Here is a 71,915-nt window from a genome sequence, read left to right on the forward strand (position 1 = left end):
ATATTTGAAGGATAGCTTAGATGGGTATAGTATTCATGGCTGAAAGTTCCTCTCTTTCAGGACTTTAAATATTGGGGTCCACTCTCTTCTAGCTTGTAGAGTTTCTGTTGAGAAATCTGATGATAATCTAATGGGCCTTCCTTTATATGTTGTATTCTTCTTTTCCCTGGCTGCCTTGAGAATTTTTTCTTTGTCGTTGGTTTGTGCCAATTTCATTATGATGTGCCTTGGAGTAGGTTTGTTGGGGTTAAGAAAACTCAGAGTTTTGTATGCTTCTTGAATTTGAGGCTTTAGTTCTTTCCACAGGCTTGGGAAGTTCTCATTTATCATTTGTTTGAATATGTTCTCCATTCCATTTTCTCTCTCTTCTCCCTCTGATATACCTACTAATCTTATATTATTCTTTTTGATGGAGTCAGACAATTCTTTTAGGACTTTCTCATTTTTTTTTAAATTTTTGAGTCTCTTTCTTCTTCTCTCTGTTGTGCCTCAAGTTGCTTGTCTTCTATGTAACTAATCCTATCTTCTATCTGGACTGTTCTATTAGTTAATTGTTACCTCATTTTTCAGCTCGTGAATTGAGTTTTTCATCTCTGTTTGATTTGTTTTGTTTGTTTGTTTGTTTTGTATTTTTTCTGAAGCTGGAAATGGGGAGAGACAGTCAGACAGACTCTCGCATGCGCCCGACTGGGATCCACCCGGCACGCCCACCAGGGGGCAACGCTCTGTCTACCAGGGGGCGATGCTCTGCCCCTCCGGGGCGTCACTCTGTTGCGACCAGAGCCACTCTAGTGCCTGGGTTAGAGGCCAAGGAGCCATCCCCAGCGCCCGGGCCACCTTTGCTCCAATGGAGCCTCGGCTGTGGGAGGGGAAGAGAGAGACAGAGAGGAAGGAGAGGGGGAGGGGTGGAGAAGCAGATGGGCACTTCTCCTGTGTGCCCTGGCCGGGAATCGAACCCGGGACTTCTGCACGCCAGGCCGACGCTCTACCACTGAGCCAACCGGCCAGGGCCTTCTGTTTGATTTGTTTTTATAGTTTCAATTTCCTTGGTAATATATTCTTTGTGTTCGTTGAGTTTCTTTCTGAGCTCCCTAAATTGCCTTTCTGTGTTTTCTTGTATATCTCTGAGTATTTTTAGGATTTCTATTTTAAATTATCTGTCATTTAGCTCCAAGGTTTCCAATATATTAAATGTTTTCTCCATAGATTTTTCCTCATCTATCTGTGCTACGTCTCTGTCTTTTGTATCCATGATATTCGATTTCCTTTTCCTTAACGGCATCTGAGGGTGGTTTTGTTGATAGTATTATTGAGAATTAATAAAGAATAAAAAGTTAAAAAAAATAAAAAAGAATAAAAAAATTATTATTCCCCCCCTTTTTTCCCTCTCCTCTCCCCTCCTTCTTGAGAAAATCTTGTGGTGAACTGTAAATTATATTGTGCTAAATAGAAAAAAAACTATCTATAATGGAGGGCCTGAGTTGGGGAGAAGTAATAAAGGGGCAAAAAAGGGGGTATGGACCCACAAAATGCAAAAAAGGAAAAAATTTGGGTCAAGAATAAAATGATTTGCTTTTAGGTAATGGTTGTCTAAGAGATATGATGAGAGGAATAAGAGGGAAACAGGAAAAAGGGGGAAAATTGTTAAAAATTACTATTATATTTAGTGGAGCAAGAACTAGATAAAATGGAGAGCCATGGTTGGGAGCACTGCTAGTGAGTTAAAAAAAAGCAAAGTAAAAAACCCCCAAAGCGCCACAAGGAAAAATTTGAGTCCCAGATAAAATAATTTGTTCATGATTGAGGATTGAATGAGAGGAAAAGTAAAGGAGAAAGAAGAAACTAATATAGAGGCAGAAAAAAAAAAGAGGAAAACACAAAAAGAAGAAAAAAGAATAAAAGGAGAGAGAGAGAGAGTTAAGGGTTTTGGAGTGCAACCCTCATAGAGAGAAAGAAAGAAGAAAGAATAGATAATGGGAGATGTAACACTTATGGGTAGTGTAGTTCAAGGAGAGGAGAGAGTAAGACCAGCAGAGAATTAAATGACCAAATTGGAAGAGGAAGAAAATAATCAAGACAGGAAGATAAGAGAAACAAACAAATATACTAAAATGAGATAGGTTATAAAGTCTGTGGATTATTCTTGATTTTGAGAGGTTATCTTCTTGCTTTTTGTTTTCTCTCCCTCTTCCTGGTCCGTGACTCTGTACCCTGGGTTCTGCCCCTGTGGCACACTTAGGTAGAGGTTTGCAGTTGATAAGTCTCTATGGTGATGTCATATATTGGGCTTCAGTCTCGTTGGCAGTCGAGGCTCATTAGCATTTGCAGGCTCCGCCAATGAGAGAGTTCGTGTTCCTGGAGCCTTTCTCCTAGTCTTTACTTTCTGAATTAGTAGCCTGATGATCCAGCTATGGGTTGCTGCTGCCTCTGCCTGGAGAGTAAGAGGCTCAAAGAGCTGTCAAATCCCCACTCTATTCCCACTCAGCACAGGGCTCTGGGTAAGGCTCAATCAGTCAGAGCCCCAGGCATAATTAGTCGGGGCTTCAGCCCCCACAAAGACCCCTGACTCTGCCCCTCTGGTCAGGAACATGGGCGCCCACTCCCGGGGGAATCTCTCACCCACTATCTGCGCCCACCGACCAGGATATCCGGCCAGCCATCTCTCACTCCTGGTGAGGCACCCTGCCCGCACAGAAAAGTTCGAGCATAGAGAATTTCACTCACACTCCCTCCCCGCGTGCTGCTTTTTGGGGCACAGGGGCGACCCCGAGATTCTGGTTTGCCCACACAAAGGCCTCTGACTCTGCCCCTCTGTCCAGTAACATGGGCACCCACTCCCGGGGCTCTAGGAGGAATCTCTCACCCACTATCTGCACGCGCCAACTAGGAGATGGGGCGGATGGCTGTCCCAAGTGCCTTTCTTTGTCTGGATTTGGTGTGAGTGTTATCTTGTGTAGACTGGGTTGCCACAAGCACAGTTTTTCCTTCACTTGGATGTCCGTGCCATAGCCTGGTTCAGACGTTTGTGCCACAGTCTTGTTCTATTCACACCCTATGCCCGTCTTAGTTCCTATACTCTCAGTTCCCAATGAAAGCAACCCTTATTTAGGTTAGTGAGGAAGGCGGAGTGTTTCTTCCTCCTTATTTCCTTCAGGGTTGATTATATATTTAGTCAATTTTTCTCTCGATCATACCTTTGCATTAAGTGTGGAACTTCTAGAGGCTCCAAGGATAGATTTTTCTGTCTCTGGTTGAAGATCTTGTTGAATTTTGGGGAGATTTATTGGTATCACTCCTTACGGCGCCATTTCTCTGACATCACTGTCATACTATATTTCTATTGGACAGTACTGTTATAGATTGGTGAAAAAAAAAACTTGGTGATAGTGAAGAGGGACTGACAGTTTAATTTTCCCAGAAAATGGTATTTGTAAATACTCTCAATTTAAAGGGATAGACCTTTAAATGGAATAAATGTGACTTTATGGAAACTTACTACATTGTCCTTTTTCATATATTGTTTCAGGCTGGTAAAAAAATTCTTTAGGTTAGTGAAGATGGTATTGATGAACCATTGCCTTAAGAGCTCATTCAATGAGAGGATAACTAGCTAATTTGTGTAGGACCTAGAGAAGTAACCATTCCAAGTAACTATGGATACAGCTACTTGGAATGGGGGTGTCTTTTTGGTCTACCACATGTTACACTCATCTGGTAGCCTACATTTTGCAATGCTCCTGTGTCTTCTTGACTCCCCCTCTTTCTTCCCACACACAAATAAGGGAAGGATCTAGAATATCAGAGTCAAAGAGTATATATAACCAGACAAACCAAAGTAAACAAATACAAATTTATTCTTTTTAAAGCAGAAGTCAAGGGAAAGGAGAAAAGCACCACAGTGAGTGGCAATCAAAGTTAAACAATTTGTTCCCAGTCCTGCCCCTTTGTACCAAACTTTTTGAGACTTATGTGCCACCCTTGCCACCTTTCCTAAATCCCTTCCCTAACTCCCATTCTCGTGACCAGTTCTTGCAGCCTGTAACAGCATAGCAACTTCAGTCTGGCCTCAATACTGCCCTGGGACGGCAAGGACATTCAGCAGTTCCCCCCCCCAAAAATGTAGCAGTTGTGGGAAGAGATGGAGGCTGGGAGCTGAGCCTTGGCCTTGAGCGTTTCCCTCTCCCAGAGCCGTGGGTGTGAAAAGAGTGAGAAGGAACTGAAGTATTCCTTTGTTCCCAGGGCAAGACTTGGCTGGGAGGCCCAGAGATAGAGGTGCCCTGCTGAGCAATTCAGTGTCCACAGTCCTAGGGAAAGACAGCCAGTTTCCCTCCCAGGACAGTTTGTCTTAAGGCTCCTACCTTCTTTGTTATCTGTCCCCTATGTCAAAAAAAAAAAAAAAAACCTGATGAGATTCCTGGTATGAAATGGTTTCAGAGGCCATGAGTCTAACCCTGAGAATGTGTGTTGAAGGAACACCCTAGCCTGAAGCTGGATATGGAGCCCAGGTCCCAAACACAACGCAGGCAGTATAAGTATTCCTTAAAATGAATCTGGAGGCAAACCATCTCCAAGAATTGGCCTCTGCCTAGCCTCAGGGTTTCTTATCGCTGCCTCCTGCCAGTCCAGTTCCTAAAGTAGAGAAACTCAAACAGGTTTCTCTGTAAGAAAATATTTCCAAACTTTGAGCCTCAATGAAAATGGGTACTTGAGAGCCTTGCTTTTAGCTTTTCCATCTGGAAGGAAGAGCACATGTTCTCCCAGGTAGGGCCTTTCCTAGCGAACCATACAACAGCTTGTTGTCCTCCAGCCACTTCCCTAACCACTTCTCAGTCCACTTGACTCCACTCTGCTCTCTCTACAAACAGAGGCACTTTCAAAATGGCTTTTTTGCCTCTATCAGATTTTGTCAAGAATAAATTGCCTATCAATCTTAAGTAAGTATTCATTGATACTGTTTGAAAACAACCCCATAAAATACTCACATTCCTTATCACAGAGGTTTCCTCAGGCTGCCTACCCAGCACCTCCCTTCACCACACTTTCTGTACATGTCCATAAACTACATAGCATCACAAACAATGCCTCTAGGAGACACACACATGACAGATGCCCAATGACACACAACACATCTCAGTAAATCCCACTCTAATTTGGATTCACAGTGCCCAAGGATCCATTTACCTCACTGCAGGAAAACTCCATGTATATGAGACAGTGACCATCAGTGGAGCCTTGAGCAATAAACAGGCATACCTTGGAGATACTGTGGGTTCAGTTCTAGACAATCACAATAAAGTTCATCTCATAATAAAGCAAGTCAATCTTTTTGCTGGTGGAGGGTCTTACCTTCAATTTGTAAAAAAAAAATGCAACACCTGTGAGGTGCAACAAGCAAAATGCAATAAAATGAGGTATGCCTGCACTCATCTCGGGCATTAAGGTAAACACAAAACCACAAAGTGTCAGTGACCCTGTTAGTGAGAATTCAACTCTTCACTGCCTGCTTTGGTCCACCTAACAGCACAAATCCTACATAACAAGATCTGTATCTTCCCTACATTGCATGGCCCACTGTGGTTGCCACAGGCTATCTGCATTCCTAGATCTCTTGAATGGAGTGAGGGTTACAGAAAAAATTTTCCAGGACTCCCTTGCTAAAAGATTGTTTCATAACATCTGCCCGCCTAAGGCTTAGGCAGTCATAAGCCTCAAAGACTCTGAACTCTCTGTTTTATAGCATAGTTACTTTATCCCATTCCTGCCCACAGTCTAGGATCCTACAAATATAGCTTCCTGCCACTCACAGACAGATTCCCAGGCTCTGTATTTGATGCCCACCTACGACCTGCTCATCATACATACAGATACCCAAGTCTTTCCACCCAGAGACCTCATGAGCAATAAGGCAGATGTGGTGATGTGGTCTGAAAACTGTGGGCCTCTTGCTTAATGCCCTGTGACGATTCTAGAAGGAGACAATCTTGGGCTTTTGGACCCAAGCTGCTGCCCTATCTCCGATGCAGCAGATAAATCCAGCTTTCCAGTAGTTGTGCACACAGGCCCACTGCTTGATTATAACACAGCACCCCAAGCATCTCATGCCCTCTTGACCTCAGTGGTAAACACAGCTTTCTTCAAGGGCCTGAGCCAGACTTAAGAACTGGAAGGGGCTAGAAGATATACTCTGTGTCTTATCCTGACAAAGGCTAATAAAAGCCTAATTGTTACCTCTTTTCTGTATGGGGTAGATAAAGCTTAGATTTGCTCTATTTTGTTATCCGAGCCATTGTTTAGAGGAGCCCTGGAAAATCCATCCAAGGCTTAGGTCTCAAGGGAACAAGATTTGGAGTGAGTAAAGAGAAGAGAGTGACTCTTCCAGTTAGAGTCCTCTGTGGCCACGGGCTTCTGTTGCTTTGGTCTTGAAGACAGTTCACCCCAAATATGAATGGAAAGACATCTGAGGGGAGTAGCCAGGATATATCTATCTGTTTAACCAGAAGCTTGGGCTAACAAAGAGTGAGGCAGAACATTAATACTTCAAGAGGTATTAGAATTTAATGTGTGAGTGAGACCAGGGGAATGATGATGTACAGTAGATATGCAGAATGGCTATGTATGTATATAAACTTAGGCAAATGAAGTCAATTTCAGGGCTCTATGTTATAAAGCTCCTTTTGAAAGAAAGCTACTTAAATGGGCTCTGACTCTGTTCAAAGTTGCCAAGCTCACTACCCCTCTTCTCGCGTACTATCCTGGACAGTTTCCAAATAAAAGGATCATGGTATATATTGCCTAGAAAGAGTTAGTTCAGTTTGAGGTATGGGTTTACTTTCTAGTGTTAGAATATTTTTATGCAAAGGAAGGCCATGCTGTTGCTTAGATGGAAAGTGGCCAGTAGCTCCTCAGAACAGGCCACTATTCAGAGTGGCCTATTGTATCTGCCTTAGGATTAGCTGAGGACAACCAGCCATGTCATCTGATTCACTCTAAAAGAAGCAAGGGTGTTGGACAGTCACACTCCTCCGGGCTAGTAGTGGCTTCCCCTTCCTCACCCAAGGGGAGCAGACTCAGAAGAGCCAAGGATGGCTTCAGCTGTATTTCCAGAGCAAGTCAGCTGGTCTTTCAGGATGATAAGGCCTTCAAGAAAGAGGAGGATCGGGGGGGGGGGGGGTATCTAAGACCATAAGTATTTCTTTAATGATTCCAAATATAAGGTGGAAATAGGAATCAAAATTAACTGTTCACCACTTGAGGAATGTTTGCCACAGACTGAGGCAGAAGAACTAAAGATATTTGAGGAGGAAACAACATCTAGGTAGCCTTAGGATGGCTAGAGATATGCCCTCAAGCTGAAATAATATGACACATGCTGCCCACATTTTTTCAGGGACACTTTGACAGAGAAGGGGTTGTTTTGGGGATACCCTTTTATCTCCCTGAGTTGGGCCAAAGAGGAGGGCTAACTCCTGTGGATTCATAACGCTGGAACCCTGGGGTCATTAGGCTTCCCAACCTCCATAATTCCATGGAGAAGGAAAGGCACCAGCAAGCACTGCTTAGTTCTGCAAAACAGCACTCTGCTCCCCATCTGGGTGGCCTCCAAGTGCTCTTTGCCTGTGCTGCAACAGAAGTGGGCTTAAGGGGCCAGTCTCAAACTCGAGGATTAAAGGAAACATGTTTAGAGACATAAGAATCGTGTCCCTCCCTCCCCTGTCCCTCGCATACCCACCTCACATACCACCAGATCCCTGCTGCTACCCAGAGCCCAAATAACTCGAGCTGAGAAATGTGGGGCCAGTGGAGACTGGAAAGGTTGGGTGAAGGCTGAGGGAAGGCTGTGACAGAACCAGGAGAGGACTATGGACTACAGGCTAGAAATCTGGCTCTATCAGGAGGCCAGCAGGGTGTTGGCAGTCACATCAGAGCTTCGCACACTGGGGAAGGCATGGCGAAGCTTCTCCATAATGTCCTCCAAGCACAGGCTGACATCTTGGCTCTTTGACCCAACATCATCTGTGTTGGAAAAGAGAAATGTGGAAAGGGAGCTAGAGATTCAATTCCCTGATGAGACCAAGGAGCTGAGTTAGAAACCCACAGCATTTGTGTCTTCCCAGCACAATATTTAGTACATGAGGAGTGCTCAATATACATGTGTAGAATAAACAAATGAATGAATCAGTCAATAAGCCAATCATGCCTGATGCTAATCTCAAAGCTATGAGGCAAAACCAGACCTAACCTTAGCAGAACCTTAGGCAGGAGATCTGGGGCAAGACAAAGCATGAAGGAAGGGGCTGGGAGGGGCTGGAGAAACTTACCTGCAGCCTCCGTGTCTGGAGTAGTCTGGCCCTTCTCCTGGGGATGACTGCCTTCTGACTGCTGTGGAGAGGAAGCTATGGACGAGCCTGCAGAGCCATTGCCATCTGATTCGGTGGGTGGCTAGCAAGAGGTAATGCATAACTTAAGTGACTTTGCCATCTTGACCTTACTTTGACAGATTCCTGAGCTTTGAAGGGGCCTTAGAGACCTTATGCCCATCTCTTTGCCCTTGGACTTTAAGAAACTTTGGTAGTGCCCCAAACAGTGATCTCCCATTTCAGGAAACTTCTTAGAATATTTAATTATCAATTAACTTCTTTGTTCAACAACATATGTCAAAGTCTCCCACTTTTTATAAGAATGACACCGCCCCTCAAGGCCTCTTGCTGCCATTCCAGCTATAAATAAGCTGTTTAGAACCCAATTCTCTCTAGAAATGTATAGTTACACACCTGATCCTCAGTTTATAACATATTATATGTCAGGACTTCGAGGCACCTACAGGCCATCCCTTGTGAGGATCTGGGGAAGTGGCAAAGGGTGTTATCACCTGATACGTATAATGACAACAGGTAACATTTATCAAGTGTTTATTATATTCCTGGCATTGTGTTAAATTCTTTAAATGCACTAACTCATTTTATGTTTACCACAATTCCATGAAGCTAGTATATTATTATCCCTGTTTGACAGAGGAGGGTACTTTGGCTTAGTGAAGCTAAAGAACTCTCTTAACACCCCACAGCCACTAATTGGCAGAGCCACATTCAAACAGGGCAGTTTGACTCCAGAGTCACACCAAAGCATCTACACACAATCTATCAAAGAGGAAAGGAGAAAACATATAACAAGAGCTCCCTTCAGAGAAGCATGGCCAAACTTGCTACTTTCTAGCAAACATATTAGCAAAATCAAGGTTTTGGATGATTCCTTGAACTTTGTTTTTTCAATACCAGATTCAAATGGGTTGTAGGAAAGTGAGCTCTTAGAAGTCCTTCCTCTGCCTCACAGCCCACAATGGCTTGAGACTAACACACAGGGTGGAACAAAAGCTAGATGGAAGAGAATTGGCCAAGCAATAAGACACACCAGGCCCTTCTTTTCCCCTCCTTCCCCAACTGTCATCCCAGTTCTCTTCAAGTCATTTGGAATGTAAAGGGGGGAGAAATGGTGATGGAAGGAGACTTGACTTGGGGTAGTGAACACACAATACAATATACAGATGATGTATTATAAAATTGTACACCTGAAACCTATATAATTTTATTAACCAATGTCATCCCAGTAAAGTCAATTGGAGGAAGAGAGAGGAGGAAGAGGAAGAGAAAAAAAGAAGGAGAAGGAAGAGCAGGAGGAGGTCATCTAACAGCCATGGCGAAGGAGCTCTTCTTTCCTCCCCATTGTCACACTCCCCAGCTCCCCATATCTACTCCCAGCTTCACCTCTACCCCCTGCAGGGGTTTCTCTGGCCCTTTTCCTGGTTTCAGCCTCACCTGCAGGAGCAGTTCCCTTAAGCGCTGCAGCTGGGACTCCAGTTGCTTGTTGTGATCTTCAAGGATCTGCATGCGTGTCTCCAGGCGGCTCTTGTGCTGCCGAAGAATCCGGGCCTCAGCCAGAAGCTCCTCATTCCGATCGTCCTGTGCCACATCAGCAGAGCCCTCAGCCAGGGTGGGGGCCTCAGCAGCTTCCTCATGCTGCCACTTCAGGCGCCTTAGCTCTCCCTGTAGAATCCTGCCAAAGACAAGGAAGCTAAGCCCTGTGGCCTTAATGAGGTGTTGACTGTCCAGGTCCCAAAGGACCCATCAGACCTAGTTATAAGCAATCCCTTGGCTTTCCCCTACCTACACCCACCCTAGCCGTGTTATTGTTTGCATGGCCATAGCCACTTCGTCTCTACCACATATGTCATTTACTCTGCCATCCTTGGATCTCAGAGCAGAGAGAGCTGACATTTCATATAGCAAATGCCTCAGGGATTTAATATGCTGCTTCGGGGATTAATTCTGACCTTAAAATCAGGCAGAATACAGTCTGAGAAAGAAGTAGTAATAACAATAAAAAAATATGAGGCATTAGGGCCACTGACTCACCTACTCCATTTTTAGATTTTTAATAGCCATATTATAAACAAAATATCTCCCATCGTGCCACTTCTGTAAACTACCCTCCTGTTTGGCCCACTTGGAACACTCATGTTGAGTCATCAAGAAAACAGATTCCGCCTTAACAGGCGGTGGCGCAGTGAATAGAGTGTCAGACTGCGATGCAGAGGACCCAAGTTCAAAACCGCGAGGTTGCCAGCTTGAGGGCAGGCTCATCTGCTTTGAGCAAGGCTCACCAGCTTGAGCCCAACGCCACCAGCTTGAGCAAGGGGTCACTCAGTCTGCTGTAGCCCCCCAGTCAAGACACATACGAGAAAGCAATCCATGAACAACTAAGTTGCCACAATGAAGAATTGATGTTTCTCATCTCTCTCCCTTCCTGTCTGTCTGTCCTTATCTTTCCCTTTCTCTGTCTCTCTCTCCGTCTGTCACACACACAAAAAAAGATTCCGAATAAATGGTCTACTTTAGGTGCAACAGAATTGCTCTCCCCATTGTTCCCCAAGGCCTGCCCAATGCTGCTTTAATGCAGTGCTTCTCAAACTACCTGCAACGAAGACTTACTGGGATGATCACTTTGTAAGGTACATAAATGTCTAATCACTATGTCATATACCTGAAACTATTATAATATTTTGTCAACTATAGCTGAAAAAAATTTAAAATACCAGGCAAAATTTTTAATCCACTGTGGACCAATTTGTGGTCCAAATGTGCATGGCTAGTACACAGTTCACATCACAAATGACTTGCCACACAAGTTCAACAACAGTCAAACTGGTCTATACCTTATTCAATGAAGACAAGTCCACTAATTATGTGCTGGGATGTTATAACAATGTCAAATTGCTATAAGAGTTTCTAAAAGTTTACTCTCTATTTCTGTATTTATCTCACACACTGGCCCTCTTCTAAGGACCTGCTACTCCCCACCCCCCAAAAAAATGCAGGAACTCAGGTTCCAAACTAGACCCATGAGTCAAATTCTGCATCTTCCCAAGGTCCCCAAGTGACTTCTATGCTCACTACTGTTTGAGGAGCACTGTTCTGACAGATACTAGGATTTCACTGCACACCCCCAAAGTGGTTTGGGCCCTTTTCAGGCCCCGTCTGCCATCAATAGTTTAGGGAATTAATGATATTCCTGTTATCAATTCACCTTCTCTCTTCCAGTGCTCAAATGTGCTATGCAGTTTCACCCTCTTTTATTACTTTTTTTTTTTTTTTTGCATTTTTCTGAAGCTGGAAACAGGGAGAGACAGTCAGACAGACTCCCGCATGCGCCCGACTGGGATCCACCCGGCACACCCACCATGGGGCGATGCTCTGCCCACCAGGGGGCGATGCTCTGCCCATCCTGAGCATCGCCATGTTGCGACCAGAGCCACTCTAGCGCCTGAGGCAGAGGCCACAGAGCCATCCCCAGCGCCCGGGCCATTTTTGCTCCAATGGAGCCTTGGCTGCGGGAGGGGAAGAGAGAGACAGAGAGGAAGGCGCGGTGGAGGGGTGGAGAAGCAAATGGGCGTTTCTCCTATGTGCCCTGGCCGGGAATCGAACCCGGGTCCTCCGCACGCTAGGCTGACGCTCTACCGCTGAGCCAACCGTCCAGGGCTCTTTTATTACTTTCACTAAGTATAATACTAAATATCTCTTTCCATTCCAACCCTGGACATTCCTTGAGGGAAGAGGTATGTATACTCTTCTGTATTCTCTGGATTTATATTCTTTCTGTTTGCTTCTAGTGGGCACTTGAAAATATTTGGGTTGAGTTAAAGGGATTCAAATAATTACTAGAATAGCTAGCACATATTGAACACTTACTATAAGCCAGGCATTGGCTAACACATTATATGCCTGGTCATTTGATCTTCCCAAGTGTCCCTAGGAGGGAGGTACTATTACCATCGCCTCCATTTTACAGATGAGGAAATGGAATATAACTTGTTTGTGGCCACAAAGCTAGCATGTGAAAGTATCAGGACTTGAATTCAAGCTGTCTGACTCTAGAAGCCACATAGCTCTGTGTCATTGCCATACCCACCGGTTCTCATCCTCTAGGTGGGCCAGGATCTTCTCTAGCTCCCCCTTGCTTTCTGTGGCCATGCTGCATGGAGCCTGCTGTCCAAACCCTGGCTCCCGGTCTGTGATGGGGCTGGAGTGCCGCAGCAGATACTGGTCCTCATCTCTGCATGGGTGTGAAGAGGAAAGGAGATGGCCGAGCATTGAAACAAGAACCAGCTCAGGGCATGAGTTCTCAGCTCCCAGCTCAAGCCTCAGGAGACACATGCCGGAGGATTCACTTCTAAGTCACACAGAGAGGGAAAAGACCATGTACTCAGGCTTAAGAGCAATGGAAGTATTCAAAGGTGGCTGAGGACATGGTTAGGTATACCAGGAGAGAGTGCTTTTAGTACACTGGATCTTCTGGGTTCTACTTAAAGTGCCCCGGGAAATGATTCCTGTTCTGTGCTATTCTTCCACCCTACTTACCACCCTTCACTTCCCCACCAGCAGAGGGATCACTGCATGCCTGAATCCTAGTTAGGGCCAGATCGATGCATGTAGCTAGCAGCTCCTAGGCCATCTGTGAGCAGGCAAGGTACCTCCTTAGAGATTAAGGGCCCATTCTTGGGGCGATAGCACCCAGAAGTCTTTCTAGCCACACTTCAGTCAAGTCCCTGGTGTCTCAACAGGGTTGCTGTGACACTAGCTGGAGCTTTGATAATGGCTCATTTCTGCATAGATGAGAGATTATTCTTCTCCCCTCAAAGCTGGACATAGAAGGATGGGATCTTGAAACAGAAAGGAGACTAGGCAGATGGCAGGGAGATAGCACATCATTCATTCCTTCCACTGGGTTGATAGAGGGAAGACGGCTTCTCTTACTAAACGCTGTTCCCAGAAAGCAGCCTTTCTTCCTTAGGGCATCAAAGGCCATAAGCAGCATACCCCCTCCCCTTGAGGACAGACCCTTCCCAAATAAATGGTGGTGGAGGGATCCTAAAGAGAACTAGCTATTCCTGGAAAAGGAGCAGGTGTGAAAACTCACATGCTGTCATCTGGGGACAGGCTGTCATTAAAGAAGGAGCAATTCTGACTTTCCATTTCAGCAAGCCTGGGGAAAAAGAGCAGGAACAAAAAGGAAAACAGGATGTGGGGCCGGCTTTCATCTCAAGGACTCTAACCCCACAATAGGATCATCAGTTTGGTGGGCTGCCCCAACCACACCTAAGCGTTAGGCCTTGCTGGCCTAACCCCACTGTGCACAGACCCCTGGCCCTGACTCCCTTTTTCCCAACTGCAAACCCCTTCCCCATGAGGCTCCTTACATTCTCTCTCCCCCAAACCCGGCAGTACCTGCTGGCAAAATGCTCAATGCGGGAGTGTGTGTCAGCATGTGGCAACCTCGGGGAAGAAGCTGGCCTAGAAGAAAGCAGCAGAGACTCAGAGGACCAAAGACTGGGCAGCTGGGCAGGCTGTTTCCTCATCGTCACCCTCCCAGCCCCCTCCCCTGCACCAAATTAGTGAAGTGGGCAAGGGCCGATGAGGACAGGATACAGAGACCAGATTTACAGAGTCTAATTCGCAGGCTGGATTCCCAGCCAGGCCCAAGTGCAACCGCCCTGCCACCAGTCAGATTTGCCCTGGAAAAGTCCTCTAGCCCACACCACATGCAGCCTCTTCATGCATCCAGGCTGGCCACCGGTACTCACGTCTCACTGCAGTCGGTCTCCAGCACTGATTGCACAGGCAGATAACCTCGCTGGGGGTGTTTGCTGAAATAATGCTTTGAGCGGAATTTGTTCTTTAAGGTTTTGGCAAAGTCCCTCATATTCTCACTGGATGTGGTCTGAGGGGAGACAGGTAGAGAGACTCACCTTAAAGGCTTTGGGATATGACGGTACGTGTGCCTGGTCCCCTAGAGCACCGAATGTGACTGGTCCTCCACTCTTGTTTGTGCCTACCACACCCCAGTCCTAGTAAAAGGTCTAGAAGGACACATGCCCAACTGAACACTGGGTGCCTTGGAGAAGTTGAACCAAATCAGTGGGGACCAGGCTGAGGAGAGGAGAGGACTTTTATTTGATACTTTAAACACCTCTATATAATTTTACAATGATATATATTCGTTAATTTTTAAAATTTCATTTATATAAATTCCAGGGACATGGATGAGCAGGAGGTAGAGGATTACCAGTCTATCATCTTAAGCCTCTGTGTGACTTTTATAATATTTACTTTAAAATGATAATAAGAAAAAAATAAAGGGCAAGGTGTTTGCTCCCACTGGGTCATATATGTTACTGGGCCAACAGAATTTGGAGAAGAGATGTGGCTTGGAGAGATGGATTATGGGTAGAAAGGTGGTATGGTCAGGTGCAAGGGAGCAGTGGAGGGAACTGGGCACCTGTTTGCAGCTTTGGGACCAACTGTGGGATGGGACAGGATAAAGGACTTGAGGGAGCACAGTCAGGTCAGACAGCTAAGTCTCAAGCTGTGGATCCTGAGCACAGCACAGGACAAATTCTGCAGCTGGAGCTCAGGGATGCTGACTAATCTGGACTCAGGGGGCTCTAAAGGGAACAGTTTCCAATGAAAACCAAGTGAAATTGGGGACTCAGGGAGAAAACATATCCTCTCCTCACCCCCAAGTGACTGAGTAATTAACATGAAAACAAACTTTGTTATTAACTGGAAGGGATAGAAGCAGTGACAAAGTTGCAGGTCAAGACCAGGAAATAGAAACAATACAGGAAACTAGGCAGAAAAAAATATAGTGAGCAACAGACTTGTTGCCTGCAGCTGTCTTCCTATTTTTTCCTGAAACTTCTCTCTGCAGGAAAATAGTGTCTTTAAAATGGCCCAGAGGGGGATCCTACCACCAGCCGCAGCCCTGCTGAGGGAGAAGGTCTGCTGGAGAAACAGAGGCCTGAATCCTCCAAATTGGCAAATCATCAGGACTGTTAGGAGAATGCTCCTCAGAAAGCAGCAGATAGTGGGCCAGTGTGCGGCTAACTAGCTCAAGGGCCCAGACCTGACAGCGGCCTCTCCCTCCCACTTTACCACAGGCTCCTTACCGGGGTATAGTACTCCATGATGGGATAGTGCAGCTTGTTGCCTTTGCTGGCCCGGCCTGTCAAGAAGCAGGTCTGACAGATGTCCACGTTAAACTGTTTTAGACTCCGGTACCTTGGGGGAGAGGAGAGGTGGCAGGACAGAGGATCAAAGGGAACATAGTGACTTCCCTACTCCCTTAACATCCAAATACACACACATTAGAAATGGGTGGGGCATGAAGTCATAATGCGTCCAACCATACATAGCAGTGGCTGAGCCTTTACTAAATGACTAGAGAACATACATGTCCATGAAATTACACGCTCAGACTCCTAGGAAGTATGGGAAATAGCATTGTCTCACCGTAATTTTTAAAAGTAAGGGGGTGAAGGTATAAATTGCTCATGATAACAAATAGCTTTCTAAACAAGTATGTCCCCAAAGAGTCCAGTTTCAGAAGTACCACTACCCACACTGGAGAAGTTACTCTTCCGATACAAAAGCTGCTTATTCTACCAACCCTTGGGCAACTTGGCTAAAAGTAATTTCCAAAAGCTTTTTTAAAAAATAATAACTGGGAAATGCTGAGGTCGCCGGTTCGAAACCCTGGGCTTACCTGGTCAAGGCACATATGGGAGTTGATGCTTCCAGCTCCTCCCCCCCTTCTCTCTCTCTGTCTCTCTCTCCTCTCTCTCCCTCTCTGTCTCTCTCTGTCTCTCTCTCTCTCTCTCTCTCCTCTCTAAAAATGAATAAATAAAAAATAAACTTAAAAAAATAATAATAACTGTATTACTACCCAATATAGACTAACTCTTTGGATCCAGTTATAAAGCCTGGCTGAGCTGCCCAGACCTAGTAGTATATAAAATGGTGAAATGCCTAGATTTAGAGAAGACCGAGGGTCAAACATCTGGTCCTGCTATAATATATATCCTGATCTATATTAACCAGCTATGTGAACTTGGGCAGGTCACATTCCATTTCTTTGCCACATTCGCTTATTAAAATCAAGATGGTTGTGAAGAGAGTATGTGTTAGCATTTTAAAAAGTCAAAAAATTGCCCTGGCCAGATGGTTTGGTTGGTTAGATCATCATCCTGATATGCAAAGGTTACCGGTTTGATGCCCAATCAGGACATCTACAGAAACAGATTGATGTTGTTGTCTCTCTCTCTCCCTCTCTCTCTAAAATCAATGAATAAATTGGTGGTGGGTACATGCTGTGGGGTGCTGGAGCTGCCCCACACAGCTCATATGAGCCAATTGTTAAAATTTCAGGGATTTTCCAAGCCGATTGAGAAATACAGCCATTATTTTAAAAATAAATTATATAAACTCACAATGAAGTATATGATATTAAAACAGAAGTAATAAATACTCAAAACTCATCACCTCCTAATTATTTTACTATTATCTACACCCCTGAGGTTGTTTATGTCTATTGGATCTGCATGGTGGAAATACTGTAAAGAGTGTGCAACTGCACATCTCTTTCCGACCTCCGGTGGGTAGCCAGACATCAGCCACAGTGGGAGTATTTACATCATAGAAAATAGCAAATGCTACAAATTGGGTTTCCTTCTTGCTTTCTAGAGAGGCAGCTGTGAACCATTTGCCAGCATACCATTTGTAATATAGATGCTCTTATGCTAGGAAGCTGGGGTTTCTGGGTTCTATTTAATATTTCCTGGGAAACCACGAGCAACTTACTTCCCTTTCTGTGCCGTTCCCTCACACACCCCCTTTGACTTCTCTGTATGTTTTTGTAGGTCTGAAACATTTCATAATACAATTAAAACAAAAAGAAAATATTTCTGATTGTTTAAAAAGTTAAACTGCAGTAGAAAAATTACTAAAATATATAACAATGTACAATTGATTAGCTATAATTATATAATTATGAAATATATTTTTTTGAATACATAACTTATTTGCAACACGGTTTACTTACAGTTATTATCATTCCATCAGGTATTGTTTTCCCTACCTGAAGCCCTTAATGGGGCACTGCCTACAGATAGAGCACTTAGTCTGATGCTTCACTTGCTCAGCAATGGTGACCCGATGCAGAACAGCCAGCCATACCATGGACTGGGGCTCCAAGTTGACCCATTCCAAGAACTGTGAAGCTTCAATGACTGGTTTCCCAGTGCTCTAGGAAAACAAGAAGCCAAATGGTAATAACTGAGGCCCAACATGTCTTATTCATTGAATGGCAGCTCTCAGAGGAGCAGGAGAACTAGCAAGGCCTGGATTGGCTTAGTTTCCAGAGGTGTCTACCTTCTGTCCTGTCTTAGTAGACTTGGCACCCTCCCTGGCAGGACTCTAACCCTAAAATCCCAGAGAACCCTCTTCCCTGTTGCTCCATCCCAGCAAACTCCCTTACATCTGACTAGTTCAGATCAAAACCCTAGCTCTTAGTCCTCCCTCCCTTCTTTCAACCCTCCCTCCCATTACCCCTCCCTTCTACCTTCCCCAGTTCCATACTCACAAAACGGAAGCAACTACGGACACTGGGCTCCACATTGCTGCCCCCAAAGGCTGCCACTTCCCCCAGCTGACGGGGCACCTGAATGGCCTCATGAAGCAGGACACCAAGGTGGCGCTGGTCACACTGGCTGCCTGAGTTCGCTACTTGGCTGAAGAGGTCTGCTGGCCCCACCAAAAGTCGTGATCAACCCCGATGTAGGAATGGCCAGAGAATAGTACAAGGAAAAAGAGTAGAAAAAGAAGACAGAGAAAGAGACATAAACTTAGCTAATGACTTTTGAAATTGGAATACCTAGAGGACCATTCGTGAACTTCTAGAAGCCCGAGTTCTAAAAGGAGCATTCTCTGAGTTCAGAGAGGAAAAGTACGACAGACACAAGAGAGAGAATATCAGAAAGAGAGGCTACAGAAAGAAGGACAGAGAGCAAGCTGTGTGTAAGGGCAGTGCCAGACACAAACGTAACACTATTGGGAAAACAGACTCTCAAGAAGCAAGATTAGAAGGTATGTGACTCAGTGGTGCCTGAACATGAGTCACAGCTTGTGTGCCCTATCCCATCCTAGCTTGTGTAGTCTGAAACTATAGTATTATCTCAATTATCCACACAAATGGAAAGGAACACTGGCATGGATAATCCAAAAACAGGAGATAATTTAAGAGATTGATCATCTAAGACAGCGGTAGTCAACCTATTTATACCTACCGCCCACTTTTGTATCTCTGTTAGTAGTAAAATTTTCTAACCGCCCACCGGTTCCACAGTAATGGTGATTTATAAAGTAGGGAAGTAACTTTACTTTATAAAATTTATAAAGCAGAGTTACAGCAAGTTAAAGCATATAATAATAATTACTTACCAAGCACTTTATGTCAGATTTTCTCTAAGTTTGGCAGAATAAATCTTTATAAAACAACTTACTATAGTTAAATCTATCTTTTTATTTATACTTTGGTTGCTCCACTACCGCCCTCCATGAAATCTGGAATGCCCACTAGTGGGCGGTAGGGACCAGGTTGACTACCACTGATCTAAGAAGTATCTCTAAGTGACTATGAAACAGACTGTGGTACTTTTATTTGAATATGAGCTACATCTGCCCTTGTGGGAACTCTCCCACCCCACCCCAACCTTAGAAAGTCTCCTCTAGAGATTATTGTCTGTCTGCTTCATATCTCACCTACAGCTTAGAAAACACACAAACATGGAAGACAGAGGGCCTAGGTTTTAGTATTGGATTCATTACTGACTAGCTTGTAGAACCTCACGTAAGTCATGAAACTCTTTATGCTTCCGTTTCCTTACTTGTAAATTCAAGACAAATAATCATTGTCCACCCCATCTCAAAGGAATGTTGGGGAAAATAAATAATGTCATAGCTATGGGCATGCTTTGAAACATTTTCTTCCCTGTAAAGTTTTTCCAGACTGCTGTTATTTCTCTTTTATGATCTGCCATTCTGATTAGTCTAATTAACACTTTATAAAAACTGATTTCTGTGTACTTCTGGCTCCTCCTCTGCACTGTAAACCACTCAGGCAGGGATCACGTCTAACTGAACCTAGTACTTACCACATTTAGCACAGTGGTCAACACACAGTCAGCACTTGACAACTAAAGATGCGGCTGTAGAAAAGATGAAGGATGGAGGGGAAAGCAAAGGTACTATCCACCAGAGAGGTTAAAACTACAGAATTCTCTATCTCCCAGAAATGGGAATTACTGCACCCTGTCCATATAATCACATGGGAAGTCTCCAGTAGAATGTGTGACATGGCTTGAGCTCCAGACTGGACAGGGAGAAGCCTGATAGGCCATGGGGAAATAGAACTGGAAAGTCCAGGCTCTGAGTACCCCAGCTGTGTGTAAGGGCAGTGCCCGACACAAACGTAACACTATTGGGAAAACAGATTCTCAACAAGTAAGATTAGAAGGTATGTGACTCAGGGGTGCCTGAACATGACATGAGTCACAGCTTGTGTGCCCTATCCCATCCTAGCTTGTGTAGTCTGAAACTATAGTATTATCTCAATTATCCACACAAATGGAAAGGAACACTGGCATGGATAATCCAAAAACAGGAGATAATTGCCAGTCTTAAAGGACAATGTTGGCCTCTTCCCACTTCAACCACTAGATTTAAGAGAAGATGCTAACTCAGATCCTGGTAAAGAAATTACATCAGATTAGGAGAAACCAAACCCACTAGAGTAACACTGGGAATAAACACAGGCCTTAGGCCCATCTTAGCCTTTGTCTATTATGGGTTCTTTAAAGCAGTGGTCCCCAACCTTCATTGGGCATGGACCGGTTTAATGTCAGAAAATATTTTCATGGACCGGCCTTTAGGGTGGGACGGATAAGTGCACAAAATAAAATTATGCGACCGGCATAAAAACTGTGGTATTTTTAAATATAATTGTCGAACTTACGAGACAAGTGTCAAGAGTGAGTCTTAGATGAATGTAACAGAGGGAATCTGGTCATTTTTAAAAAATAAAACATCGTTCAGACTTAAATATAAATAAAACAGAAATAATGTAAGTTATTTATTCTTTCTCTGCGGATGGGTACCAAATGGCCCACGGACTGGTACCAGTCCACAGTCCGGGGGTTGGGGACCACTGCTCTAAAGTATCCTGGACCAGGAAGTATCACAAGGTAATCCTGAGCAGCCCTCTGCTGAGTCAGAGGACCTACCTTCTACTTGTCTTATACCTTCCTTCTTCCCACCACACCTCTCCCTCCACCACACTCCACTTCCAGACTTTGAACTTGTACTCACACTGCAGTTTTTCCTTCACTTCTGTGCCACACAGGCACGCGATGCCAGTCTTAAAGGACAATGTTCGCATCTTTCCACTGCGACCACTAGATTTAAGAGAAGAGACTAAGAACATGAATATATGTAAAAGGTTAACATCTTGGCAGTTACTGCCCTCACAGAGTTGACCTTAGCAGAACTCTGTGCTAACCATGCTCCATACTGAGTCGGGTCCAAGTCCACCATGGCAGCAATCTCTTCCCACCAGGCCCACTCCAGATGTCCCACTGTATTTCATTCTGGAAGCTTCCAGAGCTGCAAGCCTTTACCTATCAAAAACATTGAGGAGCCAGTTGAGGCTCATGTCTACACAGAGCGGCACATTGACCAGGATGCCTCTTTCTTCCTCCAGCCGTTCATATAAGGCAGTCAGACAGTGAATGACCTCCACCACGTCCATCACATGCTCACTAGCCTGAAGGTCATGCTCATTAAAGATCTCCAGGGCTGTGGTTAAAGTTACCAGGTCCACTGGAAAAAAAAAAGAAAGGGAAAAAATATAGCCCAAAACAAGAACCTCAAAGGCTAGGCAAGGAGATAAGGCCACCAGCTTCTCCAAAATTGACTCAATCTCCAGAAAAACCATTTGTAAATATGATACAAGCTTCCTCTTTACCAAGACACTCATTCCAAGGGAGAGGAAGGCAGCAAAAAGCTCCCTAAATTAACCCAAAATGTTTCTATACCCATATGTTCTTTGACATCAATTTCAAGAAGATGGTGGGATGTGAATAAACTCACCCTCTTTGTTGGACATATCTCATTTAAAATTTTTATACATATTTCAACTGCAAATATGTTTGTCCATGGACTTTGTTCTGAGAATCTAGCCACCATTTGTGAAGGCTCAGGTGTGCCTGGGTAATTGTGACATACCTACTTCAGGAGGACTCTCTAATTACCCCAATTTTGGAAGCAGCCTAGACAGTCATATCAGCAATATTGAATAAACAGTGTCTCTGAGAAAGGCCAGAAGGCACATTATATCTGCAGCTATATTGTCCCCTAACCACTGGCATATGTTTCAGCGGATCTGCTGCTTCATCCAATAACCCCAAGATGGCAAAAGAACACAAGCCTCTCGTGGCTCCAAACTATGAGCTAGGATACTTCCTGCCATAAAGCAGTTGCTTGATCCATGTTGGGTAGGAAAGAAGGGAGAAGGAAGAGGATAGCTGTGGGTTTATTTGGAAACAAGTCTGGGTCTTGGGACGAATGGAAGGGCCCTGGAAAAAGCCGGTGTGCACAGCCAGTATATCCACCAGCCTTTGGAGGGTTCCCACCAAGCCAATCAACAACCCCAGCCAAGGTGGGATGAAAATGGGAATGAATTGACAGATGAGAAACGTAAGGAGTGGGGGGAAGGCCATAAGGGAAGTGTGATGGGAGACTTACAGCGCAGTGCCTTCTGGACTCTGCGTAGCTTCATGGCAGTTCGGTAGGCTGAGAACTTAATGTTGTTCAGATCAGCTGCAAAGAATGGAAAGAGACCCACTTAGATCAGGGGATTACAAATTAAAACCACAAGATACCATTATATACTCACCAGCTTATAAAAAATATAATAGTCTGACAATAGCAAGTGTCATCAAAGGTGTGGATGAATCACTATGTAACTGCTGGTGGAAGTGTTCACCTTGGAACACAACATGGTATTATCTCATAAAATTAAACATTCAGGTATCCTACAACACAGCCAGTTATATATTCAGATCAGTTTTTCAAATGTCTTTTTGACAAAGACACATAATGAGAAATTCATTTTACATCATGGTCCAAAATATATATACTTATGTGAACATGTATAAATAACTGTTCAAACATTTCAGGAAATAATGCCTTATTAGATTTGATAAAGTAAAAACAAAATAATATCAAACATGACTTGCTAAATAAAGATTTGTTGTGCTCTCTTTCATGTTTTCTAGTCTGTTTCAATTTTTATAATGCTTGTTAAATGCTTAAACAATGTTAGACCTGTAATCTGAAAAAACATGAACAGGTGCACCAGAAGACATTAACAAGAGCTCTGCAGTAGCACTGTTCTTATTAACTCCAAACTGGAAACACTCAAATGTCTATCAACAGTAGACTGGATGAAGAAACTGGTATATACAACAAATGAAGCACTCTGCAGCAGTTAAAATAAATGAATTAAATTCACATACATCAACATGGATAAAATTTGCAGCCACACGGTGAGTCTCTGTTAGTAGCCCAAGATAAGGCACGCGAGAATCACATTCATTACTTCCTGGACAGTGTCTTTCAAAGCACATCTGGTTCATATCTATAAGCATAATCCCCTAATGTGATAATAGAATGGTCCAGGGGGAATGTAGAGCCTCCATGTGAGGGAGGTTCAGATGGAAACTGAGAGGAGGCAGCTGGAGGAAAAACAAGGCACTCACTTTCATGCCCACCTGCTTATCAAATGGGAGTCCCTTCTGTTCTTATAGAACAAAGGCAGCTGAATCCCCACCCTCTATGGCAGTGGTCCCCAACCCCCGGGCTGCGGACCAGTACCGGTCCATGGGTCATTTGGTACCGGTCTACAGAGAAAGAATAAATAACTTACATTATTTCCGTTTTATTTATATTTAAGTCTGAACGATGTTTTATTTTAAAAAAATGACCAGATGCCCTCTGTTACATCCGTCTAAGACTCACATTTGACACTTGTCTCGTAAGTTCTACAATTATATTTAAAAATACCACAGTTTTTACGCCAGTCGCATAATTTTATTTTGTGTATTTATCTGTCCCACCCTAAAGGCCGGTCCATGAAAATATTTTCTGACATTAAACTGGTCCGTGGCCCAAAAAAGGTTGGGGACCACTGCTCTATGGGAACCTCGCATTCTTACCCAGGGTTTGGTATAACTCGGTCATCTTGGGATGGTCCCAGCATGTGGTCTGAGCCTGGTGGCTACAAACAAAAGCATCAATATCACAAGCATCCACAGCACCCATCACCGCCCTCACACATGCGCACACCACTCAGTGACAGGTTGGATGCAGGAGCTGCAGGATCCAGGGGTGAACCCTGAGGTCCGGAAGCACAAGGGTTCCCCTTTACCCTAGTAGAATCTTGAGCTCTTGAGATGAGTAGGAGGAAGAACTGGGTTGGATGAAGGAATCCCAACAGATAAGGAGTGACAGGGACAGACAGAAAAAAAGACAGGCCAGGGAGGGGTGAGGGCAGGTGACGGACCCGCTTCTGATTCAGACGGTCACTCACTTGATGTAGTAGGGAACTTTATTGGGTGAAATTGCTCTTTCCCAGGGAACCTGGACAGAGGCTGGTAAAGGAGAAGAGAAAGAAGATGGCCATCAATGCTCTTTAGGCCCCTAGGGACTCCCCTGTTCTGTCCTCCCAAGAAGATGTCAAGCCCCAAAGGGGAAATCTGCCTCATTGCCAGCTCTTAACAGCTGCTAAGGTGGAGGGAAAAAAAACTAATGAACACATTTCTCTCTTTGATCTTAAAGCAAAAACGGGAGAACAGGTTGTGATTGATATCCTCACATGCCAGAGATGTGGCAAGAGCATGACAGGACTATCTGACCTTGCCCACCCTGACTATCTTCTCCCTAACCAGGCTGGCATTTCTACCCATTCAGCTATAGGTAGCTGGAGTGCTTCTGTGGATAAGAAGTAGAACCTACATTCTTCTTGGGGCTCAATGGCCTTCCCCAGGAAGACCAAGCTACGCAGTCCTGTGGGACAGTGGGGAATGGTAATGCCTATTTCTCTTTGAAGCTGAGGAACTCTATAAAAGATATCCCTCTCTGCTCCAGGAATTTATCTTCTAGATGTTCCAGGAGAGGTTCAGTCACCTGGGCAACCTCCTCATGGCTATTTCCCTAAGTACAAGAGCCCTCTGCAGGTATAATATCTGCGATTATAATAGTAATAGTTCTAACCGCCATTAACATTTACTGAGCTCCTACAATGTGCCAGATACTCTTCTAAATGCTTTGTGTACATATCTAATGTCCAGATTTGTATATTGCCACTATCTCCACTGCTACCACCATGAGCTGAGTCACCACAATCCTTCACCTGGGTTATTGCAGTACACTTCCTAACAGGTCTTCCTGTTCCCCTTCTCAACTTCAACACTGACTCTGTTGAAACATCATTCAACTCATATCATCTTTCTGCTCAAACCCCTCCAAAGGTTTTGCATTCCATTCAGAATAAAATACTAAGTTCTTACCCTAATCTACAAGGCCCTCTGTACTCTGGCCTCTTCCTAACACTCTGATGCCACACTCTCTACACTCTCTACCCTCTTTGCTCCGTTCTACACCAGCCTCTTTGCTGGACATTAGGCAAGCCCTGCCTTAAGGTCCTGGAAGTTGCTGTTCCCTTTCCCTGAAATGCTCTTCCCACAGATATCCCCCTGGCTCATACCCTTACCTCCTGAGGTTTCTTCTCCATTGCCATGTTCTCAGTGAGACCTTTCCCGACCACTCCATTCAGAATTTCAATGCCTCCCCCACTCAAGTCCATCACTTCCTAGTCATGCCTTAGCTGCTTTACTTTTTCCAGGCACTTGTCACCAACTTGTCTCATATACTTTTTACTTATTTGTTTATGGTCTGGTTTCCCTCCCTAGAATTTAAGTTCTAAAAGTGTAGAAACTTCTCTCTGTTTTGTTCACTGATATAGCCCCAGTGCCTAGAAGAGTACCTGGCCCACAGTAGGCCCTCAATAAATATTGTTGAAAAAATAGTCATTTAATTCCCATAACCTTGTGAACCAGGTAATATTTTTACTTCTTTTTATATATGGGAAAACTGAGGTTCAGAAAGGTTAAGCTATTTTTTTTCAAGCTTTCTCAGCTATAAAGTCAAAGAGCTATGACTCAGACCTAGATCTCTCTGATTTGAGAGCTTATCTTTTAAACTACTATACTACACGGCTTTATCGTTATTGCATTGGGAATGCCAAGGTATACTGGGTTCCACTAGGTCCCCAAGGGACAAGAGTAGACTCTCTTGGAAAGTGGCTAAGGCTCTGCTAAGTGAAGTCCAGTTTGTCTCACGTACAGGAGAGGAAGTGTTGTGACCCAGGCCCAAAGTCCCTGTGGGCGTCCTGGAGCTGCTTAAGCCTCTCACCAACTGACACCTAGGGAAAGAATAAGTAGTAAGTCAGTCAGTGTGGGAATTCATTCCAGATATTTAGTGTGGGATTTTCATGCACCTCTAGGAATCTTTGAGAATACCCTTATAGGCTGGTTCTTTTGCAGTTCCAGTTCCTTCCACCATCACCCAACTGCTAGTCCTCCCACAGCACTCCCAGGGGCCAGAGACAAGCATCCCGAATTTCAGGACACAGTCATTCTTTATCTGTCCCTGTATAACCTAAGCGTCCATATTTAGACAGGTCCCTTTCAGATCTTCATTTCAAGCACTCCCTGTAGCTTAGAGGTTGAGAAGCCTGTTCTCTGTCCCCAAATTCTCTACTATTCTTCTCCTATGCAGGTCCCATTTCAATGCTCCTTCACTTCCTTTGGGCCTAGAGAAGCTTGCCCCATACCTAATTATATTGAAGTTCTTCCCCATGGATCATTCTATTCTTCTGTACCTGTAGCTGTTTCCACCGGATGTTGATCTGCTCCAGGGCCCGGGAATTCTCCATTGACAAGTGCACATCAGAAATGGCGAGTTGATGGGCCAGATCATTCACCAACTTCACTCCATCTTTCATGGGGGAGAATTCTTCTTTGAGTAGCTGTAGCACCAGGACCCAAGTCCCACAATGGACAGAGAGTGTGAAAGAGAAACCATTAGTCATTCACCTCAAATTCTTCTTCACTCAGAGATTTTGTTTCAGAAGCAAAACATAGGTGTTTGTCTATTAGGGTAACAGGACTAAGATGTGGGTGACCACTGTCCTTGTCCTCCTTCTTTCTTACTCTCAGAAAACACCAAAGAAAGAGAAGACAGTAGAAAGACAGAGGAGATTCCAGCTAAACTAGCCCCCAAATCCAGCACATAAAATGGTAGGCTTGGTTGCAGTCCTGGTCAACAATGGACTCTCAAGAGCAGTAAACTTGTCAGGGTCTGGGACATGTGTCAGGTATCAGAGTGGACTGTAGCCAGGTAAGGAAGCCCGCATACCTTAAGAGCTTGGATGTGGTCAGGGAGTGAATCAATGAAGAGATCCCCAATGGGCTCCCAAGTAGCTCGAACACCCTCAGCCTGGGTCAGAGTAGTGCTTAATTCCTCCATGGCCTCTTGGATCTCCAATAGCTGCTCCAGAGTGCGCTCAATGTGGCGGTGCTGGTCCACACAGCGGGCTATCAGCTTCTCCCATAGTTCACTGGCTACAGTCGCCTGTTTCCACACAAAGCGGCTAAGATTCTGGATCCGCTGTCTGGGAGAGGTATCTGCAAGGATAGGTAGGAAGTCAGGTCCGACCAACCAGGAAGGGTAAGCACAAGGGAAAGACAGACAAAGACAGCCTTTTGTAAGATGTACATGGGTGTGCATGCACGTGTGTGCATTTTTGCCTATGTTTACACAAATGCATATCTGTATAAATATACAAATGTGTATTTACACAAATACATATTTTCCTGTGGTTGAGCTTCTTTTGTACATTCAGTTTTTTAAAAAAAAATTAAACTTTTTATTTTGAGATCATTATAGATGTAAATGCAGTTGTAAGAAATAATACAAAGATCTCATGCTCCTTTTACCCAGTTTCCACAAATGGTAACATCTTGAATAGCTTTACTATATTATCACAGCCAGGATATCAACATTGATGCAATCTATCAATTATGTTCAGAGTTCCCCAGTTTTGCTCATACTTTTTTGTCTGTGTACTTGCATTTAGTTCAATGCAATTTTATCACATGTGTAGGTTCTTGGATTCACTACCATAGTCAAGAGATTATGTTGTTGATTTCCATCTCTTTTATCATGAAGCTTTCCTTACGTTTTTTTTTGTTTGTTTTTTTTTTGTTTTTTGTTTTGTATTTTTCTGAAGCTGGAAATGGGGAGAGACAGTCAGACAGACTCCCGCATGTGCCCGACCGGGATCCACCTGGCACGCCCACCAGGGGGCTACGCTCTGCCCACCAGGGGGCGATGCTCTGCCCCTCCGGGGCGTCGCTCTGTTGCGACCAGAGCCACTCTAGCGCCTGGGGCAGAGGCCAAGGAGCCATCTCCATGCCTGGGCCATCTTTGCTCCAATGGAGCCTCGGCTGTGGGAGGGGAAGAGAGAGACAGAGAGGAAGGAGAGGGGGAGGGGTGGAGAAGCAGATGGGCGCTTCTCCTGTGTGCCCTGGCTGGGAATCAAACCCGGGACTTCTGCACGCCAGGCTGACGTTCTACCACTGAGCCAACCGGCCAGGGCCTGTTTTTTTTTTCTTTTAAAAGAATATTGGTTAGAGTTATTCTATTTTTAAAATTTCTATATTTAATTTTATTTTTTTTTAATATTTTATTCAGCCTGACCAGGCGGTGGCGCAGTGGATGGAGCATCAGACTGGGATGCAGAAGACCCAGGTTTGAGACCCGGAGGTCGCCAGCTTGAGCACGGGCTCATCTGGTTTGAGCAAAAAGCTCACTAGCTTGAGCCCAAGCTCGCTGGCTCAAGCAAGGGGTTATTCGGTCTGCTGAAGGCCCACGGTCAAGGCACATATGAGAAAGCAATCAATGAACAACTAAGGTGTCACAATGAAAAACTGATAATTGATGCTTCTCATCTCTCTCCGTTCCTGTCTGTCTGTCCCTATCTATCCCTCTCTCTGACTCTCTGTCCCTGTAAAAAAAAAAAATTATTCATTGCCTGACCTGTGTTGGCACAGTGGATAAAGTGTCCACCTGGAATGCTGAGGTCGCCGGTTTGAAACCTTGCACTTGTCTGGTCAAGGCACATATGGAGTTGATGCTACCTGCTCTCTCCCCCTTTCTCTCTCTCTCTCTCTCTCTCTCTCTCTCTCTCACTTTCACTCTATATCCTCTCTAAAATGAATAAATAAAAATAAAAAAGTAAAAAATTTTTATTCATTAATTTTAGAAAAAGGATAGAGAGAGAGAAAGAGGGGACAAGGAACAGGAAGCATCAATTCATAGTAGTTTTTTCTCATACGTGCCTTGACTAGGCAAGCCTGGAGTTTTGAACCAGTGATCTCAGCATTCCAGGTCAATGCTTAAAAGGCTGTATCACCACAAGTCAGGCTCCTTATGTTCTTTAAAATGAGCAAGGTAAATAGTGAGTAAAATATATTAAGAGGCATAGTGAGGCAAATCATCCAGAGTCCTATTCACATGACCCTGGAATGTGGTTTTGCATTAGTGTTTGCTGCCCACTTCCATTCAAAGAACAGATGCATTTCATGAAGGCCCAACCCAGGAAAGGTCAGTGTAACTTGCTCAGTTTTTCCATCTAGGCACCTAACCTGTAGGTTTCCTCTTCCTTCTCAATCCTCCTCTCAGAATTCAGAGCCCTAAAACTCCAGGCTTATTGGAACTGTTCTTCTCTCTCTGGAGCTTGTCCTATCTGAAGCCTATTGAGCAGTAAATTCAGTAATAGCCTCCCGCTGAGGAGCTCAAAGTAAATAAGAGGGTCAATGGCATTGACAAAGGACTCAACTAAAGAGGGGTCCTTCCTCCTGACCTGTGGTGGTGCAGTGGATAAAGTGTTGATGTGGAATGCTGAGGTCACCGGTTCAAGGCCTTGGGCTTGCCCGGTGAAGGTGCATACAAGAAGCAACTATGAGTTGCTGTTTCCTATTCCTTCTCCCCGTTCTCTCTCTTTCTACTCTCTCTAATCTGAATAAATAAAAAAAATATATATATATATAAAAAGAATGGTCCTTCCAGGCTATTCATAGCCAATTTCAGAGAATTAGAAGATTCCTCTGGAAAAGAGGGCTTGCTAGGCAACCTCTCAAACCTAATCACCATGAATACCAGCTGCCTTATATGTATCTAGACCTAGAGTTGCCCACTCTATTGAGAGAAGGGACTATAAGTCACTAGGGTCAGTATCAAAAAGCCATTATCAATTTTCTTCTCCAAAGTCATCACCTAACTTTTCAGATTTTAAAAGTTTTTTGTTTTGTTTTGTTTTTACTTGCTGTTGACTAGAGCACTGTCATATGTCTCTCTATGTTGGGAAAAAGAAGAATGTTTTAGAAGGATATACTACTACTTCAATTCACTGAGTCAGTTCAATACATTTGAGTCTTGTGTTTTTCCTTATTCATGCTTCATTAGAAGGCCACACATGATACTCCAGAGCCCCATACGTCTTTGGGCCACACACTGGTGTACCTTGCTCCAGGCTCCATTCTCTTTGCTTTTTCTTGCAGTATGAATCTTTCTCTTCCCCAACTTTGGACTCCTAGAAGAAAACTATCTTTCTAGATAATAGCTGAGAAAATGAGTTTGGAGAAGGCAGGAAGCTGTTTTGTGGTTCATAGTTCAAGAAGAAAGTGGAAGAGAGGAAGACCACCTACCTTTGCTCTCCAAATGGGATTCTTCTAATTCCTCAAATGGATGCTGGGACAGGAAGGCCTGAGCTGACTCCAGCACAGAGTAGATATAGTGGCCTCGAGACTTGACATCTTCCATAAAAGCCTGTGAAGTTTAGCAACAAAGTCAACAGGAGGGAAAGTATTTCGATTGCTTTACATTTCATCCTACAATTGACAATCTTTTTTCTTCCTCAGTGTAACTTGACCCTTTGGCATTATCCCACCCTCCACTCCCAGTAGCTTAACCACTATTTTGTCTTGTGATACCAATGATTAGCTTTTCCATTTTTAAAATTTATCTAAATGAAATCATATAGTATATCTTCTTTTTATACCTGTTTTTTTCAGTTAACATACTGTCTTTAAAATTCATCCATGCTGTGGCACACAATTAAAGTTTTATTTTCTTGCTGTATTGTATTCCATTCTGTATGCATTTTAAATTGAGATATAATTGGCATATAATATTATGCAAGTTTAAGGTATATGATATACTCATTTGATACATTTGTATCGCAATATCGTGCCATTGTAACATTAGCTAACATCTCTGTCATGTCATATAATGATAATTTCTTCCCATGCACTTATTTTTATTTTTAAGAAGTCTCTGTTATTTTATGACTATAGAAGTAATATATGTCACAGAAATCTTAGGAATTTTTGAAAAGAATAAAAAATTAAAAAGAACTCTAATTTAATCACCTAGAGTTGTTATACATTGTGAATATTTTTATATAGCTCCTTCTTATATTTTCACGTCTGTATACATGTACAAATATCTATATAGATTCTTATACAATTGAGATCCACTTGTACATGATTTGTACCCTGTATGTTTTCACTTAATGTTATGTTCATTCTTCATTAGAAAGTAGAAGAGGATTACCTGACCAAGTGGTAGCACAGTGGATAAAGTGTCAGACTGGGACAAGGAGGACCCAGGTTTGAAACCCTGAGGTCACCGACTTCAGTGTGGGCTCACCAGCTTGAGTGTGGGGTCAATGAGTTGAGCATGAGATCATAGACATGACCCCATGGTCGCTGGCTTGAGCCGAAAGGTTGCTGGCTTGAAGCCCAAGGTTGCTGGCTTGAACCCAAGGTTGCTGGCTTGAACTCAAGGTCGCTGGCTTGAGCAAAGAGTCACTCACTCTACTGCAGCCCCCCCAGTCAAGGCACATATGAGAAATAAATCAATGAACAACTAAGGAGACTAAGGAGCCGCAAAGAAGAATTGATTGATGCTTTTCATCTCTCTTCTTCCTGTCTGTCCTTATTTGTCCTTCTCTCTGTCTCTCTGTCTTTCTGTCTCTGTCTCTGTCTCTCTCTTTCTCTCTCTCTGTCACAATAAAAAAAATCAGAACAGGATTTTTTTTCCCCCTCTGTATTTTTCGGAAGCCGGAAACGGGGAGAGACAGTCAGACAGACCCCAGCATGCGCCCGACCGGGATCCACCTGGCACGCCCACCAGGGGCGACGCTCTGCCCACCAGGGGGCGATACTCTGCCACTCCGGGGCGTCGCTCTGCCGTGACCAGAGCCACTCTAGCGCCTGGACAGAGGCCAAGGAGCCATCCCCAGCACCCCGGCCATCTTTGCTCCAATGGAGCCTTGGCTGCGGGAGGGGAAGAGAGAGACAGAGAGGAAGGAGGGGGGTGGAGAAGCAAATGGGCACCTCTCCTATGTGCCCTGGCCGGGAATCGAACCCCGGTCCCCCGCATGCCAGGCCGACGCTCTACCACTGAGCCAACCAGCCAGGGCCAGAACAGGATTTTAAGGAAGGCCAATATTTGATGAAAGAAATAAAGAGAAAACATTTGACTTTCTCTTTGGAGTGCTACCCACAGATGTCTAAGACTGCAAGCTGTTTCTTGTTACTTTAAGTGTCTAACCAGAGACTGGGTGTCTTTCTGTCAGGGTATTGAGAAGAGAACCCTTTCCAACTAAGAGGCACACACCATGGCCTCCATGACTCTAACCTACCACATGTGTCTCCTTCTCCTGTTGCACCAGGGCCACATCCCCTTGTAGGGGCAGCTGAGCTGACAATTCCTCATCTTTTTGGCTGAGCCAGTCAATGATCTCTTGGAGAGGGAGCTGAAGCTTTCCACTGTGGTCTGAGAAGGCTTCTAGGCGAGCGCTGCACACAATGGGAAGGAACAGTGATTTTCAGTCTTTTTTTTTTTTCAGTGGCAAAACATTTTCCCCCCAAACAAGCATTTATGTGGACCGTTAATACATAAAACAGATTAAAGTGGAATTACTCTGGTTAGGAGTTCCAGAGCCCTCCCTCTTACCCACCCACAGAGCTCAGTGCTAAAACCAATGGTAGAAGCATGGATGGGGAGGTATCTCAAACTTAAGTGGTTTAACATGTCACTTTATGGATTTCAGTTACTTCAGTCACATAACCAGCATCAGGCTGGGAAGGGTAGAACACTGAGCAAAGCTGTTAGACGTAACAGCTGTCTTCTTGCCCTAGAGGAACTCAAGTCATGCCAAACCGCTCCCCTCTCAGAGCCTTCTATCTGCGCATGAGAGGATGCAGTAAGTGGGAAGGTCGAATCAAGGGACTGAGTACGGGCACTCACGTGTGCAAGGATGCATAGAAATATAAAAGGTTCAGGGGTCCCAAAGAATGATAGCAACATATGCTAAAGGTTTAACATATGGCATATGAAAAATGTGTGCTGTATAATCATCTCTGTCTGCCTCCCCCCACAAATGAACCATGATCTGAGATGTAAGTGGTAGGAAGCTGGCAGCCAGCCTAGGCTGTGTGCAGCCATTGAACCCATTCCCCTTAGCTGACAATAATAAGCCTTTTACCTAAATTTTTGCAACCACAAATTCTCAGAGCAACTTTATTTGGTAGGCACTACTATTGCACAGAGAGGTTAAATAATTTACCCAAGGTTGCACAGTCAAGTCACTGATAATGTTATGATCTGGACTTAGGTATATCTGACTCCAGAGCCTGCATTTTTTTCAACTTCTTCACACTGCCTCATCCCCAGCAGAGCACCAGAAACTATGAATTTGGGTTTTGATGATAGGCAGTGCTATGGGATAGGAATACACACAGGGGTAGGGAGGAACAACTGACAGAGAAATTGCTTTTCAGTTCCTACTGATTTGCCCTTAGTCTGGGGAGTACTAGTTGGGTTAATAACCAATGGGTGGGAATAGAGAGAGATGAAAGGATGGGGAAAAGACCAGATGAGATCAATTAAGATGGAAAACAGTTATGAGAAGAGCAGGAGGAAGGAGTAATGTATATCAGTGCTTTTCAGTTTAGTAAGCATTTTCAGATCTTATTTGAATCCTCATGACAACACTGTGAGGTAGTTACGGCAGGTACTATTCTTCTACCCATTTTTTTCCCTTAAAAACAATACAAACAAGTAGAAACTAAAATTCAGATAACGCAAACCACTTATCCAAGGTGACACAGCTACTTAAACGTGAGGTTCACATCCAAGTCTCCAGACCCAGGGTTTTCTCCCCAGTGCCAGAGAAGGAAAGGGAGGAGAAAGGGGATGGTGAAGCTGATGAGAGGCTGACACAAGCTGCATCAGCAAAAGGAGCTCAACACTGTCCCAGCGAGGTCCCCAGAGCCCCTGTTCATAGGGGTCAGGCCTTACCGGAGGTTGTGAGACTTCTTCTTGATTTCATTCCAACACAGATTCATGGCTGGTGGTTCCAGGGCTCCAGCACCAATAGACCCGTTGAGCAGCTTTGGGCTTAGGCAGAAAACCCCAGCACCATCCTGAGGAGGTGCAGGGGTGGTGGCAGCAGCTCTAACCTGGACAGAAACACAGACATCCTGTAATCCCTGGAGTGTGCCACACCCTGGTCTGCAGGAGGACAACGGGGGGGGGGGGTAGGTGTGAACAAGGGAACAGAAAGGCGTGTTCGGGGGTGAGATAAAGGAAGACTCGGTGGCTCTGTTTATTGCAAGGTCCACTCCTGGTATAGGTCAGTCACATACGACTGCTGACTATATCAGTTTTACTCTGATATTGTAAATTCTGCCAGGACTACTGCCCCGATGTGACCCAAGAAGTCCTTGCATTAGGTAAGAGCTTCTTAGAACTGCCCAAATACTGGCAACCACAGCATTCAAGGTGAGCTGTAGGCTTCTATTTCAGAGTCCCATGATTTATCGAACTTCTGAAAAAGAAAGCTCAGGGCTGCCCTTCTCCCTCTTCCCTACCTTCATTTCCTACCCCAGTCAGGAAGCCTGGAAATCACTCCAAAGAGCACTGTTTCTCTTCCCTGGATTGAGAAAGGGCTAAAGCCACATTTTGGATCCTGATCTCCAAACGACTCTGACCAGAATTGGCAGATCAGAAGACCAGCCATAAAGCCTACCAAAATCTCTTCTTGGGCACTCAAGCTCAGAGCCTGAGGAGTAATGTGGGGATTGGTGGAATGGGGTTGTGCCAAATAGCCCTAAGTAGTTAGCTATCTCCACCACAATGCCAGGGGTGCCCAGCCAGGGGCGCAGTTGAGGGTGGTGCAAGGAAGAGTGTGGAGAAGCAAATCTCAACTGATCCTCTCCACCCCCACCTGGGGAAACCCACCGCCTGCCTGGCCACCTGCTTGCCTTCTGTGGAAAGAACATGGTCCTGTTGGTGGCCACCCCCACCCCACTGTCTGGTCTCACCTCCCACCCCAAGACTTCTTCCCCACACAAGACTCTCCAAGCAATTTAGAAAACCAGTCATTCCATTAAAACCAGTTTGCAGCCACATACTAAAAGGGAAATGAGGGAGCAGCAAGGTCCTGGGGCAAAACTCTCAACTCGCACCCTGTGCCCCCGTGGGCCGACAATACCTGTGCTGCCTGGGGGCTCTGTCGCAGGACTGGGCAGCTCCATGATTCCCCTCAGCACGAGTCCAGGCCCCGTGCCTGGTGAGGTACAGGCAGAGTTCTGACAGGCTCTGAGCGGGCTCCCTCAGGGAGGGCAGGCAGAGCCGTGCCAGGCTAGGAGGCGGGAGCCATCGCCCTGTTTGTTTCCTGACCCCCCAAGAATCTGAAGAGGGTGGCTATGTCAGGGCTCAGCTGGTGAATCAGAGCTTTGTCCCTGGGAATTCCGGCCTGCTCCCAACTGGGCCTGCCACACCGGGGCCAGGAGGGCCCTCCCAGGCTGGCAAGGGTGGTAGGAGTGGGACTGGGCATTCCATGGTGCTGAGGAGGGGCACGCAGACGAAAGCCTCGGCTGATTCATTTTCCCTTGCTGTGGAAGACACAAAAGACTCGTTCTGCTTGCAGACCCACCCTCTCCTGAGGTGGAAGAAAGGATCAGACCATTTGGGTCACAAACCTCTCTGATAAGCCATTTCCCGAAGGCCTAGCAGGAGGATGGGCTTGGCAATAAGCCTTATCTTTGAGTAAATGTCTTCAGAGGCAGTAAGAGTAAGGAATGTGTGTGGCACACCCGGGACAGAGCCATGGGATAGCAGAATCAGGTTTTTGGGCATCGGAACATTCATCTGAGCCCACTGTGAAAAAACAACACGGAGGCGGGGGACCCTGCCTTGCCTTTGTGAGGCAGAGAGGAATGGAGAGAAAGTCATATCCTCTAAGACCTCTCAACGCACTCTGAGGTGAGAGGGAAATGAATGATCAATCAACATCCCCTTGGACCTTGGCAGGAGAAGGAGAGGGCCAAACTGAACTCAGTAGCTCTCTGCAGGGAGCCAGTTTGTTCCAGAGAGGCACCTGTGCCCTGTGCTGTCTTGGGCTACGGGTTTAAGGGACAGAGTCCCTTCTGCAAGTAGCCACTCTCCTTCTCCCGAGACTTGCCTGGGGAAAGGTTAACATTCCCGAGCAGGGCCCCCACTCCTCAGCACTAAGGGCAATGCTTCGTTTTTACCAAAAAAGGTTCTGTTCCCATCCTCCTTTATCTCCCACAGAGTCTTCTGGGCTTTTCACAGTCCCACATTGTTTCCATGCTGAAGCCCACCTACAGGAATAGTTGGATCAGCTGCCTGACCCTTTCTGGGGGTCTGGGTTGGAGTCATTGGGGCAGATGGGGGATGGCAAGGGATGGCAGGCCAAGAACGGGGAGTGGATCTAGCTCCAGATCACAGCTTTTCTTATGTTGGGATAATTGGGCTCAGGCCAGTCTTGCCGATTCGCCTTGACTGGGAATGCCCCAGAGTTAGAAATGGCCCTTGTGCCCCAGCCACAATCAACTTCTCCTGGCTCTGCAGGAAGCACCCACAATGAGCTGGCTGCACCCGTGTTAGCCTTTCCTTCCCTCTAGCCTTCTTCTTAGTTTCCTAATCCTCCATTTGGCTCCTTACTATGTTCCTTCACCCTCTTCTCCTCTCCCAGTTCCCCCTCACACTCACAAGTCTACCTAGCAGAGTTAGGAAAACAAAAAAGCAAATAATGAATAGTAATTGTTTTTTTTTCTCTTATCAGTGGCCTACTTTTGGTCTTCTACATTTGGCCAAGATGTTTACTTCTCAGCCTCACTCTCCACAGAACGCTCTCTTCATTTCTTGAAACTTTAAGCCAAAGTATGGGCTCTAGGGAAGGAAGAGAAATAACTGGATAGTGGCAGAGGAGAAGGGTTGGTCTCACCATTCTCAATCACAAAATGAAGCCCTCATTCTGTGCCTCAGGTCCCTGTGCCTAGGCCATGAGGCTTGAAGAGGGCAGGCAATGAGTAGAGCAAGCCTTTTGAAAGGGCCCAGGGTTCTCAGTCCCTTGACCTTATGAAAGTCCCACTCTGGGAAAGAAGTTGGTGCACTGAAGGATTTTTAAGTTGACACTGGTATTAAGAACATATTAGCCTGACCAGGCGGTGGCGCAGTGGATAGATCGTCGGACTGGGATGCAGAGGACCCAGGTTGGAGACCCCGAGGTCGCCAGATTGAGCGTGGGCTCATCTGGTTTGAGCAAAAAGCCCACCAGCTTGAACCCAAGGTCGCTGGCTCCAGCAAGGGGTTACTTGGTCTGCTGAAGGCCCGCGGTCAAGGCACATATGAGAAAGCAATCAATGAACAACTAAGGTGTTGCAACGCACAATGAAAAACTAATGATTGATGGTTCTCATCTCTCTCCGTTCCTATCTGTCTGTCCCTGTCTATCCCTCTCTCTCTCTGAAAAAAAAAAAAAAAAGAGCATATTAGATGCAGCCCTTTCTCTGTAGCTAGATATGGAGATAATAGCTCAGGAGAATCTGGATCTTATGCCTCTCTGGACCATGACTCCCCCTTCCTGTTCTCCCCCAAAATGGTCTAACCGGCACTCACATTCTCCATCCACACCACCTACCTCCCTCCCTTCCTCCTTTCTGTATATTCATCTGCTGTCTGCACCCCCAGCAGTGACTCAGTATAGCAGCCTACCTGTGAGAAACTAGAAGACATCATACTTTGTCACATTCCCATGGCCTGTGGACCCCCGAACACTGTAGGGCAAGCAAAAATATTTCTATGCTTCCCTCTTGTCCGCTCAACTTTCCTGTGGGCCTCCCTGGCTTCCCTCTCAGGGTTGCTGCCTCTCACACATCGTCTGCTTACCTGCCAACATACATGGGCAGGCACACATAGTACCACAACTATACTCCTAGGGGAAGGGAGAGAGAGGAGAGGCAAGTATGAGACTCTAAATCTTCCTTTGTTACTCTTTGTTAAATCTTCTTTGTGACTCAGGCAATTCTCAGTGGGGCTGAGCAGAGCTTCAAGTAACACTAGGGACTTCAGATAAGAAAATGGAAGAAGTCCTGGCAGGTTGGCTCAGCGGTAGAGCGTCGGCCTGGCGTGCAGGGGACCCGGGTTCGATTCCCGGCCAGGGCACATAGGAGAAGCGCCCATTTGCTTCTCCAACCCCCCCCCTCCTTCCTCTCTGTCTCTCTCTTCCCCTCCCGCAGCCAAGGCTCCATTGGAGCAAAGATGGCCCGGGCGTTGGGGATGGCTCCTTGGCCTCTGCCCCAGGCGCTAGAGTGGCTCTGGTCGCGGCAGAGCGATGCCCCGGAGGGGCAGAGCATCGCCCCCTGGTGGGCAGAGCGTCGCCCCCTGGTGGGCGTGCCAGGTGGATCCCGGTTGGGCACATGCGGGAGTCTGTCTGACTGTCTCTCCCCGTTTCCAGCTTCAAAAAGAAAAAAAAAAAAAGAAAATGGAAGAAGAGAGAACATTCTTCAGGTGCAGAATATAAGGTATGCCACAGAGCAGTAAAGGCAAAGAAAGGTCCTGCTTTGTCCTAAGCCATGCCCTGTAGGAATACCCTCTTCTGGAACCCTCTTAGGAGGTTAATAGGGAACCAGCTCCCTCAGTCATGGCGGGCCCTTTGGCTTGCCCAGCCCAATATACTTTCTTGCCCCATGTCTCCCATAAAAGATCTCAAGAGTGACCAGAAACAGACCAGAAGGAGGCCTTGTGCTATCCAAGGGGTTTCATATGTACTGAGAGTGCCCCTGAGCCTTAAGAAACATGGACACACAGATCCTGTCTGCACTTTTTCTCCTCGGGTCTTTTTTTGCTGTTGATCTCTTACCGGAAACTGGGGGCAGGTGCTTCGAAGGCTGCTGCTGAGATGGAACTGGTCAGCTGCCCGCCACTCATGACATCGTGGGAAGGTGTAAGGACATCCCTGCATGACCATAGATTGCATCAGAACCAAGGCTCATGTGGGGTGAGGATAGGCAGTGCACCAACTGTTGAGCATAAGCTCCTGGAAGAGTAACAAAGGAAGATTTAGAGTCAAGACCTAGAAAAATGCCTGACCTGTGGTGGCGCAGTGGATAAAGCGTCGACCTGGAAATGCTGAGGTCGCCGGTTCGAAACCCTGGGCTTGCCTGGTCAAGGTACATATGGGAGTTGATGCTTCCAGCTCCTCCCCCCTTCTCTCTCTCTGTCTCTCTCTCTCATCTCTCTCTCTCCTCTCTAAAAAAAAAAGAAAAAAAAAAGACCTAGAAAAGGCCTATGAATCCAGCACATACCCAGAGGTGCCACCATACTTAGGTAAATAAGTATTCAAAGTTTACTGGCCTAACTAAATTTTCCCAGATAACCATGTACCATAGAAGACTTTAGTTATTAATCAAGGGAGTATTTGTTGTCTATCTATTATGTTTTGTGCTAGAAACACCAAGATCATTTATTGTCTGAGATCTCACAGCCTAGGGATGGGGGTGAGGGAGGGAGGCAGTTATGTAAGCTGATAATCGTAATAAACTGCTTATGTGGCAAATGCTATAATTAAAGATAGACCAGAGGGTAGGGGAGCATAGAGTGGAAAACAACTAACTTTACCCAAGAGCATGCAAAGATTTCAGAGAGACTGCATTTGAGGTAAGTCTTTAAAATATATTTTTATTTAACTTATTGGGATGACACTGGTTAATAAAAGTATATAGTTTTCAGGTGTGCGATTCTATATCATCTGTATATTGTACTGTGTGTTCATTACCCCAAGTCAAATCTCCTTCTGTCACTACTTACCCCTCTGTACCCCCTCTTACCTGCCCTCATGTCCCTTTCCCTCTGGTAATCACCATACTCTTGTCTGTGTCTATGAGGTATTTTTTTTACTTAATCCCTTCATCTTTTTCACCCAGCTCCCCACCCTCTCCCCTCTGACAGCTGTCAGTCTCTTCTCTGTATCTATGAGTCTGTTTCTATTTTTGTTTGTTTGTTTATACTAGATTCCACAAAGAACTAAAATCATATGGTATATATATATTTCTCTGACTGGATTATTCACGTAGCATAATACCCCCCAGGGCCATCCATGAGGTGAGTCTTAAAGGATAAGTAGATGCTTGCCTTTGCAGAGAAGGGGAGAAAGGGAGAGGGACATTCCCAGAAGAGGGATCCACCTGTACAAATGTGGATGTCACAAAAAAATTTTAGTGTGTTCAAAGAACAATAAGTTCAGTGTGGCTAAAGTTTAAGAGGCACAGAGATGAAAAATGCATGGAGCCTGCCCCCTGAGTTCACATATAGAGAGATGTGAACTTTCCTGTGGGCCTCCCTGGCTTCCCTCACATGAGGCAAACCAGGCCATAAAGTGTTACATGCATTAGAAATATTGATGGGATGGAGTGAAGGGATAGATGAGGTGAGTTCTACCTGGTCAGGTCAGGAACAGTGTCTCTAGAGGAAATATACTTGCAGTGAGTCATGAAATAGAAATTGGATTGCCATTAAACAGAGGAGATAAAACAAAAAAAGAACATTCCAAACAGCATGAAAATAAAATGTATGATGTGACCAGAATACAAGGTAGGTGCTTTGTAGGAAGTAGCAGATGAAGTTGGAAAATGAGGTTGTGGCCAGATTGGGTCATGTCTTGAATCACAAGCAGAGTATTCTGAGTATTCTGGACTTTGTCTTGCAGACAACATGGAGGCACTGAAGACTTTAAGCCAGGGAATGACATAAGCATATTTGCATTTTATTTTTATTTATTTATTTATTCATTTTAGAGAAGAGAGACAGAGAGAAAGAGAGAGAGAGAGAGAGAGAGAGAAGGGAGGAGGAGCAGGAAGCATCAACTCCGATATGTGCCTTGACCAGGCAAGCCCAGGGTTTTGAAATGGTGACTTCAGTGTTCCAGGTAGACGCTTGATCCACTGCGCCACCACAGGTCAGGCCGAGCATATTTGCATTTTAGAACAAGCCCTCTGGCTGCCTTGTGAAACGATACTCCCAGATAAGCTGTTATAATAAGCAGGCAGTTGTGGTGAGGATGGAGCAGAGAGCATGGCTTTGAGACACACTGAAGAGGTAAAAGACACTGGACTCCATGATCAATTGAATGTAAAATGAAGGGTGATGGGAGTGAAGGACTCAAAGGTTTCTAATTTGATTGCTAGGTGGATAATGTCACCAACAGTAAGAGAGAGAAGGCAAATTTTGTGTGGTAGGGGTGAGGGCAGTGTTCCATAAGCTATACATGAGACACATGTTAGGAACTAAGCTTAGAAAACGAAGACATGAGTAAAAAAGTTAGATGTTTAAACCAATTGACAGCTTAGTGAATGTACAGCATTGTGATGGGAATGGATAGCCAATATAAACCTTGCGAACGATAAAAGCAACGTATTTTAGTGCTGGGCAAAGACAGGCAAGCCCTGATCCAAAGGGCAGGAAATGAGCATCTTTAATTCCTGATGCTGATGATTAAATAACCACCATTTTTACTCTCTATTTAAATGGTACCCAACATTTTAGTTGTAAGGAAATGTCCCTTCTTAAGATTTGAAAAAATATATCACTTCACCCACTCATAATAGTAGCTGTACTTTTAGAACATACAATTAAGAAAAACACTTATCCATTTAAAGGTATTTATTTATTTTATTTTTTTTTATTTTTTTGTATTTTTCTGAAGCTGGAAACGGGAGACAGTCAGACAGACTCCCGCATGCGCCCAACCAGGATCCACCCGGCATGCCCACCAGGGGGCGACACTGCCTACCAGGGGGCGATGCTCTGCCCATCTGGGGTGTCGCTCTGTTGTGACCAGGGCCACTTTAGTGCCTGGGGCAGAGGCCAAGGAGCTATCCCCAGCGCCCGGGCCATCTTTGCTCCAATGGAGCCTTGGCTGCGGGAGGGGAAGAGAGAGAGAGGAAGGAGAGAGGGAGGGGTGGAGAAGCAGATGGGCGCTTCTCCTATGTGCCCTGGCCGGGAATCGAACCCGGGACCTCTGCACGCCAGGCCGACGCTCTACCACTGAGCCAACCGGCCAGGGCCTAAAGCAGGGGTCCCCAAACTATGGCCCGCGGGCCACATGCGGCCCCCTGAGGCCATTTATCCAGCCCCCACCGCACTTCTGGAAGGGTACCTCTTTCATTGGTGGTCAGTGAGAGGAGCATAGTTCCCATTGAAATATTGGTCAGTTTGTTGATTTAAATTTACTTGTTCTTTATTTTAAATATTGTATTTGTTCCCGTTTTGTTTTTTTACTTTAAAATAAGATATGTGCAGTGTGCATAGGAATTTGTTCATAGTTTTTTTCATAGTCCGGCCCTCCAACGGTCTGAGAGACAGTGAACTGGCCCCCTGTGTAAAAAGTTTGGGGACCCCTGGCCTAAAGATATTTAGATGTCTCGCATTAACTGCCTTCCCCTCCCCCTCAGGGTTCCATGGTCCAAACATTGGGAACTATTACAGATCATGAAAGTGAAAATATTTATGGCCACTTTTTTTTTTTTAATTTCAGAGACAGAGGGAGAGTCAGAGAGAGGGATAGACAGGGACAGAGAGACAAGAACGGAAAGAGATGAGAAGCATCAATCATCAGTTTTTCGTTGCAACACCTTAGTTCATTGATTGCTTTCTCTCATGTGCCCTGACCGTGGGCCTTCAGCAGACTGAGCAACCCCTTGCTTGTGACCCTGGGTCCAAGCTGGTGAGCTTTTTTTTGTTCATACCAGATGAGCCTGCGCTCAAGCTGGCGACCTTGGGGTCTCGAACCTGGTTCCTTCCGCATCCCAGTCTGACACTCTATCCACTGTGCCACCTCCCGGCCAGGCTATGGCCACTTTCCTATAGTCACATTCCGTAGAGATTACACAGCTACGTAGCTCCTCATCCCCAAAGAGATTCCTCAAAGAATGGTTGAAAAGGTGGCTGCCTTCTGATCCAATGCTAACATAAAGGAATTAGTACCTCAGATAAAAATGAAGTATTGCCATGAATGAATGAAGAATGAAGCTACAAAAAGCTTGCTTTCAGACCTCTTTTTATATTAACATTTTCATTTTTCCCAATTACACAAGTAACTCATGTTCTTTATAGAAAAACTGGAAAACACAAAAAATCGTAAGGACACAAAACCAACCTAAAATGGATCCACCCAGATAAAAGCTTTACTAACAGATATAAAGTCTTTCATAGTTTTTTTTGATGAAAAATATAGGCATGCACTTTATTTAAAAAATTTTTAAAGATTTTATTTACTTATTTTAGACCAGTGGCCCCCAACCCCTGGGCCGCGAACCAGTACTGGTCTGCAGAGAAAGAATAAATAACTTACATTATTTCTGTTTTATTTATATTTAAGTCTGAACGATGTTTTATTTTTAAAAAATGACCAGATTCCCTGTGTTACATTCGTCTAAGACTCACTCTTGACACTTGTCTTGTAAGTTAAACAATTATATTTAAAAATACCACAGTTTTTACGCCGGTTGCATAATTTTATTTTGTGCATTTATCCGTCTCACCCTAAAGGCTGGTCTGTAAAAATATTTTCTGACGTTAAACCGGTCCGTGGCCCAAAACAGGTTGGGGGCCACTGTTTTAGACAGAAGAGAGAAAGAGAGAGAGAGAGAGAGAGAGAGAGAGAGAGAGTTGGGGGTGGGTGGGAAGCATCAACTCATAGTTGTTTCTTTGTGTATGCTTGACAGAGCAAGCCCGGGGCCACTGCACCACCACCACAGGTAAAGTTACACACACTTTAAAAATAAAAATGTCATCATGTGACATCTATATAATTTTGTATTGTGCTTTTTTTGTTTTCCAATTATATCACAATCATTTTAGAATATCACTAACTATTCTTCTAAAACATGATTTTCTAATGGCAGCAAAAGCGATAGAGCACTGTGGTTGAGGCCATGGGCTTTGGCATCAGACAGACCTAGAGTCAAATTCATACTATTCAACCTATTAACAGTGTGGCTTGGTACAAGTTCACCTCTCTGAACTTCAGTGTCCTCACCAGAAAAATGGGGATGACAACAATACTTCCCTCATAGAATTGTTCTGATTAAAATTAATAATGTGCTTAAATAACTTAGCATAGTGTCTGGAAATAGTATATACTGCTAAATGATTGTTAGCTATAATCATTGTTGTATGCTATTTCATTGATCGAACATATTGTAACATTAGATATAAATCACACTGCAATGAACAGCCATGTGCCTATTTGTAATTCTTTCCTTGGTATAATTTCCTAGAAGTGAGAATTCCTGGATCAAAGGCTATGAACCAATTTCAGGTTGTGATGCATATCTCTAAATTGCTCTAGGAAAAAAGTTAGATCACTTTATACGACTACCAGTAAAGTCCGAAAGTGCCAGTTTCCCAGAATATTTGCCAACGGTGAAATAATCTTATTTTCACAACATCTTTGCCAAAAGTGTAACTGAAAATGGCATCTTGAAGATTACTTTGTATGTCCTTAATTATGAAAATGCTTAACTTTTCTCCTACATTTTTAGTGGCCAGGTATATTTCTTATATCACCAACTATCTCTTTTGAGATTTACCTCTTGACAGATCAACTTCCTGACCTGATGTCCACTTGATCGTTCATGAACAAAAATAAAACAAACCCAGGAGTTAGAGAACTTGGATTTTTGAGTCCCAATGCAGGCAGAAATACGCTCCTTCCGGTCCTAGCATGACTATCCTCAGCTATTTTCAGACTTTGCCACACTGACTGTGACCTCAAGCCATTGCACCTCTCTAGACCTCCATTTGCTAATCTTGAAAATGCTAATGTTTAAGCGTTGCCACAAAGACATTAGCATCCCCTGTATTTGTATGGCATGCTTTTGGATCCTGCTATACTGTCTTTCTTGATCCTCAGTGCAACATGGTAAGGTTGGCCCAGCCAGAATCATGATCCCATCTGAGAGATGAAGATGCAGAGACACAGTGAACCTGGGCTTCCTGACTCCAGGCCAGTGGTCATTGTTTAACACAGAAGTTCTTCTTTCTGTCTCTCTGTCTGCATCCTGTCCCAAATTACCACCTGTATGTACTGATTCTCTTCCTATTCCTCTTCCAATTTGTAGAGGCTGTGTGGAATTACAGATGAATTCAACTTGGTCTACAACTGGTCAAGTGTAGGAAATAAGACATATAAACAAAAAAAGTATAACTTAAGGGAGGAAATGATTTGCACCTAAAATGAGACACAGAAAACCTGCAATGAGAGGTCACAGAGGAGGAACTGTTCACCTTAAATTGAAAGGATTAAGGATGTATTTATGGAAGAGATGCTTTTGATCTAAGGTGTGAAAGAAGATTTGGTAGCATGGAGTAGTGTGCAGGATTCTTTGAGAGTGGAACAAATTCTTCTGTGTTCTCCTCTAGGGGTTCCTGTGGCTTTTTGCCCTTAGGAATATTCCACTGGAGTGGTTGGGAGTGGGGAGGCATTTTGTTTCTCTTGGACAGAGATAAAAGCTTTAAAAACATGTGGAAAGTACCAGGATTTCAGCATAAAAGCAAGACTATTGGCTTATGGAAGACAAGGTCCATATCTGATACTTATTTCTATCCCACATGATTTTTGCACAGTGTCAGGCACAGAACAGGCACTCAGAGAATGTTTTCTAAGTTGATTTATTAAATTGAACTCCAATTAGGTAAGTGTATAGGACTTCAACTTTGTAGGTACAAATCCCAGGAGTAATAAAGAAAGATTTTGGATATACATATGTCCTTGCATTTCTACGAAATGATTCATGCAGAATGTCAGCATTTGAAGGAAGGTTTGACCTGGAAAAGAAAAAAAAAGCAACCTGCAACAACCTAAATGTCCACTACTAGAGGACTAGTTAAATAAATAATTGTGTAGTCATACAATGGAATTCTATACCTCTATTAAAAACAGAATTAAGGGCCCTGGCAGGTTTGCTCAGTGGTAAAGCGTTGGCCTGGTGTGCAGAGGTCCCAGGTTCGATTCCCAGCCAGGGCACACAGGAGAAGCGCCCATCTGCTTCTCCACCCCTCCCCCTCTCCTTCCTCTCTGTCTCTCTCTTCCCCTCCTGCAGCCAAGGCTCCATTGGAGCAAAGATGGCCCGGGCGCTGGGGATGGCTTTGTGGCCTCTGCCTCAGGTGCTAGAATGGCTCTGATTGTAGCAAAGCAATGACCCAAGATGGGCAGAGCATCGCCCCTGGTGGGCGTGCCGGGTGGATCCCGGTCGGGCGCATGCGGGAGTCTGTCTGACTGCCTCCCCGTTTCCAGCTTCAGAAAAATGCGAAAAAAAAAAAAAAGAAAAAAAAAACAGAATTAAGGACTCTCAAGATTTATGATTTATTTTTAAGTATAAAGAAAACAAGAAAAAAATAAGGTGGTTAGTTTATATTTGTGTAAATAAAGGAAAATATGTGCTCCTGACCTGTGCTGGCACAGTGGATAGGGCATTAACTTGGAATGCGTGGTCACTGGTTCAAAAGCTCAGGCTTTCCTGGTCAGGGCACATACGAGAAGCAACTGCCATGAGTTGATGCTTCTTGCTTCCCCTGCCCCCATTCTCTCTCTCTCTCTATCCTCTCTAAAATCAATAAATATAATCTTTAATTTTTTAATTAAGAAAAAAAGAAAAATATATGCTTATATATACAATATAATATCTTTCGTAGTATTACAAAAGAACCTATTAATTGATTGCCTTTGGAGAAGGGAATTGAGTGGCTACTAGAAAGAGGTAGGAGAATTCTCTCCATTCCTTTGGGATTTTCCCTCTTTTCAACACAGAAATATACTATAGTTGCAAAAAAGTATATAAAACATGTGTAAAGTATATTAAATTATTATAAAACAAATCCCCATATAGTCACTGCTCAGGTTGAGAATTAGAATACCTACCCATACCCACAAAAGCCCTGTGTCACCAACAGGAGTTGTAGTTTTTTGTTTGTTTGTTTGTTTGTTTGTTTGTTTTAGGAGTTGTAGTTTTTACAGACTATTCTTTTGTACCTTTAGAGTATTAAACCATGTGAATATATTAGCTATTTAACAAATTTTTTCTCTCTCTTTCCCCACTCTTCACAAAAAAGCCATGGATATCTTCAACTGTTTTATGGAAAGATTGGTATAGCAGCCTTTCTATAGCTAAATACACAGTAACAGTTAAACTTACTGCATTCCATGTTTCACATATATTAACTGATGGGTATATATACATCCAGTCACGCAAGCTCATGAAACAGCAAAGAAGCAGTAAGTAAACTTTTAAAAATGATATTGTGAGTATGAGCTGAGAAGCTGAGATTCGTGTCTAGGCAGGTATGTTCCAGAATACCAGTTCTACTCTATTCTACCTCTGTAATTTCTACAACCCTGGCTCTGAGGCATTATACTCACTGACCCCTAGCAAGTAGAGAAGATTTTTGGCTATGGGCCACCAAAAGCTGACTCAGTCATGCCACTACCCAGGTAAAAACCTGAGCAATTGAGAATGGACAGAGTGCAGTGCATCTGCGGTCTGTGGTATCATCCAGTGGGCTAACTCTACAGAACATTTAAATGACCTTCTCAGGACATATTAGAAGTAAAATTCTAGTCAATCCCCCTAGTCCAGTGGTCGGCAAACTGGCTCGCAGGCCACATGCGGCTCTTTGGCCCATTGAATGCGGCTCTTCCACAAAACACCACATGCGGGCGCTACCTTGATAAGGAATATACCACCTATATAGTTTAAGTTTAAAAAAATTGGCTCTCAAAAGAAATTTCAATCATTGTAGTGTTGATATTTGGCTCTATAGACTAATGAGTTTGCCGACCACTGCCCTAGTCTGACCTCAGAGTTTCCCTATTGCCTCAGAGCTCAGTAAATATTTTTGAATGAATAAATTAGCTTTTTCCACCTCTAACCTAGAAAAGTCTAAGAACCTATTCTACAGAAATACTTGCAGAAGTGAAGGAATATGTATCCTGCACTATTGTTTGCAATAGCAAGACTCTGCAATCAGCTCAAATGTCCATCCACAGGGAACTAGTTCAGTGGAATATGTCAGAGAGATGGCACAGCATGATAGTTAGAGGTGCGGGCTCAGATTTTCATCCTGGCTCTGCCACTTAGCAGCACAGGTTGGGACAAGCTCCCTGACCTCACTGTGCTTCACTCCCTGCATCTGTAACACAGGGATAACGAAATGACTTACCTCAGAGCCCTGTTGCAAGAAGCTAATTTATAGTTTCTGACATGTAATAAGTGCTCAAACCTCATCTGTTACGGTAGCCACTGGCACAATGGAATATCATGCAGCTGCTTCAAAGAGGTAGATCTGGCCTGGCCTGTGGCGGCGCAGTGGATAAAGCGTCCACCTGGAATGTGGAGGTCACCGGTTCAAATTCCTGGGCTTTGTCCAGTCAAGGCACATATGGGACACAACTGAGTTGAAACTTCCTGCTCCTCCACCCCCCTGCCTTCTCTGTCTCCTCTCTCTAAAATCAATAGTCTTTCTTTTTTTTTTTTTTTAAAAAAAAGAGGTAGATCTGTATGCACTTATTTGAATAGGTGCTGAAGGTATATATTTTAAACAAAAGAAAAGTAGTGTCAGAATAATATGTTAAAACTCCAATTTTGTAAAAAAATTAAAAAAGACATTTTGAAAAAAATTATTTGTGTTGTGTGCACAGAAAGAAAGTCTTCAAGGACACATAAAGCTGTTTAGTGACATTATTTCTGGAGAGTTGTATGAGGGGAAGTCTCCTTTTGATATTATAATGATATTATAAACTTTGTGTGCGTGTATGCACACACAAGGAATATATATATATATATGAATATATATATATACATATATATTTACAACAAGCATTTATTACTCTTGGGAGAAAAAACATACATAAGGAAGATTTCTAAATCAAAGAGGCTAGGGAAGGAACAGGGCAGTGGGAAGGAGACATCCCTCCCCGTGGGCTCTCCAATCCAAGGTAATGCTGCGTGATGGGCCTCTCTCTCACAGGACTGCCTTTCTACCTGACAGCATGGCGCAAAGAGATGAGAAACATATTTCATTGGTACCGAACCTTGGTATGTGTTCCTAAAATAATTCCTGCAATGTAGCCAAAAACCAAGGTTCTGCTCCAGTTGCTGTCACTTAATGAATAAATCATGGCAACTTAGATTGTCAAACTAGAAGGATCTTAGAGATTATCTAGGCCAACCTTCTCATTTACAAATGGAAACAATGAAATCTGTTCCTGAGGAGTTATGAGACGTTAAGCAATTCTAAGAAATAAAATTTATTTTCTAGTGACAAAAGCAGAGACATATCCCTAAGGGAGAATTTATTCTAAGAGTCAGTTAATGCACTACATTTGAAATTTTTAAACACTGCTGGATGAAGTGCAAGTCAGTAAACCATTTGGGAGAGCAATTGGATGATATCTACCAAAGATGAAGATTCTCAGACCCTGTGATGGGACAATTTCCTCCTAGATACAAACCGGATAGCAACCGTCACATAAGAATATTTACCCGAGAATGATCATAGAGCCCTAACTGTGAGCTAAAAATTGGAAGCAGCCTAATTGGCCATAAACAACAGAATAGATAAGTAAATCATGGCATATTCAGTAAATGGAATGGTATACAATAGTAAAAAAAAAAAAAAAAAAGTAAACTAGAGCCACATGGCACCACATGGATGATGTTCACAAATATAGCACTGAACAGGAAAAAAAAAAAAATTGGAGAATTCAGACCACTGATAAATTTTTAAGACATATAAAGCAGTGGTAGATACTGTTTTAAGACACAGTCACATGTAGTAAAACTATAAATAAATGCATGAGAACAATAAACACCAAATCTAGGAGAGGGGTTACTTTGGAGAGAGGGAGGGAAGGAGAGAATTTTGCATAGACAGAAGGTTTTGTCTCTACTGGTAATGCTTTTTCCTTAAGCCAAGTGGTCGGTAACCTGATTTTCATTATACTATTCTTTATACCTCTTTGAACGTGTAAAATTTTTCAAACTACATTAAGAGAATGCAACAAATCCCATGCTTAAAGGAAAATTCATAGTTTTCAGAAATAAAATACTAAGGGAAACGTATAAGATATAAATGCTGCACTCAAACTGATGAGATTATTTATTGCTCAAATGTGCCTCATTTTCCTGGAACTAGTTTCACGTTAGAAAACCTGCTGGAGAAGCAAGCAGCAGTTGGGCACAGAAGACTGAGAATTAGAAGAGAAAGATTCCGCTCTCTCAGATACTCATCGGCTTTTCAGAAAAAGAAAAATCTGATTAACATTTTAATCCTTTTCATATTAAAAAATGCAGCTTTGGGCTAGATTATCTGAAAAGTTTTTTCCCCCATGTGACAATTTCTTTCAGCTTTTTTTTTTTTTTTCAGCAGCAGTTTCCCAAACTGTGTCTGCAAGATGCTAAAGTGTTTCCCATGTATTCCCTGGTCAAATCAGTTTGGGATATACTGGGTTAAACAAAATTAAACAGACTTATTTATAGCAGTCCTCAGCATATTTAATACGCTTATGTACATTGTGACTCTCCAAGAGGAGAATTCAGTTTTAAAGCCTTTTCAAAAAAAATTATTGAACCACAGAATGCACCCACCACCACCACCAACACTATTCCTTATTTTAAAACAGAATCTATTAACATTCTCTCAGAACCATTGGTTTAGTAGATGCTGTCCTTGAAGGATTCATCTCACTTGCTATTTTAGTTGCTGCTGTGTTTAGAATCCTTTGTAAGGGAGGACTGTAGTTTCATACTATGATTTCTGCAGGGAGGGTTTCCTTTGAGTGAGTGTCCATGGCAAGTTTGGATGGATATCTCTTGTGTTTCATATCCTATCTGGCACTGTGGCCGATTAACACGAGAAACTTCTGTGCGTCTGTGGTTCGAAGTGCTGCAACCCAGATGTGCTCTCTGCATCTGGCTCTTGGGCCTTTGCTAAGTTTGCTGCTTCAAGCCATGCTCCCCTCTTTTGGGTGACTGTGAAGCTGAAGGGTACTCCCATCCAGAGCTTAGAGTACTTAACAAGGGAGGAATGATGGGAGGAGCCAATCTCAGAGGAAGAGGAGCCCTTTCCACGTGACTTTATCCCCCAGTAAGAGTTTGCAGGAAGCAGGACTTTAGGATGGAGGTTGGCCTACCCAGGAAAAGAGAGGCTTGCTCTTCTTTCAGGGACAGCACACATATCACTCCTACTTGCAGCTCGGCCTTTCCCTGGGGGTGTTCCTTCAAAGGCCCTGAGTTGTCTGGAACCATCTCCTCACCCAGATCCCGGAGGGCAAATCTTCCCAAATCCGGGGTCAGCAGAGGGCCCTTCATGAGGTGATTTAACTGAGGGCCTTCCATCTAAAAACAAGGATTCCTTTGGAAAAGTTAGGAGCTCAGGTGAACTAGAAATAAACCTTTTTAAAGGTTTTTGCTGTTTTGAACAATCAAGAAGTAAACATAAGGAAAAGTATGTTCTTCTTTCTCAGACAGCGTGCACCATGCTGCCATTGGAAGCAGGCAGCTGTCACTGCTGCTGTCTCTCCTTCCCTACTTCACTCCACCTCAGCGCAGCCCCAGCCCCGCCACCTGCTTACACCCAACACCCAGGTGGCCTACAAAGGGTAAGACAAGCCTGAAATGCCCACACAACCTCAGGCTCAGGCTGGGGCACTGGGCCTGATGCCAGGGAAAGGTAAGGAGAACAGAAGGAATGGGGTGCCTGACTTCAAGAGAGTCAAGCCCGATTTCCAAGCACTCCAAGCTCTCTGCTCTTAAGAGTACAGAGGTGCTTCCTGATTACAGGGGTAGAAAGGGAACCAAAGGAAGAAATCAAAGGGTGAAAATACAACAGAGAAGACAGATTGAGCCAGGAAGTGAATGCAGAGATGAGGATGCATGCTTCTACTGAGGTCCCTAGGTCAGAGCCCCATTTACCCCACAGAGGCGCTCCTGTGTCCTGTCTGCGGACCACACACTCATTTGGTCACAGAACCTGCTCCAAGGTCCCAGGTTTCCTCTCTCCTCCCTTTTCAGCAAATGCTTTCCACACCCCTTCCCTCCCCTCCCACCAGGAAATCCACCCGTGGACAAAAAGCATGTCATTGAGAACAAACAATACCTCTCTCCTCTTAAAGAAGCAAACTGTGGACCTTTTTCTGATTCATTAGTTTTTCAAATTTGCTTAAGTTTCTATTCCTGGGCGTCTTCTCCTGTCCCCTTACAAACCAAAGCAGTGTCTACTTCATTGTGGGTCTGTTTTAATGCAAGTTTTTCCCCAAAGGCACACGCAGGCAGCAGGCAGGCAGGCATACGTGAGCACACACACACATCACCTCGGGAGCCTCCCCTCCCTCAGTCTTCCCCCCTCAGCCAGCAGAAAAAGGGCAAGGCTTAAAAATCATCCCTCTGTGGCCTACCTTCTGAGTCCGTCAGGTCTGAGGAGCAGGCGGCAACTGGGAGCTAGGATTCGGGGCTGGACTACCTCTGTGAATCAGCAAAGAAGTCCCTGAGACAGGGATGCTGACAGCTGCTGTGTGCACACTCTCCCTCTGTCTCTCCCACCTCCCTGCCCTCCTTCTCCTTCTCTTCCTCCTCCCCTCTCGAGCTGCTGTGTGTTGCTATGCAATCATATCACCAGGACTAACAGCATCACTCCAACCTTAGGCTAAGATACCCTTGACTGGGCAAACGCAGAGAGAGCAAGGACAGTTTTGTCAAACTCCCAGAGCCTTAGCGGCTCTCAGAAATTTCAATTCATTAGGAACAGGGGAGGAAAGCGGAAGAGGCTGAGAGGCAGACGGGGTGAGGAGGAGAGGCTTGCTCTGAGGAGGAGACAAAAGAGGCCCCGGGAGATCAATACAAGCTGCTGAGCGAGCAGCCTGGGCCCCAAATTCCACAGATCTAGCTCAGAGCCAAAGCCAACCTCAGAGCCAGCAGCTGGCAGAGCCCCTCAGCAGCCAGTCCAGGATTTAGTCTGTGGTGGAGCTTGAAACATTCAGCCCTTGAGTCAGCACTAGTGCCCAAAGTACAGTCTTGGGACCAGGGCAGTCTGACATTCACCCCTAAGTTCCATCCTCACCCCCTCTTAGAGCTACATGTAGAAAAAAAAAACCTAAACAATAAGAGAAACAAAATGGATCTTGAATGATTTGAGAAAATGCAGTTCCTCCATGCTTCCCTTCAACAGTTACCCACTCATTCTCCCTCCTTCTGTCCACACCAGTTCTTACTCTTTCCACTATTACCCTGTTAGAGAGAAGAGAGTGGGACCTCCAAACACCCCGAGAGACCCAGGCAAAGTTACTGAAAGGATAGTGGGGATTATATCCCTTTATAGAGTGCTCAGCACATAGTAGGTTACCTAGTAAATATTTGTGGGATGAGTAAATTGGATGGATGGGTGAATGGATGGATGGACGGAATGGATGGATGGGTTAGATGAATGGATGAGATGGATGGATGGGATGGATGGGAGGGATGGATGGGTGGATGGGTAGATGGGTGGATAGATGGGTGGATAGATGGGATGGATGGATGGATGGATGGATGGATGGATGGATGGATGGGATGTGGATGGATGGGATGTGGATGGATGGGATGGATGGATGGGATGGATGGATAGATGGGATGTATGGAATGGATGTATGGGAGAGATGGATGAAAGGGATGGATAGATGGATGGGATGGATGAATGGATGGATGGGATGGATGAATGGATGGATGGATGGATGGATGGATGGATGGATGGATGGGATGTGGATGGATGGGATGTGGATGGATGGGATGGATGGATAGATGGGATGTATGGAATGGATGTATGGGAGAGATGGATGAAAGGGATGGATAGATGGATGGGATGGATGAATGGATGGATGGGATGGATGAATGGATGGATGGATGGATGGATGGATGGATGGATGGATGGATGAATGGATGGATGGGATGGATGGATGGATGGATGGATGGATGGATGGATGGGATGGATGGATGCTCAGACAGCTCCCATCCCCACCCTCCTACACAAACATACTCATAATTAAGCCCTAGAATCTTCAGGCCAGGGCAAAGTATAAAAGAATCATTCTTACCTAGAACAGGTTGTATATATGAGAGAGAGAAACAGATTGCTTTGGGAGTGGGTTGTTTAACTTTATTGATTTGCCTCTAAAAACTCTATAAGCTCTTTCAACAAAAAAACAAACAAACAAACAAAAAAACTCTATAAGCTCTGATGGCACTGGGATTTAAAACAAAAAATACTTTCCCATCCTAAAAACCTGGGATTAGTGTTCTCAAAGTGTCGGCAAGGACTGAGTATTATTATTATTATTATTATTATTATTATTATTATTATTATTATCATTACTAAAAATCCTCAGCCAGGAGGGTGTGTGTGTGTGTGTGTTTTCCTCTGAGAAAAAGTTTTAAAAACTTAAGTTGAAGGTTTCAGAAGTAAAAGGGTAGCAATAAGGCCTGATTCCTCTTCAAAACAAATAAAATGGGAACCAACTGCCCCTTCCCCCAAGCTTGGCTTTCAGAGACACATGAGTGGCCCCTCCTGCCTGCCCACAGTAGCAGTGCAGCGGGCAGGCCCCCATGTAGGAGAAGAAAGGGCCGTTGATTTCTGAAGGGGCTTTTGGAAGCACAACGGCTTCTCAATCTTTACACCCTCAACAGAGCATTTCTCAGCTACCCAGCCTCACCCAGGCCTGGCCCTGAGTCCTGGCCCCAGTCTTAACCTTGGCAGCTTTCAGGGTTTCTCAGCACCATCTAGACGCAGAGCCCAAGGAGTCCTTTATGACTGACTTAGAATGACTTGGAATGGGTCATTGGCTAGAAGAAAGACCAGAGGGAACACTGAGAAATTGGGCTGGCACAGACACAGAATGACTGCGACAGACACACACAAAACACACGGGAACCTGACTCACTGCCCAGCCCTGGCCCCCACACGCTGAACATCAGGGTCTAAGTCGAGAAGGAGGAAGGAGAGTAAGCTGGGTTCGGTAATTGCTTCCCACTTGGACTGCAGTTGGAATTGCCCATATCACAAGGAGCACTTGGAATAATCCTCCACCACGACAGAAAGCATTCAGGCTGCAGGCACAAAAATACAGCATCAGCCTCCGTGCAATAATCTCACAGACTTTGTTTGCAATAATCCCACAGAGTTAGTTTTGAGGGGTGTAAAGTAACAAAAGATTTCCAAAAATTTCTCCCACTGACCATATCACAATGGAAAAGACTTCCCTCTTTGTATTTTAAGGCACTAAGGGCTTTTGTGAAAATGAGATTACCTATGAGACAAAAAAACATTAAGCTAGCAACACCTAAAGTGTAATTATTAGATTATCAGAATAACAATAATACTGGCTAACATTACTGAGGGTTTACTATAGGTGAGGCACTGTTTGGAGCAGTTTGCACACATGATTAGCTCATTCCATTCTCATAGCAAATTAAAATCACTTCTATTATTACCCCCATTTTACAGATGAAGCATTGTAACACAGTGAGTTTAAATGACTTGTCCAAAGACAAACAGCTAATGCACTATGGAGCCAAAGATTACCCTAGATCTCTCTGCTCAATGTCTACATGATTAACCACTGTGCTAGACTGCATTTGTCTAGCAGTGGCCTGCTCAGATATCAGGCCTAGGTAGGTCATTAAGACAAATATGACTAGGGCAGAAGACTTCCCCAGAAAGTTTTTCTATCTTTTGTGCCTTTTCTCAAGCTATTTCTTCTACTCCAAATGTTTCCCTTTCCTTAAGATGTCAGAAACACAAGGAACTTTAGAAGTCAGACTTTTTTCTCTGAGGAGTCCCAAGTGAGCAGACACCACAAATTCCAATTTTCTTCTCCTTCTCCAGAAAAGTGAAATCCTTTTTTCCTTTCTCCCTAAGGTAAATATTTCTACTCATAATCTCACACCATTCCCTTCGTATCTCCTATGAGATCTTCATAAATTTTCCCTATCTTCCTTTCATCTTCATTCTTTTCCTTGCCTTTGACACTTTCCTTGCTATCTAAAAACATGGAAGGAACAGAAAGTTTGCTGACTCCTGTGAACTTGGAAGTGGAGAGAATGTTGCCCCACTAGAGAAAGCCCCCTCCCACAACCCACCACACACACACAGCTACATCAAAAATGTTTTCTTGCCAACTGGTGTGGTGCAGTGGATTGAGTGTTGGCCCAGATCACTGAGGGCCTGTTGGGCAGATAAAATATATTATGCTCACTTTGTTAAAGATGGCGCTGCCCATGTGGAAGCCCATCGCCCAGGTGATATTGATGTGTGTTGGGGGCAGGCTGTGGGCAGGCTGGATCTTTGTAGCCTGGGGCTTGGTTTTAGGGCTAAGCCTTTCCCACCCTTTTTGATGTGGGGTGGTACAATCCCATCATGCCTCAGATAAGAGACTTTGTATTAGAGACTTCCCTATTTTGTATATTGGATTAAAGGTTTTGATTTCTGCGCTATAAAGTGGGGCAGCCCAGGAGCTTGCTTTCTTGGTTCCTGAGATTAGCATTAGAGAGCAGAGAGAGCATAGCAGAGAGCAGAGAAGGGCTACAAGGAGGAGGCCAGGAGAAGCAGCCAAGATGGTGGAGTGCTGAGAGAGAAGCCAGTTTGTGCACAGTTTGTGCAGGGAGAAGGAAGGAGTTGGGGAACAGAGGTGAACAAGTCTGGTGAGCTAGAAACCTTTGATTCTAGGAAACTCGGATAAGTCAGTAGCTTTGTGAGCGCTGAATGAGTGGGTTTTGGAGCCCAGTGTGTGTTTTTACTTGCCCGTCGGGTGCAAGCTAGGATTAAAGATGATGGCCCACCAGTTTTTGGTTCTGTTGTTTCTTTACCGTCTGTCCGAATCCAATGCGAACCTGCATGGGCCAGGCGGCTGTGATGATGGCCTTGGCTACTGGCTTTACAGGGCCCCAGTTAGAAACCCCAAGGTTGCCATCTTGACCACAGGATTGTTGGCTTGACTGTGGGATCATAGACATGACCCCAAGGTTGCTGGTTTGAGCAAGGGGTCACAGGCTCAGCTTGAGCCCTCCTACCCTCTCCACCCCCAGTCAAGGCACATATGAGAAGCAATCAATAAACAACTAAAGAGCACTTCTCTGTCTTTTGACTAAGATCAAGTATAGTATCTGTTCTTATCAGTTTAGTATCTGCTATGTCCCGGAAAAGAATAAACAGCTAAATTGAAGCAACTACTAGTTGATGTTTCTCATTTCTCTCCTCCTCTGCCTCCCTTCCTGTCTCTCTCTCCTAAAAAAAAAAAAAATGTTTTACTGACAAGTTGGATAAAGCCCGAAGGGAAGTAACACCCTGAAGGCAAAGCATCCCAAGGTTTTGGATAAGACTGGGAAGTAAAAAGCTGCACTATGAAAATGCAGAGGATGAGAGTGACAAACCTTTCTCAGTTATTTGCAGAGTATTTTTTGCCACATTATTTGATTTATCCAGCAGAGATTGCTTCCAATGAATGGGCATTTCATGCAGCAAACTCAAAAGGGCTAAGGGTGGGGTGGGGTGCAGATAGGCGAAATGTCTCAGAAGAAGTTGGGATGTGAGAATGAGTCAGTCAGTGGGAAGGAAGGAGCTTTACCAAGTGAGCATGACATATACAGTATGCTGGAGGGACATGTCAGGAAGGTGGGGGCACAATGCTGAAAAGGCTGGATTCTGTCACTGGAGCCCGAGGGTTGAAGATTTGGCGCTGGCACAGCCCACGTTTTGAGTACCCTCTGCAGCTTTCGTTAAACATCTCAAAGTGCAGAATTCATCTTACATACTTGGTTACCTCCTACCCTCTTCTGTTGTTCTTCAGGCTCCTGTTACACCAGACGCAGCATCTGGGATGTTATATAACCAAATATTATGTTCTATTTATGTTTTCAAATATATATCCCACTTAGACCACAGCCATTCAAACTCCAGCTAAAGTGAAACAGTAGACAGACACTCAATTAGGCATCAGAAGACAAAGGTTCTAATCCCAATTTTGCTACTAAATTGCTGTTAACCTTTTTGAGTGTTGGGTTTTGTTTCTCTATCGGAAAGATGATAACATCTGCCCGTCACTTGAATAGGTTGAGAATCAACCAGAAAAATGGATGTGGATATATACTAAATATACTGAAAATTATAAAGTACTATTCAAATGTAAGAGATCATTATTCCCATTGCTTCAAGGTCCTGGTGGTTTTCCTATCTGTAGAAGAAATAAAGACCCAGAGTAGGTTATTATAGTTAAGAAAGCATGGCCAGGAGCTGTAATTAGCTCCCTGTTTCCACAATAGATCAGATATTACAGTGCTTTAAGTACACATACAAACAAAACAGTTAGACTCGTATTCACCATCCTTCATATTACCAACCTTCCTACCAGCCCAGAATGCTAGACATACGCACACACACTAACAACCTTCACATTCGAGATTCCAGGATAGGATATACAACACAGTAAAAAACACTGTGTTTTTTTTTTGTTTGTTTGTTTTTGTTTTTCCATTTTTCTGAAGCTGGAAACAGGGAGAGACAGTCAGACAGACTCCCGCATGCGCCCGACCGGGATCCACCCGGCACGCCCACCATGGGGCGACGCTCTGCCCACCAGGGGGCGATGCTCTGCCCATCCTGGGCATTGCCATGTTGCGACCAGAGCCACTCTAGCGCCTGAGGCAGCGGCCACAGAGCCATCCCCAGCGCCTGGGCCATGTTTGCTTCAATGGAGCCTTGGCTGCGGGAGAGGAAGAGAGAGACAGAGAGGAAAGCGTGGCGGAGAGGTGGAGAAGCAAATGGGCGCTTCTCCTGTGTGCCCTGGCCGGGAATCGAACCCGGGTCCTCCGCACGCTAGGCCGACGCTCTACCGCTGAGCCAACCGGCCAGGGCCTGTGATTTTTTTTTTAAGCTAAAGAGAACTGCTACTATTTTTATTATGTTTAGGTTGCTGGGACAAGGTGGAAAATTCTTCCTTGTAACTTGAAGAAGGGAACTAACGTTTTTCGAGCTCATACTCTGTGCCAAACACCGTGTAAGGCACTTGACATCTGTTACCTCCTGTAATGCTCACAACATCTTGATGAAGTAAGCCTTCTTGTTCCCAACTCTACAAACAAGAAAATTGAAGCTCAGAGATGTGAAATCACTTGTTCAAGTTCATGAAGCTAATATGAAATGCAAGCTGTGACTTCATTCCAAATCCATCCGACACTACTGCTGATGCTCTTTCCACTTCTCTTCTTCCAGGCAGGGCCTCCTTGTTAAAAGTAGGGCACCTCCTAGAAATGACCACTTCTTGGTACACTCAAAAGCACACAGCAGCATGACAACTGACAAGTACCTTGACCGCCAACAGGTAGAGGCCCCTTTCAGGGATACCTTTAAATCTTGACTTTGTTGTTGAATCTAAAGCCAGCCTTGGCCTAAAAGACAAGAGTCATCGATCTTTGACATCTAGTAGTAAGCTCTATACAGCTCGCAAAGGAAAGGCAAGACATTTGTCTGACAGAGGCAAAGTGATGATTGCAAGGTGAGAATCTGTCAGTGATAAAAAAGATGCCTCACACAGTGTTGTCTGGCCAATAACCAAACAAATTCAGAGCTACTCCACTGGCCCTTGCTTAGAATCCATCTTATATTCATCATATAGCAGTGGGCAGTGTTAGAAGGTTCCTATTTGATATGATTTGAAGGGGACTGAAATGCTATCACTGATCGAAATGACTTTCCTCACTGGCTCTGCCTATTAATCATTCTTTCAAGTTAAGGCATCTGTCAAAATATAAGCTCTGTCTTTAGTCACTATACACTATACTCATTAGTTTATCATTTTCACTCTAATTGCCAGACATGTATGGGACATGGGGCAAAGGATTTTCAAGTGGAAGGCCAAGGAAAAGATTCAGTGTGATGCATAATGGGCAGCTTGAGTCCAATGGGGCCAGACAGAGACATTCATTAAACCCAAGCACTGAAGAAGTAATGTTATAAGCCCTACATGCCCACATATAATTCAAGATAAACATTAACATGTAAAATAAACATAAGATCATTCAGTAAAATCTGATCTTTCCCATAATAACTATTGCAATTATTTTGTATTGCCATACAATTCACTCTTTAAAAGTGTACAACTCGTCTGACCTGCAGTGGCACACTGGATTAAGCGTCAACATGGAATGCTGAGGTCGCTTGTTGGAAACCCTGGGTGTGCCTGGTCCTCCCCCCCTTCTCTCTCTCTCTCTCTCTCTCTCTTCTTTCTAAAATGAATAAAAATAAAATCTTAAAAAATGGTATACAATTCAATGGCTTTCAGTATATTCAGAGTTGTACAACCACCACAATCAATTTTATAATATTTTTATCACCTTCACCCCCCAAATTCCCATTTCCACCACCCCCTTCCCAGCCATAGGCAACCACTAATAGACTTTCTGTCTCTGTGTAGCTTTCCCTATTCTGAACATTTTACGGAAATAGAATCATATAATATGTGGTATTCTATGTCTGGCTTCTTTCACTTAGTATAATGTCATCAAGGTTCTTCCATGTTATCACACGGATCAGTGCTTCGTTCCTTTTTTTATGGATGCTTAATATTCCACTGTATGGATATACCACCTTTTCTTCATCCATTCACCATTTGATAGACATTTAGGTTGTTTCCAATTTGGGGATATTGTAAGTATTGCTGCTATAAACATTAGTGTACAAGTTTTTGTATGAACATATCTTCTCAGTTTGTTTAAGTATATACTTAGGAATGTAATTGCTGGGTTATATGGTAATTCTATGCTTGATTTTTTGAGGAACCACCAGACTGTTTATCAAAGTGGCTGTATCATGTTATATTCCCACCACACCAATACTTATTATTGTCTGTCTTTTTTATTATAGCCATCCTAGAGGATATGAAGTGATACTACATTGTGTCAATCTTTTTTTGAAATAGCAAATATAAATTTCTTTTAAAAAATATTTTTTTGTGTGTGTGACAGAGACAGAGAGAGGGACAGATAGGGACAGACAGACAGGAAAGGAGAGAGATGAGAAGCATCAATTCTTTGTTGCGGCACCTTAGTTGTTCATGGATTGCTTTCTCATATGTGCCTTGACTGGGGAGCTACAGCAGAGCAAGTGACCCTTTGCTCAAGCCAGCAACACTGGGCTCAAGCTGGTGAGCCTTGCTCAAACCAGATGAGCCCACGCTTGACCTCAGGGTTTTGAACCCCTGGGTCTTCTACGTCCCAGTCTGATGCTCTATCCACTGCACCACCACCTGGTCAGCCTAAAAAATCTTTAATGGCCCTGGCCGGTTGGCTCAGCAGTAGAGCGTCGGCCTGGCATGCGGAGGACCCGGGTTCGATTCCCGGCCAGGGCACATAGGAGAAGTGCCCATTTGCTTCTCCACCCCCCCCCTCCTTCCTCTCTGTCTCTCTCTTCCCCTCCCGCAGCCAAGGCTCCATTGGAGCAAAGATGGCCCGGGCACTGGGGATAGCTCCTTGGCCTCTGCCCCATGCGCTAGAGTGGCTCTGGTCGCGGCAGAGCGACGCCCCAGAGGGGCAGAGCATCGCCCCCTGGTGGGCAGAGCTTCACCCCAGGTGGGCAGAGCATCGCCCCCTGGTGGGCAGAGCGTTGCCCCCTGGTGGGCGTGCCGGGTGGATCCCGGTCGGGTGCATGCTGGAGTCTGTCTGACTGTCTCTCCCTGTTTCCAGCTTCAGAAAAATACAAAAAAAAAACAACAACAAACTTTAATGCCTCTATTTAGCTGGTTTCCTAATAATAATAATGCTGGATTTGCCTATTATTAGACCATCCAGTACTGGGATCAGCTTGAATGGATTTGGTTCCTGGGGTTGAAAGGCATATTAGGAATAAGCCCCTGCGTAACACATTTCCAACACCAAACCAAGATACAAAGCTGATAAGCCACACTGCCTGTCTAATAGGGAGGCAGGCACCTACTAAAAAACTACAAACAAAGTAGCATGACAGAAGTGCTATAATAAAGCAATGGAAGTGCAGAGGGGTATTAGGAAAAACCAAATATAATTCTCCTAAAGAGCAGTGCTAATTAGCACCAAATGTCATCAAAACAGCCTAGCCCACCCAGCCACAGCACAAAGCCAGAGTCTTCTCAGAAACAGCCACAAGACTCTTCAAGGCCCTGGCCGGTTGGCTCAGAGGTAGAGCGTCGGCCTGGCGTGTAGGGGACCCGGGTTTGATTCCCGGCCAGGGCACACAGGAGAAGCGCCCATTTGCTTCTCCACCCCTCCCCCTCCTTCCTCTCTGTCTCTCTCTTCCCCTCCCGCAGCCGAGGTTCCATTGGAGCAAAGATGGCCCGGGCGCTGGGGATGGCTCCTTGGCCTCTGCCCCAGGCGCTAGAGAGGCTCTGGTCGCAACAGAGCGATGCCCCGGAGGGGCAGAGCATCGCCCCCTGGTGGGCAGAGCGTTGCCCCTGGTGGGCGTGCCGGGTGGATCCCGGTGGGGCGCATGCGGGAGTCTGTCTGACTGTCTTTCCCCGTTTCCAGCTTCAGAAAAATACAAAAAAAAAAAAAAAGAAGAAAAAAAAAAAAGACTCTTCGAGACACACAATGCTGGGCCCGAGAGGCATATTTGTCATTTTCTCACTTTAGTTACTATTCACACGTACTACCTACTGGCTGACTCTTTCAGACTTGGCCTCATTACTTTTAGTCGTATGTCAAGGTGTAGGACTGCACTGAAGAATGGCTGTGAAGTGCCTTGTAATTAATTCTAAGGTGCATTATAAATAATAATCTCCCATTGCAACCTTCTTACCAACAACAAGCGAATCCTGCTTTAGCAGCTCCTCATTGCCCTCTCTCCAATCTACTATTTTACCTGAATTGCTCCCAGTACACCTCTTTGCATCAATACACCCCAACATCTGAAGATAATGGTTAGCATCAGCTAAGCCTTCAGAGAGTCTCGGCAGCTTAGAAGCACTTTGATTCTGTATTTTGCTTTGGAAACAGAAAGCAAGCCAGAGGGATTGCTCCCATTCCATACTGGAGATGCTGAGATTAAGTGACCCAATAATTGAAAAGAAATCATGTTATCGGACTGAAATTCTGGGTATCTTCCCTGTCTTCCTCCCACCTCTTCCCTATGAGGGAACTGCAGCTATTACAGGTGTGTGTTCGGTGTACCTGTTCTCCAGGTCCCATGCCTTTTCCCTGAGAGTAGCATAGAGCAACCAGGCTGCCTGGGCACAGCTAACTCCTATTCAACAGACCAGAGGAGTTCATTTCACTTTTGAACTGCTCTCTACTTTTCTGAAGTGGGATTCAATTGTGCTTGAAAATGTCAAGCACAACCTAATTGCCCTCAACCATCTGTCTAAACCTTGCTCAGAGCAATTGGCCAGGGCTTGTAAAAACATGTGACTCTGCCTGAGGGAGGCCTTGAGGGAAGCCCTTTGGAAATTAGAGCTCTCTAATAATTTGTGTATTCAAATATTTATTGAGAACTTGCTAATTTGAATACTTCAGAGTAGTAATAGCATAATGGTTACCAGCACAGGTTCTGAAGAGCAACTGCCCGGGCTCACATCCTGACTCTAATGCCTGCTTATTGACTTTGTAGTTTCCCTCTTAGTAAAAGGCAAATAATATTACTCAGGCCATAAGGTAGGTGTGTGGATGAAACAAGATCCATATGTGAAGTGCCTAGCCCATTGACTGACCCATTGGATATAGTCAATAAATGTTAATACTTAATTAATCAGTTAATTAATTATTACTATTCTTGCAGAATCAGAGAAACACCATCAGGATCAATGGATAGGAGTAGCATTTCACAGCCCTTCAGCCCGTTTCACAGGTCTATTGCTGGAACCACTCTGGGGAAGAAGCAGTTGCTGAGTAGAGTAGTAGGAAAGACATCCCGATGGAGTAGGTCAAGTAGGAATGACACTTGGATGCCAGAGAACTATTGGTGCACTACTGAGGTTCCAGAAGAATATCAGCACCAAAGAGGAAATGATTGCCTGTCCATCCATTCTGTGGTATGGTAAATGATTCCTGCTAACACGATCGAGCTATACCAGTTCTGTTTTCCATGACATCAGCGTTTTTCAACCATCGGTTGGTCCATGGACCGGCATGACTACCTTATATAACAAAGAGCACAATGTAGAGTTAAGGCAGCAATTCTTTGGTGCAAATGTGGAACCAAATTACAGTGGTCCCTCATCTATCACAGGGGTTAGGTTCCAGAACCCCCTGCAATAGGCGAAAATCCAAAGTAGTGACCTTATGTTTATTTTATTATTTATATATATTTTAAGGCTTTGTTTTGATTTAATATTCTTTTAATATATTTTAATTAATATTTTTATATTGTTTTTAATTTTTTAGGCTAGAAAATGCTTATTTTACCACAAAAATAATTTTTTTTAAATTTATTTATTAAATTTAATGCAGTGACATTGATAAATCAGGGTACATATGTTGAGAGAAAACATCTCTAGATTATTGACATTTGATTGTGCTGTATACCCTTCCCCAAAGTTAAATTGTCTTCTGTCACCTTCTATCTGGTTTTCTTTGTGTGCCTCCCCTCCCCCAAACCCTCTCTCCTTCTTCACCCCATCCCCCCTCCCCCCACCCCCCACCCCTGTTGCCATCATTCTTGTTCATGTCTCTGAGTCTCATTTTTATGTCCCTTCTATGTATGGATTCATATAGTTCTTAGTTTTTTTTTTTCTGATTTACTTATTTCACTCCGTATAATGTTATCAAGGTCCATCCATGTTGTTGTAAATGATCCAATGTCATCATTTCTTATGGCTGAGTAGTATTCCATAGTATATATGTACCAAAGCTTTTTAATCCACTCGTTCTCTGACGGACACTTGGGCTGTTTCCAGATCTTCGCTATTGTGAACAATGCTGCCACAAACATGGGGGTGCATTTCTCCTTTTGGAGCCGTTCTATGGTGTCCTTGGGGTATATTCCTAAAAGTGGGATAGCTGGGTCAAAAGGAAGTTCGATTTTCAGTTTTTTGAGGAATCTCCATACTGTTTTCCACAGTGGCTGCACCAGTCTGCATTCCCACCAGCAGTGCAGGAGGGTTCCCTTTTCTCCACATCCTCGCCAGCACTTATTCTGTGTTGTTTTGTTGATGAGCGCCATTCTGACTGGTGTGAGGTGATATCTCATTGTGGTTTTAATTTGCATTTCTCTAATGATTAGTGATGTTGAGCATTTTTTCATATGCCTATTGGCCATCTGTATGTCCTCTTTGGAGAAGTGTCTATTCATCTCTTTTGCCCATTTTTGGATTGGGTTGTTTGTCTTCCTGGTGTTGAGTTTTACAAGTTCTTTATAAATTTTGGTTATTAACCCCTTATCAGACGTATTGTCAAATATGTTCTCCCATTGTGTAGTTTGTCTTTTTATTCTGTTCTTGTTGTCTTTAGCTGTGCAAAAGCTTTTTAGTTTGATATAGTCCCATTTGTTTATCCTGTCTTTTATTTCACTTGCCTGTGGAGATAAATCAGCAAATATATTTTATTATTTATATATATATTTAAGGCTTTGTTTTGATTTAATATTCTTTTAATATATTTTAATTAATATTTTATAGTTTTTAATTTTTTAGGCTAGAAAATGCTTATTTTACCACAAAAATAATTTTAAAAAATATAAAAATACATATATTATGCAAAATCTCGCAATATAGCAAAAAATCCGTAATGCAAAATTAGACACATACAATTTAAAAATCTGCAATACAGTGAGACAGCAAAAAGTGAACCATAATATGGCAAGGGACGACTGTATGTCAACTTTTCTCCCAGCAGCACTATTCCTGGAATTAGTCCTGTGAGTTAGGGTACCCCAGTTGATCCAAGAAAGGGCACTATGTGGCAGAGAGAAAGTCCAACTGATGAGCTAACTGAGGAGAGGCCAATTTAGCATTTCCTTGAAAGGATCAAGAGTCTTTTGCTGAGATGAGGCTCAAAAGGAACTAGGGAGGATGGGAAGTGAAGATGAAAATACTACTTCGAGTCTGACCTGTGGTGATGCGACGGATCAAGTGTCGACCTGGAATGCTAGGGATGCCAGTTTAAAACCCTGGGCTTGCCTGGTCAAGGCACATATGACAAACAATCAATGAACAACTACAGTGAAGCAACTATGAACAACTATGAGTTAATACTTCTCGCTCCATGCCCGCCTCTGTAAAATCAATAAATAAAATCTTCTAAAAAAGTTACTGTTTTGGCGCTGGCTGATTGACTCAGCAGTAGACCGTCAGCCCGGCGTGTGGAAGTCACGAGTTCAATTCCCAGCCAGGGCACACAGAAGTGTCCATTTGCTTCTTCACTCCTTCTCCCTCTCCTCTCTCTCTCTCTCTCTCTCTCTCTCTCTCTCTCTCTCTCTCTCTCTCTCTCTCTCTCTCTTCCCTTCCTGCAGCCATGGCTCCATTGGAGCGAGTTGGCCCCAGGCAATAAGAATGGCCTCCATGGCTTCTGCCTCAGGTGCTAAGAACTCTGTCGCTGAGTCACAGAGCAACACCCCAGATGGGCAGAGCATCGCTCCCTACTGGGCTTGCTGGGTGGATCCCTGTCAGGGCGCATGCAGGAGTCTGTCTCTGCCTCCCCTCCTCCCACTGAATTTAAAAAAAAAAAATTACTGTTTTGATCATGCTAATGACTGTCAAGCAGGAATCTTTAACCCCATTCCTGGCTTTCATGTTGATCAAGTGTCTACTCTGTGCATAGTAGTACTAAGCATTACAAAGGACACAAAAGAAGCAATAAACGAACTTCCTACTTCCAAACTGTGATTAAACTGAAGTGGGAAACATATTCTGCATCTTCTGCCTGTAACTTAATTCCAGATTAGAGAGTACAATGGTAACAGCTGCACTGATTGATTTTACTTTACATACAGTACTTAAGAGTTAGGACCTCTTGACCTCAATTCACAAAATGACAGAACACTATGAGTGGACACTTCTGCCTGTTATAGGACCACAGCCAGAGCTGTATAAAATTCTGTTTGTGTTCCCTGCTGCACTAGTCTCTCATTGAACTGGCACTCCATAGTCATTAAGCAAGAGCCAGCTCAGTGAATTATCTCGGGTCTTCCCAGACAAGGGCAGGAGGACCCCAAGGGCACTCACACAGTGGGTTCACATCCTCTGCTAGCTCTGCTGTTTTTCGTTTTTTGTTTTGTTTTTTTTTCTCAAGGCCCTTTGCCATTTGGAGGCCCTGTTTTTGTTTTCCACTCCTGATGGGCTGAACCTCAGAAACAGTGGGTAGTGAGCAGTCATTTGTGAACAATCTAATTGTGAGGGAACCAGGACAAAGGCAGACTGAGCGAAATGAACCCCGAGCACCAACGGATTCGCAGCCCACACACACATCGGTAAACTCTCCAGATTCCCGCATCCGATTCCTCGAACCTCCCACTGATGGTAAGAAGGCTCACAGTGAGGGGGAGGCACCAGGCAAGGCAAGTCATTTTCTACGATTATTTTTCTCTTCTACAAGACATTCTCAAAAAGTTGTCCTTTGCTGATCTCGGGTGGGTGGGTTAGCTGTAGTTCTGTTGACAGCAAAGAGATGGCCTTTCCAGCTCTGTGAATTTCTGGTTGGACTTGACTCCCTGGGAGGAGCGTCGGGGTAAATGCCCACGCTGTCTAGTCCTTTTTTTTATTTTTTCTGTTCAAACCTACCAAGAGCCAAGCTATTCAAACGATCTCTGCTTACTGAAAGCTTGCGGTTACTGCTATTACTACTTAAAATTTTGTTTTTATTGTAGTTTGAGTACAATATATTAGTTTCAGTTGTACAGCATAAAAAACTGAACATTTTTATAGCTTACAGGTGTGATCACCCTGATAACTCTAGAAACCATCTGTCACCGTGAAAAGTTATTATGATATTACTGTATTTCCTGTGCTATGGGAATAAGAGGTACAAGCTTCCAGTTATAGAGTAAATATTATTACTGCTTTTATCACTGTTTCCTCTTCTTGGGGATGCTCAGCCTGATTGCACAGTGACTGTGAATTAAGTCTGACCTCAGGGGAAGAGTCTGCGAGATCTCTAAAACAGCCTGATATTTCAGCTGGTCACCAGGCAGAGAAGGGCACTCAGGGGCTGAGAGAGCAGCATGAGCAAAAGCTCAGGGATATGAAAGTGAACAGCTGAGGGGGTTACAGTGGAAGGTATGAGAGCAGTCAGAGGGATGCCCAAGACACCGAAACAAGGTAGGGTGGAGCAGATTGGGAAGAACACCATGTTAAAGGCAGGCTGTGGGGTGGACTGATTCCTCTAGGCACTAGGGCAGTGGTAGTCAACCTAGTCCCTACCGCCCACTAGTGGGCATTCCAGCTTTCATGGTGGGCGGTAGCGGAGCAACCAAAGTATAAATAAAAAGATAGATTTAACTATAGTAAGTTGTTTTATTTGTTTTGTTTTGTTTTTTGTATTTTTCTGAAGCTGGAAATGGGGAGAGACAGTCAGACAGACTCCCGCATGCGCCCGACCGGGATCCACCCGGCACACCCACCAGGGGGCGATGCTCTGCCCCTCCGGGGCGTCACTCTGTTGCAACCAGAGCCACTCTAGCACCTGGGGCAGAGGTCAAGGAGCCATCCCCAGTGCCCGGGCCATCTTTGGTCCAATGGAGCCTCGGCTGCGGGAGGGGAAGAGAGAGACAGAGAGGAAGGAGAGGGGGAGGGGTGGAGAACCAGATGGGCGCTTCTCCTGTGTGCCCTGGCCGAGAATCGAACCTGGGACTTCTGCACGCCAGGCTGACACTCTACCACTGAGCCAACCGGCCAGGGCCATATAGTAAGTTGTTTTATCAAGATTTATTCTGCCTGACCAGGTGGTGGCACAGTGGATAGAGCGTCAGACTGGGATGTGGAGGACCCAGGTACGAAACCCCGAGGTCGCCAGCTTGAGCACAGGCTCATCTGGTTTGAGCAAAGCTCACCAGCTTGGAGCCAAGGTCACTGGCTCGAGCAAGGGGTTATTCAGTCTGCTGAAGGCCCACGGTCAAGGCACATATGAGAGAGTAATCAGTGAACAACTAAGGTGTCGCAACGCAAAACTAATAATTGATGCTTCTCATCTCTCTTCGTTCCTGTCTGTCTGTCCCTGTCTATCCCTCTCTCTGACTCTCTCTCTGTCTCTGTTAAAGATTTATTCTGCCAAACTTAGTGAAAATCCGACATAAAGTACTTGGTAAGTAATTATTATTATATGCTTTAACTTGCTGTAACTCTGCTTTATAAACTTTATAAAATAAAGTTACTTCCCTACTTTATAAATCACCATTACTGTGGAACCAGTGGGTGGTTAGAAAATTTTACTACTAACAGAGATACAAAAGTGGGCGGTAGGTATAAAAAGGTTGACTACCCCTGTACTAGGGTATTCTAAACAGATAAAACACAATCTAATCCATGTTTACAAAGAGAGTTCTGGTGGGAGTATGGAGGCTGGCTTGAGAGGGAGAGGTAAGGCGATCATTTAGGAGGCTCTAGCAAAGGGCTAGGTAAGAAATGACAGCCATGAAAAAAAAAAAAAGAAATGACAGCCATATCTAGGGCAGTGGTTGCAGGGACTGCAAGGTGACAGAATTGAACAGCACTAAGAAGCAGCAGTGCACTGGTAAACAACTGGCTCCTAAAACGAGGAAAAAAAACTTGATTTATAGTTTGTTGATTTCCACGGTGTAAATGCTTCCCCGTTTCTGATTTTAAGTGGAATTTGGAAGAGATGAACTCAACCAGCTTTCTCGAGCCAATGTGATCCAGCATACAACTACGCACTGACCAATCAGATGTGGGAAAAGAGAGAGCGAAACTAATCATGATGGTTGTGTCTAATCTGGATGACTCATTATATGTTGAGATAATAGAGAAGGAATGCAAGAGGAAAAATAGACTTTGTCTGTCTGGGGTGGGGAGGATTTAGAGGTAAGAGGAATACCAAGAGGGAATTATGACTTTGGTTTTGGACACATTGAGTTGGAAGCTGAAATTTAATTGTCAATGAGCTCTGCCTTGTAACAATAACACATTAATAAAATACTTATACTGTGCTAAGCACATTATGTATTTTTATGTTCTTTCAGCTTCACAATAACCCTGTGGATCTAACAGAATAACTGGCATATAGTAGTTGCTCAACACACATCGATTAAATAGGTGAATGAATTAGGTATTGTTGTTTTCTTCATTTTACAAATCAAAGAAATGAGACACAAATTGGTTGAGTAACTTGCACAAGGGCACACAGCTGGGACTCAAACTGAAGCCTGCAAGATTCCAAAACCACTATGCTATATTATATATGTGTACTGTGGAGATAAACCGTAGCAGGGATCTCTTTATCTTTAGAACTCCAGTCTACACAGTGTTATGGATTGAATATTCCCACTCCTTTCATATGCTGAAGTCCTAACCTCCAATGTGACTGTATTTAGCGATAGGGCCTTTGCAGGGGTTAGTAGGATTAGATGAGTTTACAAGGTTAGGGCCTTGACCAAGTGAGATTGGTATCCTTGTAAGAAAACAAATAAACACCAGAGACGTGTTCTCTCTCTCTCTCTCTCTGTCTCTCTCTCTGTGTGCATACACCCAGGGAAGGCTATGTGAGGACAGAGTGAGAAGGTGACTGTCTACAAACCAGGAAGTGAACTCTCACCAGAAGTTGACTCGGATGGCACCTTGATTTTGGACCTTCCAGTCTCCAGAACTGTGAGGAAATAAATGTCTGTTGTTGAAGCCACCCAGTCTATACATATTATGTTGTTGCAGCCCAAACAAATGAATACACATAGTACAGGATCATTAAATATTTCTTGAGTGAATGAAGACTACTCCTAACATTTATATTTAAATTACTATTTTTCAGAGATAAGACTTAGTAAAACATCAGGAAGAAACAGGAGTAAGAAGAAGCTCCACATGATAGATCTTTGGTGGTAGAATTCTCTCTGATGGAAGCTTTTCTCTGTGGAACAAGTGGAAGGTTTCTTGCCAGGGTTTATCACAGTAACACTAGCTGAATCTCAGAAATATCTTTTCCTGAGAATCATCATATCCTTCTTCCTCCATTCTTGATTTACTTAGGACATTAGGAATGCCTGTGAGAACTATAAACATATATATTAAATTAAATACATGTTGAGTAACTATTGTGCTATACAATATGTTCATTATAGTATTTATTTTTCACAAGTCTGGGAGGTATTCCATATTATCCTATTTTGCCAATGAAAAAAATCGAGGTTGGTAGAGGCTATGTAATTTGCTCCTGGTAATCTTATAAGTGGCATCACACTTTTTTTTTTTTTTTTTTCTGAAGTGAGAAGCGGAAAGACAGACTCCCGCATGCGCCCGACCAGGATCCGCCCAGCAAGCCCACCAGGGGGCGATGCTCTGCCTATCTGGGGTTGTTGCCTCCTTGCAACTGGAGCCATTCTAGTTCCTGAGGTGGAGGCCATGGAGCCATCCCCAGTGCCTGGGCCAACTTTACTCCAATGGAGCCTTGGCTGCAGGAGGGGAAGAGAGAGACAGAGAGGAAGGAGAGGGGGAAGGGGGAAGAAACAGATGGGCGCTTCTCCTGTGTGCCCTGGGTGGAAATCGAACCCAGGACTTCCACACACTGGACCGACACTCTACCTCTGAGCCAACTGGTCAGGGCAAGACTGTCTTTTAAAAATATTATCTTCTTCCTTTCCTTACCCCTACCAACCAGCAGGGTGTGTCCTCTATTCAAGAGATTTTTTCTCTACCTTTTCACTTCTGCTTATTTCCACATGTTGGTGTTGTGCTCTATATGCATTCTCTTATTACAGTCTCACAACAACCCTATACATCTAGAGCAGTAGCTAGCACACAGTAAATATTTGTTAAGTACTTTTTGGAAG

General features: G+C 44.2%; 1 protein-coding gene and 1 pseudogene across 2 annotated transcripts; one reads left to right on the top strand and one right to left on the bottom strand.

Annotated features, from left to right (window-relative positions):
* Positions 1–3,931: 3,931 nt before the first annotated feature.
* DRP2 (dystrophin related protein 2) lies at positions 3,932–52,492 on the bottom strand. 2 transcript variants are annotated; one of them, XM_066357491.1, is made up of 23 exons: positions 52,396–52,492; positions 38,806–38,982; positions 33,936–34,096; positions 32,275–32,431; positions 30,275–30,395; positions 26,922–27,190; positions 26,386–26,532; positions 25,848–25,926; positions 24,034–24,094; positions 23,660–23,721; positions 22,188–22,262; positions 21,062–21,263; positions 20,754–20,839; positions 17,971–18,128; positions 17,467–17,633; positions 15,500–15,611; positions 14,135–14,271; positions 13,779–13,844; positions 13,471–13,536; positions 12,463–12,606; positions 9,813–10,050; positions 8,319–8,439; positions 3,932–8,013 (listed from the first exon to the last, which is right to left on the bottom strand). In XM_066357491.1, the coding sequence occupies exons 2-23, from the start codon at positions 38,920–38,922 to the stop codon at positions 7,889–7,891; spliced, it is 2,871 nt and encodes a 956-aa protein (XP_066213588.1). In that variant the 5' UTR covers positions 38,923–38,982; positions 52,396–52,492; the 3' UTR covers positions 3,932–7,888. The 2 variants fall into 2 exon arrangements, with proteins under 2 accessions (XP_066213588.1, XP_066213589.1); XM_066357492.1 differs by lacking the exons at positions 38,806–38,982; positions 52,396–52,492 and adding an exon at positions 35,131–35,248.
* A 4,599-nt stretch (positions 52,493–57,091) lies between these two features.
* LOC136386544 (U2 spliceosomal RNA) lies at positions 57,092–57,198 on the top strand (annotated as a pseudogene).
* The last annotated feature ends 14,717 nt before the right edge of the window (positions 57,199–71,915 follow it).

The sequence above is a fragment of the Saccopteryx leptura genome, chromosome X, assembly GCF_036850995.1.
Source record: "Saccopteryx leptura isolate mSacLep1 chromosome X, mSacLep1_pri_phased_curated, whole genome shotgun sequence".
Classification (NCBI taxonomy): domain Eukaryota; kingdom Metazoa; phylum Chordata; class Mammalia; order Chiroptera; family Emballonuridae; genus Saccopteryx; species Saccopteryx leptura.

Coding starts and splice junctions, on each gene's coding strand:
- DRP2 (XM_066357491.1), bottom strand. CDS start 38,922: ATGCAATCTATGGTCATGCAGGGATGTCCTTACACCTTCCCACGATGT. Junction 34,097..38,805: donor GCACCTGCCCCCAGTTTCCG/GTAAGAGATCAA, acceptor GTTTCTGTCCAG/GTTAGAGCTGCTGCCACCAC. Junction 20,840..21,061: donor CTCCTCAATGTTTTTGATAG/GTAAAGGCTTGC, acceptor TCTTAAATCTAG/TGGTCGCAGTGGAAAGATGC.